Source organism: Cupressus sempervirens, chromosome 5, assembly GCF_028749045.1.
Source record: "Cupressus sempervirens isolate cs-2001-9-10 chromosome 5, ASM2874904v1, whole genome shotgun sequence".
Taxonomy (NCBI): Eukaryota; Viridiplantae; Streptophyta; class Pinopsida; order Cupressales; family Cupressaceae; genus Cupressus; species Cupressus sempervirens.
In genome coordinates this window covers 940,714,458-940,786,546 of record NC_143122.1, presented here as the reverse complement: position 1 = coordinate 940,786,546, position 72,089 = coordinate 940,714,458, and the positions used below count along the sequence as shown (strand labels likewise).

The following is a 72,089-nucleotide window of genomic DNA, read 5'->3' as shown; positions in this document are numbered from 1 at the left end:
TATCATTCTCAAATAACATAGCTCTTGTTGTTTTAGCAATTGATTTGTTTCTTCTTTAAGCAATCCCATTCTACTCAGGTGTATGGGGTGAGGATAGTTTTCTCTTGATGCCATATTCTTCACAATAGATATTTAATTCTCTAGAGGTGAATTCTCCTCCTTTGTCCAATCTTAAGCTTTTGATCTTAACTCTAAATTCATTTTCAACCTTGTTCTTGAATATCCTAAATTTCTCAAATCCTTCTAATTTTTCTTTACAAAAGGCTACTCACATTATTCTAGTGAAATCATCAAAAAAAATCATAAAGTACATTTCTCCATAGAAACCTCTTGTTCTTGTAGGACCACTTAGATATGTATCTACCAGTTCTAGCTTTTGTGTAGTACAAAACTACTTGCTAGGAAATGAGACTTTTTTTTGCTTAGCCAAAATGCATTCCTTACAAATAATGCCAGTGGGCTTAGAGATTTTGGGAAAATCTCTCACAGAAAGTGTATTACTAGCCTTTACAATGTTATCAAAGTTAATGTGATAGAATCTTCTATGCCATAACCAACTATTGTCAATCTTTGCTACTAAACATGTTATTTCAGTGGAATTTAACTGAAATACATAACCTCTATTTTTTGTACCAGTACCAAGTAGTTTTCCTTGTTCTTGATAATGCATGTATCATTACCAAACTCCAGCTGATAGCCTTTGTCCATAAGTTGTCCAACACTCAACAAGTTATGCTTAAGTCCAACAAAATAAACATCATCAATATATGTTTTACCATTAAGTGTTATAGATCCAATTCCTATAATATGACAAGCTACATTATTCCCTACTCTGAAAATTCCTCTGTCATGGCTTCTAAATTTGACAAACTTGCTAATATCACTAGTCATGTGATGTGAACAACCACTATCAATGATCCAATCCTTCCTTTCAACTTGTGAAATCAACACACTTTCTTCTCTGATTTCTCTATCAAGATCATCCTCTTTTATAGCTACAAATCCTAAATCATCTTCACTTTTTCTTTTATTAGATTCTTCTTTATCTTCTTCTTCATGAGCATATAAACAATTTCTAGATCTTCTAGATTTGAATCTACCCTTAAACTTCCTTTTTCTTTTACGACACTTAAATGCATAATGACTATATTTATTACAAGTCCAACATTTAAAGATATTCTTACCATCCTTTTCTCTTTCCACAAGAAGAGCCTTTCCTTCTTGGATCTTTTCTTCAATGGATTTTTTGCTACTAGGAATGTCTCCCTATGTTTTTGTGCTCCTTATTAAACCAGGTTTGATGTTTAATGCACTAAATGCTATTTGAACTTTTGCCAATTCTCCAAATTATTTCAGATCAAATTCTGTAGCTTCCAATATAACAAGCAATGTCTCTTTGGTGAAGTTAGTAGTGCAAGGTATCATCACTTGAATCATTTATGCCACTGACTTGAAAGGTGGTGTCAGACTTTTCAAGATCTTCCGTATCACTTCATCATCAAATTTCTTTCCATCAAGAGATGTAATTCCTACAATAATCTTAGATATTCTTCCAACATAGCTTCTTACATAATCATCTTCTATGATTCTAGCATCTTGAAATGTGCAATAGAAAATTTGCAATCTAACTCTTTTTGCATGTGTATCACCTTCATAATTAGCTTTTAAAGTTTTCCAAATTTCATGAGGTGTTTTAAGTAGTTTTACCTGATTGTACTCACTTTTAGGTAATGCTAATAGTATTGCTTCTCTTGCCCTTATGTTGCACATAAATAATTCTCTTCGTTCTTTGGTGCAGGTTTCAAGATTATCTTCTTCTATAATGTTTTTGGATGTCTTGGTCACAAGCCAATATCTTGGTCCCATGCACAAGAGATGAGTCTTCATTCTATCCTTCTAGCTATCATAGTTTTTGCCATCGAATCTAGGACTTTCCTTTCTAAACATATTTGCCACAGATCTCCCAAAGTTGTTAGACTTTATTTCAAGGTCATGATGCTTTGATACCAATTGTTAGATTAAGTAATAGTTCACCAATATAACTATGGGGGGGGGGGGGGGTGAGGGGGTGAATTAGTCTTAAACAATTCTTACTTCATCAACCAAAGTAAAGATCAATCATAAAGAAATACACATAGACACATACACTAGATATGTTGACTAGAGAAACCCTTGATTAGAGGGAAAACCCCAGTGGGAATGATGCCCAAAAAATAATCTACTAATCTAAATATTCCTTGTTAGAGGATAGACCTTGTCAGGAGTCTGTTACAATGTTTAGTACAAAGAGTCCCTGTTAGGAGACTTTGAATCCCTGTTAAGAGATTCCATCCCTATTAGTAGTTGAAGAAGGAAGCTGAACCCACTATCCAAATAGCTTCAGGATTAGATTAACAAATCCACTGTCCAATTGATCTCAGTGCTATTCCTTCCAGAATAAAAGATGTGGAACAATCTCTTTCCTCTTCCTCTATCTAGTACATAAGACTTCTTCACCTTCAGATCATGCAAATAGATTTGGGACTCATCAGTAACCCTTAAGGTCACTTACACACATTAGCAGATTTTTCTACTTTTCTACTTCATAATTCACAAGTCTTCTCTACTTCTTTTTCACAAAAATAGTCGCTAAAACTTGGAAAACATCTTTCGTTTATACCATACTCAATTGTTAATCTTTTGAGTCAGATCCATACACTTAACATTCATTTGTGTCAGCTCCATATGAAATACATATTTAATTAATGCTATCGGCTCACAATTGCTTCCAAACTTTCACACATGCGACATTTGTACCTTTGCACTTGTTGACATCATCTGTTGTCAGTGTACTCCCTCCAATTAACTATGCAACCCTTCATTCCTAGAACAATATGTTATATTGATCATGCAACATAAAATTTTTCCTTAATACTTTGTTTTCCTATGGTTCTTAGTAAATCATCAATATCTCAGGTATGTTGTTGATTCAAGTTTTGCGCACTTGACCATATGTCAAATACATGCTATAGTCTATGTTGTTAACTGCACATGGGTAGATATGCAATGTGATGTCCTCAATACATAAATCTTAGTCTACTACTCTGTCAGTCTTACTATGTCTTCATCAATGACAAACAAAGTTAGAACACTAATCTGTAATGTTTTCTCATAGCATCAACATTCATGCTAACAAGGATAGCACTGGAAGATCAAGTGAAAATAGCTTTTACTTGTGCATGGGGCATGTTTTTTTGGAATGTGATGGCCTTTGGGTTAAAGAATGCTGGGGATACCTATCAACGGGCCATGACCACTATCTTCCATGATATGATGCATATCTGTATGAAGATTATGTGGATGACATTCTTGCCAAATCCCATAGTCTACAAGAACATCTCCCCATACTGGCCAAAATATTCACCCACCTAGAAGCATTCAAAGTCAGGCTCAATCCCAATAAATGCGCTTTTGGCATCAAATTAGGCAAGCTCTTGGGATGCATTGTCTTAGCCAAAGGGATAGAAGTTGACCCCAAAAAGGTACAAGCCATATTTAGTATGCCACCTCCAAAGGACCTGAGTCAATTATGCTCTCTTCAAGGTAGGCTTCAATCAGTTTGTTGGTTCATTTCTTAGTTGGTAGAAAAGTGTATACCTTTCACCCACTTACATCACAAAGATATAAATTTTAAGTAGGATGAACAATGCCAGAAAGATTTTGACTTACTTAAAACCTACTTGATGAATTTGCCCGTGTTGGTACCTCTTGTACCACACAAACCTTTGTTATTGTACATTTCTGTAACAAATAAATCAATTAGAGCCCTCTTGGCACAAGAAAATGATCAAGAAAAATAATAGGCTATCTATTTATTAGTGAACAGATTGTCTTCCGAAGAAATAAATACAAATTAACTCTAAATTCTCAGGTAGGAAGATTGAATCAGCACTAACAGTTGGATAGGTTATCATTGGATTGATAGCCTTCCTCTAAATTTTATTAGGTATAGCTCCCTGTACATGATTTACAATGAATTAAATATGGATGCTTTTAACTAGAAAGCACAAAAGGTTTACAAACATCTATTCGTTAACATGGAATAGATGTGAAAAACTAAGCACCTAAAGAAAAGAATAGCAAATAACACATAGTATATTTTCCTTGATGTTGCATTACAATGTATACAAACACGAAGAAAGTATCTTCCATCTTCTTGAGGAAATGAGGAACTAGAGCTATTAAAGATATCTTCAAATGATAACATAATTAGGAAATAGTGACATTGAAATGTATTTCAGAGAAAACTGAAAACAACACAAAGATCCTGATCAGTAGAAGGAAACTGCCACAAAATCAAAGTTTTGACATGCAATTATCCTCCACTCTCCCTTCTCTAAGTGTAAAAGATAACAAAGATCCTATTACATATTTGCAATCAAAATCACTGTCTAAAAGAAAAACCGAAACTCTTTTCTCTTGCATTACATTAACAAATCAAAATTTCTCCTATCTCTAACATAGTTCAGGAATAAACTCTGCCCTCTCTTCCTCACAAGAAAATGGAATAATTCTAGAAAAACTCTTTCCCCTCCTGCTATAGCACACATTTTTTAGTCCCATTTGGTTTGATTCCCTTCATTAAATTGAATTCCGAAATCCTCCATTCCCCTTGGTCTCAATAACTGTTTCTTGAAAACTCTTCCTGTCTTTTTGTTTTGCTGGGATCTTTTCAGTTATCAGAACTAATTCGTGAGAATGTCCTACTTCTCACCCAATTTTACTTATTTTAAAAATAGCATTACATATCTCATCATTGGGGAAAAGCAAAGATGTGAAGGATAATTATAATATTAAAATAAAACATTATAGCTATTGAAGCTTCTCTCCCAATTTTATTCACCGGCTCCTGTGGTTGATGCATCCGAGATGACACATGGCATTTTAAAATGTATTCTACCTTGGATTATGGGCACGACCTCTAAGACCAATTGCACACTTCATTACTACATCATAATGTTGTGTAATTGCTAAAGCATCATTGAGAAAATCTGTATTTGACCCCCACTTTCTTTGTGTTTCACGTAGAGAGATAATTTGGTTCCATGGTGATCATGACTCAATAAGTGCCTCTAAGTTTTTATCTTGTACTTGGGAAATCAATCTGTACTTCATGGAAACTTGGAGTTCATAATGCACAGGCCTGATATGTATATTCATTAAAATATTTTTGAGAGACAATAAAGGGAACAATGATATTATGTTGAACATATCAAATTCACTTCCTTTTTTTGTAATCACCCACGTGGTTTTTGAAATCTTTGCATTTGTTTGTTTGCACTCAAGGCATATCAGTCTATCACTTGCATGTGACTACTGTGCATAGGCTCCGAGTCATCAACTGAGAGAAATTTGGTAGGAATGAACCAACAATTCCCCGATTCTTCCCATTGTACATGGGTATAATCTTCCTTATTTCCATAGGATGTGGCCTTGATGGTAAATATAAGGTTTTCCAATGCTCACGGTGGATTCTGTGCTTCATCTACACCATGTTCTCTTTAGCCCAAGTGCAACTTGGTGGGAATTGCCTTTCGGCTGCCTCATATTTATGGCTCTCCAAACCAGAGGTGCCCGAGCCTATGTTTTCTTTCCATGCATTGTCGGTGTTGATTACCATATTTCTGCATATTGGAGAATGCCGTGAGTTGTATCATTTCTTTACAGTCACCTCCCAATGTTTCGATGAGACCATTTAGACCTCTCAGTGACTTGACATCTTACTGAACATTCCAAAGGTGTTTATTTGTTTGTTGAAACAGGCATCAACATGTTTTGTTTGACATATGAGTGCTCGGGTGGTGTTCCTCCGCTCGTGCGTTAATAATTTTTGAAGTTGTTTCATCTTTCTCCATGTCCATCTATGCTTCCATCACAATAGTAACTTAATCATCATTGATCGCCAAGTGATCACTTCAGGTGACTTGATTGTCTCACTTCAAAGGAGAGACTTATTTTACTTGGGCTCAGTCCTCATTGATCACCATGTTCAAAATACAATCTTGTGGGCTTCAGAATTTAGATCATGAAATGATTATGCATCGAAATTTGTTTGATAGTCTATGTGCAGCTTCTCATATCAAAGTTGGAGACCTACCATCAACATTCATTGTTGTATCTAATGACAATGTATTGAGAAAAGTGCATCACTGTGTCTTATAGATATAAGTCTTTAAATCAAGCATTATGTATCACCTATCTTTGACCACATGTAATCTTACATGGAAGCATTTAGCACTTTCTTCAATATTACCATGCAAATTATTCCTCATGACATGCCTGCAGCGATAATATAGGGGTTTTTTTAAAGTTTACCATCCCATCTTTGAGGCTCAAGAACTTGATACTTACCAAGAAGCTTGTGCTTATGCCAAATACTTGAAATAAATGATTTTGACTTAATCTTTAAGAAAGAAATCGAGAGTTAAAATTTCATGAATCAGCTTTTCACATATAATTCAAATGGATCTCAATTAAGGAATACGCCAGAACACACATGGATGTAGTTTCAACATGTGTGATCTTCACATACACATGACATAGTTGATCAACACTTCATCGGCCCAATTTGAATGTTCTCACATCTTAATTGACCAACCCTTGTATTCAATGACACACTGCTCAATCTTCATTTCTAGATTCCCTAGTAAGCTATTATCTTGATGCTCATTAATGTCAAAGTAATATAATCCAAATGGAACATTTGAGTTCTCACTTTATCCATTAAGGTTTCATGAGAGGATTATAAAGTTTCATTCCACTTTAATAATCTTCTAATCTGGGATCAAGAAGTCAACCCTACTTGTGTCTTCCAGATTACTTGTAAGATGAAAAACTCCAAATATTTTGAATCATCATAATCTGAAACTCTAAATCTACAGACTTCTAAGAGAATAAATCTGCACTTTTTGGGAACAATCCTTTGAATACACATGTATCAAACCACTAATTTTGTCTAAGATGCAGAATGAACCTTTGAAACTGTTGAAATGATAGAATCTGAACATGAATTATGAACCCTTCTGAGTCAATCAATCTGCATTTTGAAATATAAATCTGAACTTTGCTTGTACTGGACTTGCAAGATGGACCATTTGAACCATTGAACCACTTTGAACTGCTTTGAACCTCAGATCAAAGAGATTTAAAACCATAAATTGAAAATTTTAAAGAATGGGTCCATATAGGTACTAAAAGGGGCTCTAACTGTAGGACTAAATTTGATGCAAAAATAGAGAACTCCAACAATCTTTGGCGAAAGACAAGTGCTTCATCCATTGGGTGAATAGAGTCACCAGGAAAAGAAATTTGGGAGCTTCTTGTAGAAAGGTTGGAGGGGAGAAAGGCAAAGCTAGCTAACAAAACACCTAAACTACCAGCAAGCCTAAAGCTTGTGCATTATTTCCAACTACCACTACACACACCAAAAAGACATATTTACAAAGTATATACAAAGGTAGGAAGAGAACCTACCACAAAAACCAGTAGTAAGAAAAAAATTATGTGAGAGGTCTAAATGGTCTCATCAAAACATTGGGAGGTGATTGTAAAGAAATGATACAACTCTTGACATTCTCCAATATGCAAAAATATGGTAATCAACACTGAAAATGCATGAAAAGCAAACATAGGCTTAGGTACCTCTGGTTTGTAGAGCCATAAATATGAGGCAGCCGAAAGGAAATTCCCACCAAGTTGCACTCGGGCTGAAGAGAACATAGTGTGGATGAAGCATAGAATCCACTATGAGCATTGGAAAACCTTATATTGACCATCAAGGCCACATCCTGTGGAAATAAGGAAGATTATAGCCATGTACGATGGGAAGAATTAGGGAATTGTTGGTTCATTCCTACCAAATTTCTCTTTATAAAGCAGTTGATGGCTCGAATCCTATGCACAACAGTCACACGCAAGTCATACACTGATATGCCTTAAATGCAAACAAACAAATGGAAAGATTTCGAAAACCATGTCCATGATTACAAAAGAAGGAAGTGAATTTGATATGCTCAACATAATATCATTGTTCCCTTCATCACCTCCCAAAAATATTTTAATGCATATACATATCGGGCCTGTGCATTATGAGCTCAAAGTTTCCATGAAGTATAGATTGATTTACCAAGTACAAGATAAAAACTTGGAGGCACTTATTGAGTCATGATCACCATGAAACCAAATTATCTCTCTATAGGAAACACATAGAAAGCGGGGGCCAAATACAATTTTTCTCAGTGATGCTTTAGCAATTGCACAATATTATGATGCATTAATGAAGTGTGCAGTTGGTCTTAGAGGTCATGCCCATGATCCAAGGTAGAATACATTTAAAAATTCCATGTGCCATGAATAAAATTGAGAGAGAAGCTTAAATAGTTATAATGTTTTATTTAAATATTATAATTATCCTTCACATCTTTACTTTTCCCAAATGATGAGATATGTAATACTATTTTAAAAACAAGTAAAATCAGGTGAAAAGGGGGACATTCTCACAAATTAGTTATGATAACTGAAAAGATCCGAACAAAGCAAAAAGACTGGAAGAGTTTTCAAGAAACAATTATTGAGACTAAGGGGAATGAAGGTTTTCAGAATTTTATTTAATGGAGGGAATCAAACAAGATGGGTTCCACTTCTTTTTTTCCTGAGACTACAGACTGTGTGCTATAGCAGGAGGGGAAAGAGTTTTTCTAGATTTATTCCATTTTCTTGTGAGGAAGAGAGGGCAGAGTTTATTCCTAAACTGTGTTAGAGATAGGAGAAATTTTGATTTGTTAATGTAATTATGCAAGAGAAAAAAGTTTCATATTTTATTTTAGACAGTGATTTTGATTGCAAATGTGTAATAGGATCTTTTTTATCTTTTACACTTTAGAGAAGGGAGATTGGAGGATAATTTCATGTCAAAACTTTGATTTTGTGGCAGTTTCCTTCCACTGATCACAATCTTTGTGTTGTTTCTAGTTTTCTTTGAAATACATTTCAATGTCACTATTTCCTGATTATGTTATCATTTGAAGATATCTTTAACAACTCTAATTCCTCATTTCCTCAAGAAGATGCAAGCTACTTTCTTCATGTTTGTTTACTTTGTAATGCAACATCAAGGAAAATAGACTTTGTGTTATTTGTTGTTCTTTTCTTTAGGTGCTTAGTTTTCTGCATCTATTCCATGTTTATCAATAGATGTTTGTAAACCTTTTGTGCTTTTTGGTTAAAAGAATCCATATTTAATTCATTGTAAATCATGTACGGGGAGCTATACCTGATAAAATTCAAAGGAAGGTTATCAATCCAATGATAATCTATCCAACTTTTAGTGCTGATTCAATCTTCCTATCTAGGCATTTAGAGTTAACTTGTATTTATTTCTTTAGAAGACAATTTGTTCACTAACACTATTACATTAGTAGCACCTTGGTCAATTATGAGCTCAATTACTCTTTTATTGAAAAAGCTTTCCTAGCCATAGGTTTTGCTTTCCAAAAGCTATGCCACTACCTTTTAACGCACAAAGTCAAGCTCATATCCAAAATCAACCCTCTCAAATATCTTCTCAGCAAAACAATATTAACTAGTCGATTGGCTAAATGGATGATGATCCTAAGCAAGTTTGACATTGAGTATGTTGATAGGAAGGCCATCAAAGGACATGACATTGCTAATTAATTGGTAGATGCACCTATACAGAGTTCAAATCCTATCCTAGCAAATTTTCGTGATATGCACATTCTTCAGACAGAGCTAGTAATGTGGAAATTCTATTTTGATGGTTCTTACACACACCATGGATTAGACATTGGTATCTTGTTCATCATGCCACTAGTTGTTACCATCCCTAAGTCTTACAAACTGCTCTTCCGCTACACTAACAACATGGCTGAATATGAAGCATTGGTCTTGGGCCTCAAGCTAGCTTTAGAATGGAAACTAATAGCACTAGAGGTTTATGGAGACTCCCTGTTGATAATCAATCAAGTCACTGACACTTATTAGACCAAAGATGAAAAATTATTGCCTTATAAACATATGGTTGACACACTCAAGGCATGTTTTGTTCACATTACTTTTGAACAAATTCCCAGAGAGAAGAACATAGCAATAGATGCTATGGCCACCTTGGCCTCCTTACTTCAGCTCCTGGAGTAGCATGAGCAATATGAGTTCCTAGTAGAAGAGGTGGCTCAACCCACATTTATTCAACCCGATTCCCTTATCATTTGCCACTTAGACACTCTTGATTCCCTTTGGTACAACCCCATCATCACTTATCTTCATGATAATACCATTCCATTTGACCTCTCACATAACCAAAAATGAAATTTCATTTGACAAACCTCACATTACACCTTGGTTGTCAATAGACTGTATAGGAAAGGTCTTGATGATAGTTTATTTAGATGTCTCAAAAGGGACAAGTCTAGAGTTGTTATACAGGAAGTCCATGTAGGGATTTGCGGGTCACATTCTAGTGGGTTCACACTAGCAAAGAAGATTCTTAGGATGGGCTATTTTTAGCCAACCATGGAAAAGGATTCTATGAACTATGTCAAAACCTGAAAAAAATGTCAAATCCATGGTAACATTGTTCATGCACCAACTCAAGAGCTCAACCCTTTGGCCACACCATGGCCTTTTTATTAGTGGGGCTTTGATTTGATTGGAGCCATCCATCCACCCTCCTCTGGTGGGCATAAATGGATTATAACCACCGCAAAATACTTCACCAAGTGGGTTGAAGTGGTGCCACTTGCTGACTCTATGGGAAAACAAATCCCTTCCTTCATTCTAAACCATATCATTTGTCAGTTTGGCATACCTCATGCCATTCTCACAGATAATGCCATGTACTTTGAAAATCAAATAATTGATGAATTATGTGAAAAATTTCAAATTATACACCACTCCTCATCAATTTATTATCCCCAAGGAAATGGCCAAGAAGAGGCCACCAACAAAACCATTATCAACATCCTCAAAACAACCATCAATAATATTGGTAGAGATTGGAATTTATATTTGAACCCCATGCTTTGGGCCTATAGGACAAGTGTTAGGATGCCTATAGGTGTGATACCCTTCTCCTTGGTTTATGACTGTGAAGCTATTCTCCCTTTGGAGGTTGAGATCCCATCCTCAAGAGTTACTCTTCGGAGCATACTATAGGATGAGGATTATAGAGTGGCCCTTCTAGAGTAGCTAGAATTGTTAAAAAAACATCAGTGTGCAACACATGACCACCATAAAGTGTATCAGAATAGACTATCAAGACATTACAATAAAAAGGTCAAACCCTAAGTCTTTTAGATTGGTGAACTCGTGCTCCAAGAGAATCCTAAGAACCAAGCAGTGAGGGGAAAGAAGGGAACATGGGAGGCCAATTGGATTGGTCCTTACATTTTCATAGAGTCCTTTGGGACTGGTACTTATAGACTTTCATATTGTGATGGTACAAAACTAGTAGAACCCATCAATAACATTCATCTCAAATGGTTTTATGTCTAAAAGCTTTGGGAAACACATTAAAAATACCACAAAAAAAACTCAAAAATACCAATTTAAAAAAAAAAACTTCAAAAAAAAAATTGGTACAATGGAAGTGAGAACGACATTCTTGTTTTGAAGAGGGGCGAGAGACAACACTTTTGGACTTCCCCAAACAACACAAGTTCTTCAATGCTGAAAAATAGTCAAGACAACACTCAAGCAGCTATGTCTGGACAAATTTTGCTTGTTTCAAGCACCGTTGAGTTAATTTCACACATACCTAATTGAGAAAAACATGTGGGTTATAGTTCTGAGGTCTTTCGACATCAAATGTGGTTCACAACAACAGAAATAGCTAGTATGACAGCAACAGTAGAGCAAGGCAAAGAAAGTCCATAATAGCACTAACAATAATAATAATAACAAGAGAAAATCAAAGTCCTTTTTATTAATTGAATGCACTCCCATAGCTCTTTATGTTCATGCAACAACCCCTGTCCATACCACAAGGCAAAGATTGAACTAGATGTAGAAGTGGGAGTAGTAGGAATCAAGAAACATTTGTGGGTCAGAATTCTATGGTTCTTTGGCATCAAATGTAGTTGACAGTAGCACAAATAGATAGTATGACAACAACAAAGGGGAAATAACAAATAGAAGGCTATAGGGAGCCAGATTATGTATTGAGATACCATAGACATGAATTGTAGGAAAATCAATGCACATCTCAGCTATCCACCTTAACCAATGCTCACCAATGTTCATTTTAGCCCTCATTTGACCCATTTGATCTCCAACACTCCTGCCATTGTCTCCTACACCATTATTCATGCCATGTTTTGACCTTTTGACCCATTTTGGTCCCCTCACCTCTTCAAGTGCCTCGCACAGTCCTGGTTACCCCTCACATTTCAACAAATCTCACTCACGTCTTCACTCCATTCCCCAAAATTCAAAAATCCTCCAAAAATATCAAAAAAATCCAAACATCACCAAAAATTATCAAAAAATTTGAAAACTTATTTTAAAATATCAAAAAAACTCAAAAATTATTTAAAAATATCGAAAACATCCAAATATTGCAAAAAACTATAAAAAAAAATTCAAAAATTGTTCAAATTTACCAAAAAGAGTTCAAATATTATCCAAATTTGCCAAAAACATTCAAAAAGGAGTCATGATTGCCAAACATGGCCGTAAAAGCTCAAATAATTAACAACACCCCAAAATTCTTGTCAATTCATGCCTCATTTTAGCTCAATTAGGCTATACAATAGGACATAAAATACTTGAAACCAACATGCCTCGCTGATTATTAAGAAGCAACCTAGTAATGTCTTGAAACATTTTGTGGGACTTTGGAAAATCTGGCACAATGCAGATAGCACAAGAGATGCCCCCATTTCCTTCCTCTTGTCAAGAGTAACAATTCCCAATAAATCATTAGACTTTATTATGTTGCAATGACCATGATTAGTGTAGCCCCCTTCAAAAAATATATCAATGCTATCTTCAAAGCCCAGATATCTGTCAAATTCTTTCATCCTCACTCAACCAAGGCACAAAATAACTAAGCGTAAGTGTGGGAGTTTAGCTCCCCCTCTAGCACCTTTTTAGGCTCCTCCAGTGCCTTTTTTAGGCTCGAGCACCTTTTTAGGCCCATCCAATGCCTTTTTAGGCCTAAAGCACCTTTTTCAAGGCCCTAGTGTTCTTTTCAAGACCCCTCCAGCACCTTTTTAGGCCCAAAGCACCTTTTTCAAGGCCCTAATGTCCTTTTTAGGACCCCTTCAGTGCCTTAATTAGTCCAAATGCCTTTTTAGGCCCAAAGCACCTTTTTCAAGGCCCTAATGCCCTTTTTAGGCCCCTCCAATGCCTTTCTAGTCCTAAAGCACCTTTTTCAAGGCCTCAATGACCTTTTCAGGACCCCTCCAATGCCTTCTTTGGGCCCAAACATCTTTTTCAGGCCCAAACGCCTTATCTAGGCTCCTCTAGTGACTTTTTAGGCCCAAAGTGCCTTTTTCAAGGCCTCAATGTCCTTTTCGGACCCCTCCAAGACCTTTTTAGGTCCGAATGCCTTTTTTCAGGTCTCTCAAATGCCTTTTTTAACGCCTAAATACCCTTTTAGGCCCATGGAACCTTTTTCAAGCCCAAATGCCTTTTTTAGGCCCAAATGCCTTTTTAGGCCCCTCCAGCACCTTTTTAGGCCCAAAGTACCTTTGTCAAGGTCCCAATGTCCTTTTTAGGTCCCCAACACACCTTTTGGGTCCAAACGCTTTTTTCTAAAGCCCTATTTCATCTCCTCAAGACCCAAGTATCCTTTTTGGGCCCCAAAATGCCTTTTTATAGGCCTTGAGAATATCCGTCTTGACACGTACCTAGAGGAATATCCAAACTTTGGCCTTATAATTGTCTGTAATGGCTATTAATATACACAAAATTATGCCTTACACATTGTGGCTTCCCATATATCCCACAAAATTTGTTTTCCTCCTCCATTATATTCCCACATAGACGTTCTTGCCTACTAGTAATGGTTGTCCTTAATCTACGGACTGCATTGTTCCCACTTTTATTGAGATTAAAACCATTCCAATATTTGTCACAAAAAATCAACACATTCAAATACCTATCAAAAATAAAAAAACATTTACATATTTCGCAAAAATCAAAAACATTTGCATATTCCACAAAATCCAAAAACATTTACATATCCCACAAAACACAATTTTTTATTTTTTTTTATATTTCACAAAATACCAAAAATACACATGACAATGCATTACCATCAACATCTATTGTCCCTTTGATTGCCACAACAACAAGCACAGGTTTTTATTCTACTACAATGGCAACAACGACATTAGATTCCAACAATGTCTAGTGGATCATTTATTTTGGCCTCCTTGGGGGAGGTGGCACAATAGGGTGTCCAATCAATGGTGTCTCTTCTGGCCTAGCTCTAGATGAAGAAGCTCCTAGTGTCAACCCCCTCTGTACCCACACTACATCCATGGGAATTGGAAACCTCCCACTGTGTAATTGTCTATTCAACAGATCTGTAAATTCCCTATCTATAAACTGTCTCTCTCACTAGTCCTCATTTAGGAATGCCTAATAATAACATTCCATCCAATAAGAGGCTTCCCGATGAACCTTACCATCCAATGCATTTCCACAAACACATTCTCCATCAACTTTCTTACCTCATGTGCAATGATCACTCGTTGGGCCACATCCAGCTCTTGTTGCATCTAATTAGTCATCATTCACCAACACTCCATGTCTACTTTTGCCTCACCCAAACACTGATGCAATTGCCTCACCTTCCTTTCACTTAATGCTAACTGCTCCTACAACTTCAACACCAAGGAGTTCACGTTCACAATCACTTCCCTAAAAGACTCAGACTGCGATTGTAATAACACTAGCTCATTTTGAGTACTCTCTAAACCCACTTGCACCATCTTTAGCAATTCCTATAACTGCTAAGTCGATGACCGTTCAACCCACATACCCACATCATTTCCCTTTGCCCTTGAGTGCTCCACACATAGCTCTATCTCTAGGGATTGCACTTGTGCCCACTTTGCATCCACCACTGCCTGTAGTTGTCTTGCCTATGTTTGCACCCCATCCTCCCCAACCTTCTCCATCAATCCCAACAAAAATGTGACCTCCTATTTTGCATTCTCCCCTCAAACTCTCTTTACAACTAATAGTCTCCATAATCCTTCCATGTCCCATGATGATTAATCTTCATCTCCCACCTCTAGCTGTGGCTCCTCCACATTTACATTGGTCATTCCCCCTTCTATTAACCCTTGTCCTAACATCCCGAGGCTCATCCACCAATGCATTCCACTCATTACTTCACCTCCACTAATACCTCCCACATCCTCCAAAGTTTCTCCCACAAACTTTTTAGGAGATTTTATTTCCCCCACCTCCTCCTCTACTCCTAACATACTCTTCGTCTTCTCAGGAAAACTATTTTCCACCTACGTCATTGGTTCATTATCCTGTGATGCCTATTGTGTTTTCATCCCCGATAACATCATTAAAGCCGAAAAGGGATTTTCTTTTTCCTCCATCCCCACCTCTTTGGGTTGTGCTAACCCTTGTTCTAGCTGACTTGCCTCACCTAGACCCAAAATTAACACTTGGAGTTCTGACTGATCCACCCACTCCTCAGAGGTTTGCCAAATGCACTTCACTCTTCACCCTTGCCTCATCCACCTTCCCTAGCTAACATCACCCTCCTACTATGACTGATGTAGTGAACCTGGCATACTTTCACTTGCACGATTCTTACAACTTCTCAATACATCCAATAATCACATTCTACTCTTTACTTCACCTTGATTCATTCCCATATTATTTGCCTACTTATAGCCGTCACTCACCTGAAACTTGTTCTATACTAAGTCTTCCACGTATCCACTCTCTACATCTCACCACACTAGTACCTAGTACACTTGACCCTTGGCTCTGACATTTAGTCACCCAAATCCCTACCAATGCACACTGACCATTGGATTCTACTACTAAATCACCATTGACACATCCCATGCCTTCTCATCTGCTTGGTACAACAGTTGCTCCCTGGTAGAACTAAACAAACTTGACACTGTTACACACAACTTGAAGCACTCGTGGTTGACAAATAATGGTTTTCTATCCTATCATGTTTTTTTAGTACCTTGATGATATGCTTGACTAGAGGTACTAGGATCAATTCATGATATTTTAATTGGTTTTTGACTATTTAACTCTAGTGATCCTTTGGTTTTGCACATTATTGATGTCCACTTATAAGTGCCTCTTCTCATATGGAATGCCATGTATACCTCAAACAATTTTATATGCTATCCTAGGTGAGGTCTTTTATCTGACATGTGACTATTTGCGTGCCTATTTTTATTATCCTGCGGCTATTGTTTCTGTTTCTTAGTGGTTGTCATGTTTTCTTATACATTTATCATATTTGCTAGTACTTCTTGGCATGACAGAGTATTCAAATCACTATAGCTAAGCTAGTGGTGGTTGTACTTAGTCACTTTTTACCACACGCTCTATGAGGACAATTAGTTTGCATCTCTTTGAAAAAGTGACAATTAGTTGCATTCATCTAGTTTGCATTTTCATCTTGGGTTCTTTGAAACAAATGGTTGGCACATAAATTAGGATGCAATTTACCAACATTAATCAGCAACTTCATGACTGGTTATCACAAAAGTGGACAACAACATAAACATCAACCTCAAGATGAGCTTCTAAGCACTCAACTATCATGGAATTTGTCTCTTCATCCCATCCACACCAGCATTACACTTCATAAATTCACCTTTCGACTCCACTCATTACATTATGTGGCTTTCAAATCTCTAAAAATTCTAGTCACTATCCCATTTCACCACTTCATCTACTTCCTTGAATGGCTTTTGAATCTCAAACAATCTTGTTTGATCTTTTCCATCTCATCTACTTCACCACATCATCTCCTCTCATACTCCATCTCCTCTCATTTCACCATGCCATTCATTCATTTCGTGGCCTTTGAATCTCAAAGGACAAAACTCCACCTCATAGCCTTCAAATCTCAAATAATTTCATTTCTTTCTATTTTTCACCTTCACTTAGACTTCATTTGCCTCATCCCATTTTATCACTTTTTCATCTCCTTTCATCCCATCCCCACACTTGGGCATGCCTTTTTATTCTCATGTTACCATGTTCCATTCCATGAAACTTTGCCACATATTCGTGCATTTACATTTTTTTAAATCTTTTTTCTCATTTCATCTCATTCCATATTCATTATATCACATCACACTGCATTATATTGGTTTCCATCTCATTACCTCATTTCATTTCATCATATATCATTTTGTTCATTCGATATTTCATTCCATCTCATTACTTCATTTCATTTCATCGTATCTCATTTTGTCCATTTAGACATTTCATCCCATTTTATTATCTCTAATTTTATCACATATCATTTCATGTCATCCCATTGCATTACCTATCATATCATTTCACTTCATTTCATTTCATCCCATGTCATTTTGTTCCCTATTTCAATCCATTACCTCTTACTTATCATTTCATTAACTATCATGTCCTTACATATCATTTCACTTCATTACATTTCATCTCATTTCATTATCTATTTCATTTCATTGAATCACACTGTATTTCATCATATATCATTTCTTTTTTTTGCATTTCATCACACTTTTATCACATTTCATTACATTACCATGACATTCACCTCATTATGATTCATTTTTCACAATTCATTCCATTATATTACAAATCATTTTCATTACATCATTTTACATGTCATTATATTCCATTTTCTTGTATCCTATTATGACCAATTCATTACATCATATTTTCTTGTACCACATTTTTGTTTCATATCATTGCATTCATTATACCACATCACATTTTCATTACATTATTCATGCCATATGTCATGCTACAGTATTCATTCAGATGTATATACACATCCACATCCATTGCTACCATAGTCATCCCTTCAAACCATCACATGCATACATAAATCTATGATATAACAAGTGCACAAGTCTGAACATTAACAAGCTTGAATATCTCATTAATCAACAAGATGGAATCATCAACATCAAAAGGTCATCAACATCAACATCAAAGGGTCCTCATCATTGATGACATACATGTTACATCCATAATATGAACACAACAGCTCCACAAATCAAATTTTTGTTGCACTGCATATATCATCAATTTGTGTCTAATTCGAAGGTCCTTGCTCACTAGGGGCACTCATCCCATCTTGAACAATTGAACACTAAACAAGCTCCACAAATCAACTTTGTGTTGCACCACATACATCATCTATCTGTGTCTAATTCAAAGGTCCTTACTCACTAGGGGCACTCATCCCATCTTGAATAATTGAACACCAAACAATGACATCAGTTTTTCATCACAAGTGATCATCCTATCAAATCTCAACATCTAGCTATTCAGCTAATGGTTCTATCTTGAACTAGATTTTTTTCGTACTTTGTATCTTGAGATGGACATATTAGTTTTCCCTACTCTATATCCTGAGGGGGGCACTTTTTCCATCTATCAACATTACTTGATTGATCATACACATCACTTTGTGACTACACATTCCCTATCAATTGTTCTCATCAAATATTTTTAGAAATAAAATTGGAACATTCCTATTTCGCACATCCATTTTTCCAATTTCATTTTTGAGGGGGCAGTATACCAGGGCTTCAAATTTTCTCAAAATATCAAAAATGTCCTACCACAACCAAATTTCAAACATCAAATCAAATCAGGGCATCCAAACTAGGGCATCAAAATTTTTTGAAATATCAAAATCATTCTACCCTAGCCAAAAATTTCAAATATCAAGACTACCAAAACTAGGGTATCCAAGCAATAACATCACAACACCAAACACCAAATCAACATTGCAATCAAATCATCAAATCAACAATTAGACATCAAACCATCAAAATATAGACGCCACGAAAATGACAAAATGTCAAAACATCATCGAATAAACATCCAATCATCAAAAGCTAACCTAAAATCAAAAAATCAAGACAGTCTTTGAACGAATATGCTTCACATATTAGCTCAAAGAGGGGCATTTGTAGACACATAAAAATTGGCAAAGACCTAAATCACACAACACTGATTAATTAGTGCAAATTAAAGAGAAAATAAGAAGAAACACAATAGACTCTCAAATCAAAAATCACATTTGGTCATTAATCACCTATCAAATCGACAAGACCTAAATCAACTTTAAAAGAGGAGAAAAAAAAATTCAAATTCATAAAATAAAATTCAAAAAAAGGAGGAAAAGAAAAATGTGTTGAAAATAAATAAGACATTTATTAAATCAACAAAATCATTTATCCTCACAAAATTGGAAATCTCTCTTTTTCATTTTAAAAGAATTAGAAATATCCTCCATTATCCTCAAAATCAAGTCTATTGGACTCTTCCTCTTAGTCTCTTATGAGATATTTTCAATTTCACTTTCACCCACTAGTCAAAGGTGAAAATCCTGATTCTTACTCGAACTCCTTCCGAAATCCTATAAATAGGAGGGAAATGCAAGAGAAAAAGGACACAAGTTTTAGGCATTTGCACTATAGGCACATTTTGATTCATCATTTTGGCATTAGCATTTTAGCAAGTTCATAGCATTTTAGTATTGCTTTTATGTCATTTAACATCATTCATTGCATGTTAGCTTGTTGCATATCCATTTTGATAGCATATAATCTGCACTATAGTCATAGAGCTTGCATGCATTCTTATAAATCTCGACTTTTAGCATACTCCCATTCTAGAACTCTCACTAAGATGTTGGTTTGAGAGCTAATTTAGTAGTTGTAGTTAGGGAAACATGAGACACTTTTAAAGATTACATTCTGATGATGATATCTTGGGTCTAGTCTAGTTTGTCATCAGTCTATTTGCATTCTACACTAAAATTTCATGAACACGTGTTCACACTATGTACATTCAGAGTTACTGGTATTACAAAATAAGTTAATTGTGTAAAAGAAGATGAAAAATATGTTTTTGCAAACAAATTCCATGGAGTGAAGTCTTGTAGAGTTTTTTCATGATGGAAAATAGCTATGACAAACCTTGGGTAACATTTGAAGATTAGATAAATGATCTTGAGCATTTATTTGATTACAGAATGTAATTGACAAATTTTTTGTGTTTACAAAGTATGCAATTAATGCAAGTTCAAGTTGATGGAATAAATGGAGTACAAAATTGATTTTCACTTCATTATGAATTCATCTAAAGTGAAGAGCACTGTAAAGCAACTTGTTAAGGCAATTTTGAAGCAAACCCTATTTTCAAAAAGAGGTATTTTATCATTTTTTCATAATTTTGTTTGGTAAAAGTAAATATTTGATAGAATCAAGGATACGTTAGTAGTGCACAATGTTGAGAATGAGGATAGACCTAAGTTGAAGGTTTTCTCCATAGAAACTACTAAAGGAAACCCTAACTCAATGTAATCTATCACTTTGAGCAACGTAGTATATCTTGAAGATGTAGGAAGTTATCTAAATAGTAAATTTCAGTCAATTGGTAGTGAATACATGAATAAAGACATGGAATTTTTTTTCAATAATGACATGATTGTGAAGACTAAATTTGAACATTTAAGGGAACTAGACCTATTTAAATATCATTTATATCATGAGTTGGACACAAATGAGTGGAAAAAAATCATATTGAGTAGGATACATGATGGAAAACTATGGATGTAAGATAATGTAATTGGTATTTCTACCAACTTTATTCATGAGGTAACTGATCTTGGTAAACAAGGTAGTGTGGAGAAGGAGCAAGTAAATCTTAGTGAAATTTTGAGAATGCAACTCTTAGAAAACCTAGAAAAGATCAAGAGGACAAATAATGGTGTGTTTAGATTTTAGTCATTAATAAATCACATATTATTTCATGTACTTAAAAGATTTCTTTATTTATTAGTCACCAAGATAATGAGCAGTGACAGATGTACAATGGAAAAGATTACAAAGTATGCAGGAGGCATCCTGTAGATAAGATATTAGACAGTGGCAACCTAATAATGAGAACATTTTAGAATGAAATGAAATAGAGATTCAAAATTGCTCTTGTAATTGTAGATAGGTTTAAAGAACACATTTGTGTTTTGGTTGATATAGATTTCACCTATATTCAAGTAGTGGAACCTCAGGAAACATTTCTCGATCCCTTTGGTTATGAATTGAATGATGATACAATAGTTAGTTATATTGATTTATTATTGAAATTAAAGAAAGACAAAGCATAATATAGATTTGGTACCTATGATGAGATTACCTAGTCATCTCATCAGGCAACCTTGGAGAAGGCATCACACAAGAAAAGAGAATCTATTTTGAAGAAAGCACTATCAGAGGTTGATATGAGAGCGAGTGAGTTTGAGGTTGCAAGGAAAATTATGAAGTAAGGAATACTAAATATTCAACCTTCATCAATATCTATTGTAGAAACATCTTCAGAGAAAAGCATTCTATATGTAGTACTATCATATGTGCATCCTAGTGAGCCTAAGAGAAATTCTAAAAGATTAGTGGAAGTAGTGACTACTAAGACAAAGAGGGTAAAACAACAAGCCACTAGACCAGGCAAAATACAAAAAATATTGTTGACAATTGTTGAGTCTAGTGATGAAGAGGAAGAAGAATAAGAGATCAAGCAAGTAAAGGAAGAAACATTGTCAAAGTAATCAACAGGAAAATCTTGGCAACCCTGGGAGCTAAAGATAGAGAAGATCAACATAGCTATACCTAATGAAGATAACTTTGTTCAGATGAACAAATTTTATGATTTTTATAACAATTTTGAGAAGGATCAGATTGATATATCTACTGTGAGATATATCATAGCAAACAATCTAAAATTAAAGGATATTGAGAGTGTAGTTAACTAGAAAGTCTATGATAGACTCATTGAGAAGAAGGCACCTACTAGAGAAGAAGATCTAGAACTTCAGAGGTCTATGCTTAGAACTATTTGAAAGACTAATGACAAAGAAGAGATTAAGAGATTGTTCAATAATCTCGCACCATATTTAAGAAATAAAGTGTGACCATTTCTATTTATGGTTGGTGAAAAAGATAAACTAAGAAGTGAGACTGCGGAAGCTATCAATTAGATGTTAACAAAGTCAAAGGCAAAATCTCCTGCAATACCTAGAACCTTAGAAGTCTCAGTGACCAGTGACACAATGTAAATTGATCAAACCAATATTACCATTAATATTGATGATACCAATCCATTTGAAGGTTTTCAAGTTAATGAACTTGATACCAAGGATATTGAAGATAAACTGAGATAGAATGTAGAGGAAAAGAGGCTACTTGAAGAAGAGAAGAAGAAAATAGAGGAGGCCAAACAAAAATTGCTTGAGAACGAGAAGAAAAGAAAGATAGAGGAGTAAAAGAAGAGAATAGTAAATGAAGAAATGAGAAAAAAAATAGAGGAAGATGAGAAGAAGAGATTGGAAGAGAAGAGAGAATAGAGAAAAGAAAGAGGAAGAAGAGAGAAGAGTAAAAGGGGTAGCTAAGAAACAAAGGGAGGATGATACAAAACCATCTAGTTCATCTACTCCACTCTCTCTTACTAGTTTAGCTACTGATGATGATGATCAAATAGATTTGATCTCATCTCTATCAAAGCTTATACAAAAGAATAGAATAGTGAAGAGCTTATAAAAAACCTTGATAGAGGACTGCACAATACTTTGGCAGTACAACACACTAAATTAGAAATTAAATAGAGGGCACAAGCAGTGCTAACATCATTTGATGAAGAGTTTACTAACTTGTTAAACGTTGCAGAAGTAAAGGTACAAATCTTAGATAATGCTAACTTGTTTAGCACCATTTGTCAGAACATTAAGAATGATTTGGTTAATTTTGATACTTGTATCAAGGAACTTCAAAAATGTCAATAGGATGGGAAAACATTATATATCAAGTGTACCTTATCATACAATTTGACCAAGGAAATCAATAGTCAGATAGAAGGAAAGATGAGTGAACTAGAGACTTTATCTAGCCAGATTATCATCCATCTTGCAAGCTTGATGATTTTGAAGGACAAGTGGCCAGTATTTATAGTGATATCAGGAAACTAGAACTTTGGAGGGAACACATTTTGAAGAGGATATCAAATTTTAGAGAGTCTATTGCTTTGAAAATATCTTTTGTTGAGAAACAGTTGGAGGAATGTTTCAAGGCCAAGGACACATATTCTAACTTTTTGTATTAATATCTTAATGTAGTTGAGATTCAATCATATGCTCTATGTGAAGTTCTCACCTCAACTGAATCCACCAGGGAAACATGGACTAAGGGTATGGATAATATGAAGGAAAACTTTGATGATTATATGAAGATCCTATTAGCATAAGGAAGGAGAACATTTTTGGATAGTTTTGAACACATTTCTAACATTTTGACCTTTGTCATTGATGTCAAAGGAGGAGTAACTGTAGAAAATTAGAAAGTTTGCAGAAAATTGGAAAGTTCTTGAATTGTCAAAAGGGGAGAATATTGTAAGTACATAATGTGAAACATATTGTAAGGGGGAGCATATGTAAATTTGGACAAATTGTAATAGATGTAATGTTATATGTTTATTTTTGTTGTGTTAAGTTTTTGTCACTTAGCCAATTTTCCCTATTTGTTGTCATCAATGCTAAAGGGGGAGATTGTTGACAATTGGCTAATAGAGATATGTAATTTTTGTCATTTATGGCAACGCATGATGTACATGCTTATAGGAAACCTCAAAATTAAAGATCCTTAGTGTTTGGTAATAAAAAAATTGTCTAAGTATAGAATTTGGTTTATATCAATGTTTTATTTTGTTTATTACTTGCTGCTAATGTCATATTATGACTAGAAAAGTTAGATGGAGATAGTATACATGTTAGTGATGACATGTATAACCTCAAAAGTTAGTACATACTGTATGAAATAGAAATAATCATGTTTGAAGCTAAACAATATAGAAGAATTCAAGGAAAGAATTATTTTGTTTACAAGATAATTACTTATCCAATTAGGGCTGACATCCCAGATGTTTACTCTAAGTTGGAAAAGTGGATTGTGGTCTTAGCTGACCCAACAATAGTTTGTGTAAAGGCATGGTATTTATGCAAAGGACATATTGTGATGAGAAGTGTGATTTATAAATGCTCTCTTGTAATTGTGATTGTATGTGAAATTTTGTGAAAGCAATATATTCAAAGTTTTATATGAGCTATTTTGTGATCCAAGAGTGAGCTAATGATCAGAGATCAGTCAAGGAAGAAGATACAGTACCTATATTCTAGAAGTCTGATTACTTGTTTGGGTAGTGAGCTCTTCTTGTAAGTGGAAGTGCATGTTTGGGTAGTGGGCTAGTCATCTTTCATTTACTATACCTCAACTCCTAACAAGGTTGGAATCTCCTAATAGGGACTCCTTATACTAAATTTTCTCATTGACTCCTAATAGGGTCCAACCTGTAATGAGGAACTTATATATCAGTATATTATCTTGTGGGTATCATCCCCACTGGATTTTTTCCTTGGCCAAGGTTTTCCTAGTTAATAAAATATGGTGTTATGAGTTATCTTTGTTCATTATTACTGTTACCATTCAACATTGCTTTTTTTCTTTGTTATGCATGGTTTAAAGTAAGAAATAATATCCATTTGGTGACTAAATTTTATAGATTACTAAATCACTTGCAACCCCCCCCGCCCTTCTTAGTAATCCCTATTTCTAACATCATCATCAATGTCTTATCCTTTGAAAAGTCCATTGCATATAATGAACTTGAGAATATGTTGGTCATCTTTGAGACTTGGAAGTTTGTAATATTGTCTGGAATAGATAGGGAAGCATCTAATTCAACTAAAAATCTCTTTAGTTTTGTTCTTTCAATGGGTTGCAATGCACTTGTTGAAATGGCAAGGGCATCAGATACCATGTTCTTCTTTCTTCGAATGGACCTTATGTTCAAGGCCTCAAAATATTCCAACAAGTCCCAAAGTCTTTTTCGATAAGCAAGTAGTCTTCTATCATTGCAAAAGTAGATTTATTTTACCTATCTAATGACCAACTAAGAGTCTCTGTCAATTACAAGAGCTTTGACGTCTTTCTTTAATGCAGAAGTTTGCAAATCAAGGCTTCATACTCTACAACATTGTTAGTACATCTCAATTATAAGTGATATGCTACATAAAAAGACCTACCTTTGGGATTATTTAATTCAATACTTGTGCTAGCTCCTAATTTTCATTTAGAGCCATCATACCTAAGTGTCCAAATTGGTTATTCCTCGACTTTTTGGACTTGTGTTTATTTGTACATAGTTTTTCCTTCACTTGAGTTCTAAAAGATTATTTCTTTGGGATCCACTATAATCTTTCACATGGTGGACTTGGTGAGTTACAAAAAGTTATATGTGATGTCAGGGCCATTTGTTTCTCTTGTTGACTTTGAATATCCTCTCTTAATTCAATGATTTTATCAATTTATGGTTTCAAGTGAACAACCACCAAGGTCCAACCTTGTCCTTTTACAAAGCATCTTCTCCTCAGGACTTTGATCATCTTGGGTGGAGGATTAGATAAACCCCCACCATCTGAAGAAGTTTCACTATATGACACATCAAAATCTTCTTTTTCTTCTTCATCAATCTCCACAACTTCAGATTTGCCTGTGGAACTTGAACTTTCCTTTACCTCATTTGGAATTTGGCCATTTTTGGATTGTACTATCAGAGTGAGTACCTTAGCAGCTACTTCCTAACAATGTGAGCATTCAATGAATGACTTTGTATAACCTATAAAATCTTGGAAGAAGAAAAATATTTGGGTTTGCTTCCTCACCTAAGCATTGTAAGTTTGTAATGATATTGTCTACAAACTAAGTCACAAGTTCTTTTTTTGGGCTAGGGGTCCCAAATTCTTTATTCAAATGGTTGGGTCTCTCGAATAAAGTTATGTCAAGAGACATCACTAAGATGGTTTTGCTTCCATTGAAGGATGATACAACATGGAAGGAATCAAGAAGTATAGGTCTTATTGATAGGATAGCATTTCCAATGCATGATGAAGTGAAAGAGGAAGTGAAAGAAGTTTTGGCAGAGGCAAATGAAACCACAGAGAAGGCAACTATAAAGAGTGTAGATGTATGTGAAGTTGGTACAAAAATCTCAACAATGATAGATGTAAGTTGTCCTTTGGAAGGGAAAGAACCTGAAGAGCAGAAAGAAGATAAATTGCAGCAAGTAAATGTTGATGAGAAGAATAAAGAGGAAAGTCCTATGGGATTTGAGTGTGAATAATTTGTGGTTGGAACAGTAACATGTCCTTTGAAAATAGAGAAGAGTACATTGTTGGAAGGTACTCCTATGGAAAAGATTTTGGAGGCAACTGATGAAGCCTTAAATATGCATAATGAAGAAAAATGTCAAGAGGAATGGCATGAAGATGAAGCTAAGGAATGTGTAACAGCAAGTTCTAAAGAAGAATCTGATTTATGAGAAAAATTTGCAGCCATCGTGGGAGAATGGAAAAGGCATGGCGGTAGTATGTAAACTCAGCTTGAAGAAGAAAGGAAAGAGTGATTTACTGTTATTGTTCTTGAGCAAAGTTGTAATAAGAAAGAGATATTTGAAAGTGAGATTACTATAGAAGATCAAGATGATGATAAATGTTTAATAAAGGAAGAAGAGATAAATACGATTCTTAAGATTCAAGATGTGAAACTGGTTGATAGTCAAGAAGCAAATAAGTTTATGGTTACTATTGATGAAGATAGATATGATGCACATTACATGGTGTATAAGGAAACTCATTCAAAAAGAGAACTCAAATAATCTTAATGCTGATGATATGTTTTCTTCTAATAATGTTTATGCAGGGATGCAAATTTCATGTATAGTGAATCATGCTGGAGAATTTTCTGTGACATTTACAACATTAAAGAATCAAAGCTACAAGGTGGAGAAGTTGGATATTATTTTTGTTTTTCTTGTAGATATAATAATAGATGTAATCATTGTGGCACAATAATACAAGACTAATTGATATCTTTACACATCTAGAATTGGCTATCAACCATAACCATTTTTCTTTCCTCAACATAGTTTTTTTTCACATATAACATATAAGAAAAACTTGAAAATTTTGCTTAATTAAACCATCATCATATCATCCTTCTTCTTTTTTTATGTGCATCCATCTAATTGAAGATTTCACGATTAAATCTCATGATAAACAAACATACTCAAACTCTATTTTATTTGCAAACCTGATTCAAAGGCTCAACCGGAAAAGAACCAGGAAGAAAACCCAACTTCGTTGCCATTACAACAAAGTTTGAAATACAAATTACATAGGATATCAATCCCAAATTACAACAATTTAATTAAATTTTCTTCACGACCCTCATCAAGGGATTCATAACAATTTATGCAACACATTTCTAGAACCATGGAGGGAACAAAATCTGATCAGATGACCACAAGCATGACCAAGAGCAAATCAAACATGCATATTCATACAAAGCTTTCACAATAGGATTCACAATGAATCAAAATTAGGGAAAGGTGGATTTTTTCAATAGGAGATGTCAAACACAACACCAAACTAGGTGCCCAATTGGGGCTATAAATCAAAAATTTCCATTCTTCCATTCTTACATGTCAAAACTCATACGTGGTTTGTGCTGACAGATAGGAGCCCATAACACCCTACCCTCTCTCCCTCTTCTCGTCCTGAGAAGAGACTCTACACTGTTGGAGTCCAACTAAAAAGACCTTTTCCGAAATTGGCCACTTCTGCCCTCTCCAAGGGTGAGTAATGCCAAAACACCCATGCAAGAAAATCTCAAAATTCAAACATAAACAAGAAAAGAAAACATTAAAAAAAAACAAGGTTTTCAAATCTTCCCAACATACCCACAATCATACAAGCATTGAAACATCAACAAGGTAGCATAAGCATGAAACAAACATGAAAATCTAAACAAGGGAGATGAGAATTCCTACCTACACAAAGAGGTAATGGAAAATGAACAAGTTTGAGTAGAGTTTTCCCCTTCCTAGCTTCAATCTTCGAAAACTCCTCTCTAAATGTAGAGATTGGGTAACAACCTCAACTAGTCCGAGAAGGGCCTCTAAATAAGCCTCAAACTCAACCACCAAAGGGATCAATAACTTCTCCCACCCACCTACAAATCTAGAAGCTCCTAACTCAATCCATACTATGGTTAACCACTAAGTGGAGGTGAGGTGAGACAACTCATGGTAGCCATAGTCAATTTTCGCACAAAAGCAAAAAGAGACTTTTTGAGTGGCCTCAAAAGTCAATAAAAGGGGCTTAGGGTTTGGAAAAGACCCCCAACCCATATCCATACCCCTTGGGTATAAAAATTGCATGTTTTAAAGCCTTAGGAATAGGTTTAGAGCCAAATAAAAGCTAGGAATTAAATAGGACCATCTGACAACTCAAAAAACGCAGATTAAGCATTAATTTGGATTAAGGGTGACTAAACTTGATTAAGAACCAAATTAGCAAAAGACACTAACTTAATCCGACTTAGGTCCAAAGGTTACATAGCTAACCCTAATAGCACACTGAAGAACATAAGCAAATTCACGAGTGTCAAGTGACACTTATAAGAACACAGTTACGAACATTAATATTTATTGATCATAGAAAGACACATTCACACATCTCACAATAAAACACTTGAATTACGAACAACAAAGTTTCCAAAAGTAGCACATAGGGATCAGTTTTGTTCCTCTGTCAGTTTCCTCAACTAAAATATCTGCACACTCATTACACACATCAGTAGTCCCGAAAATCACATGTATATATATATATATATATATATATATATATATATATATATATATATATATATATATATATATATATATATATATATATATATACGTATCAAGAATCACATAAATTAAAACATCCATCTATAACAAAATTAGGGTTCCTCTCATCCTATTCAATTCTTAACCATTTAAAATATCTTAAACCAAAATGTTAATCCTACCTTTTACTTAATTCATCAACATACATATACATAAAACATTAAATGACAGACATCAATTATCTGAAAATAACATCACACAATATGAAATAATATGATATGTTCAAGTATCTGATAATGTCTCGACATCTCGATTCATGAGTATCAAAATGATAAAGTAACAACTAAGGCTACGAAGGGTCAGGGCGAGGCCTCACAGATAGACCAATTATAAGGCATAACTCCTTCTTCATCTTCAGGCTCTGCAAAACCTAGGCAGGTGGACCCATAGATTCTTTATATGGTACCAATTATCAAAGCATATATTGAATCTAATATAAAGCAGATAAAACCCTTATTTCTCCTATTAACTCATGTAATAACACAGATCTACAGTAGCAAATTGCAACTCTATGATATTCACAAGCTGAGTGACGGCATTCTATTATAGATCTTCAACATAAAATGTAAAGATGATTTGAATTTTGATTTGATTTTATGTGGGTGGCGAAAGCAGATGAAAACCAAGTATAGACAACAAACTAATGATCCTATAGCTGATCAGTGCTTGATCCATTGGGCAATTCATGAATCTCTCTCATGCATTTTGGATATCTGATACTTATCATATATTTAGATCTATAATCTATCCATTCACCTTGCAAATAGACATCAATGTTCAATTTAAATCTCATTCTTACCTGATATCCTCCTCAATAAATCTGCAACCCTATTGACTTCTTTGAAGCATTTACATAATTCTTTAAATTACAAGCAACAATGAAACAACATACAACCTTAAGGGACTGCAACTATGACCTAAGATCTTTATTCAAAGATCATAAAACATTACAACTCACTGAGAATGGAGACAAGATTTAAAATGAAACTCAAACATTGTTGTTCTTTGTATTCATTTCCTTGAAATAATACATGAAAATGCATAAAATTGACTCAAAATATCTAATAAACCAAACTGCACAATAACATATGCTATCATACAAGAGAAAAAATGGCAGGAATGAGAAACTAATGGGATGGGAAGGGGGTATCACAGCCAAAGCAAAACTTCATGGTCTGGAACTAGCACATCCCAGATCTTCCATTCAGAGTTCATCAATTCCAGGGCCAGTTCTACTAAGTGCCTTAATTCCAGAGAAACTTTCCAATATTTTCCAACTCTTTACAATGAAAGAAAGAAAGAATGATATAGACTAGATGAATTCTCGGATCTGATTTCAGAATGACATGTGTCCACTTGGAATTCAATCTTTTTCAGTTACAAAACCTTTCTCATCTTTCTACCGCTTTGATCTGATTTTTTTTCATCATTACTTATAACTGATCTTGAAATATCTCTGTTGGAATGATGAAAACCTTTAAGTCACCAAAATATCTGATCTGCCTTATGAAATACTGGTGAAATTTTGAGTTTTTACTGAGTGAATCTAATCAAAATTTGACCTTAACTACATTTCCACTGCTCTTAACCATATTCAGGTCATTACCATGTCAAGAATCAGTTCTGAACTTCCTCACCTGAATATAGTTACACAATAGGAATCTGGAAGAAAACCTCCCGTAGCATGAACCAGTGGCATTTTGTGCAAAAACCAACTCTAGAATCGAAAAATTCAAATTCTCTTGATTTCGATGATATATAATATTGCATATTTTGTTTATCAAGAACCTCCAGAAAGCCAGTTTGAAAATGTCCCCCTCTGCTAGAAAACTCAAGTCTGCATCCTTGAAATTTAAAATTTTAAAAATTTAAATTAATCTAAAGTCAGAACTTTTGAAACGTGCATCCCTTTGATATAAATAAAACATTAAAATTCAATATTTCATTTAAAAGTCCCTCTTTTTGGGCTCACTGGGCGCCACCCAAGCTGGCCCTTGATAAGCCACATACTCACTTGCTTGGACCCATTAGACATTCACTTAACATGTGGCACCTTCTTATTCGCCAGCACCTACCACCTATCCATCTCATTACTGGGTAGGCTCGCTACCACATGGTGGCAGCCCGCTTACCCGCATTATCTAACCAATGTGCATCTCCATCTTGTGGGCATGCGTTGGTTGTTGATCCAAGCCACATGGCACAATCCGATGCCTCCATCTGCAACTAATCATGACTGCCATCTCAACGCTCGCTAGGACCCACTGCCACATGTCACATTACTACTTACCTACATTCCTTAAATTTCTTGCATCTTAAAATAGCAGGTAAGCACCAATCGTTGATTAAGACAAGATCAACGATTACACAAATTTACAATTGACTAAGGCCCAATCAACTGTTTTAACCAATAGGAAGTCTCCATGTGAGTCTATGCCTTATGACAACCTCCATGCAGGTGGGTCCCATATCATCTTCTGAGTAGGTGAGTACTTGATGTCATTCTTTCCACATGTCAAGCTAGCGCATTCCCGCTTTCTTTATTGAACGAGCATCTCCATATTGCCAGTTTGCGCCAGCCATTGATCTTCGAAAGATCAACGGTGACACAGATTATACCTTGCAAAGCTTCTGAGTTAAGAATTTTGACATCGCCATGGACATGTGTCTGCATGGCACATACCCGCTTTATCTAAACTTCATTCAAGTTCTTAATGTGGGAAAGCACCCTTTGTCGATCATGACAAGATCAACGGTGTGAAACAATTCTACATTTTATGCTTGCATCATCCACTTGGACCAATAAAATGACTCTTCTCAACCCTCGTGCTCTGACCCACTTGACTACTGCATTTATTTCTGAGGTTTTTGCACCCGTAGCATAAATATTTCTAGTTAAGCACACGTGGCATACAATATGGCATGACTCAATTTTCTTTCACAATCTTGGCCCCACTATGACACGTAGCACAAAGGCACATCCCCACATTCCTTAAATTTTGAGCAGTTCTTTATTGCAGGCTTTCGCTAGCCCTCGATCTTCGAAAGATCATCAATGGTGATCAAAAATCTTCTGTGATTGTATACTTAGTTAGCTGGACAGACCAATGAGGTGCTTCCTTTGTATTCCAACTCACCTGACAATTTGCCATGTATGACAAGGTGTTATTACCCTCTGAGAAAGGCATGCCCATGATGTCACACTATGCCACGTGTCGCATTGGCGCTTTCCCGCAGTGTATAACATTTGTGCACTTTGTTATTGTGGGCATGCGCTAGCCCTTGATTCTTGCAAGATCGACGATCAGAAATTATTTTGTGACGCACTAAGGCTGGAACGTTAGGAAGGGCTACGTGTCATCATAGCGCATACCCGCATTGTTTAAAAACCCTGCATCTTCTTATTGCGAGAATGTGATGCCCGTTGATCTGATCAAGATCAACGGTCACACAAAATTTGTGTTACATAGGACCTTTTTCAATAAAATAATTGAGCCCGATGCAAACAAAACATGGCTAATAAAGGTTTAAACAATATTTTAATGAAATTATGCTTCCACAGGCCCAACCTTAGGTTAAAATGATATCCCTTAAAAATCATTTTTCTGAAAAAATAATTTTGAAGATTTTCAAACTGGGGTAAAATAAAATATGGCACTAGGGTTTTCTAAAGATTTCTTTAAAGACAAACCTTGAGAATTTGATAGAATTTCAAAGATACAGAGACCAGGCTATGAACTAGGGCAATCTAAGGGTTTAAAAATACAAGGAACAAAACCCTAATTTGCAATACACAAAGACTCAAATGATTTTTCACTAAAAAAATTTCAAAATTTTTGCATTATGAAAAAACAGACCAACAGATGTCTCCAATTGATTGATTGAAAGGTAGAGGACCTTCAAATCTTGAATTCTCCCTATTTCTTGCGGAACTCAGCCTACAAAACTATTGTTTTGTCTTGTTGAATCCCAAGTCACTCCAGTTCAGTTGCAAAAGTGAAGAGTCTCATCTATAACATATATAGGCTACGCAGACAAAGTGGTGCCTTTTGAAAGCATCTGTTGCCATTTGCTCATATGGAAGCAGCTCGCTGTCATCTTGCCCACTTTTCTTCCTATAACTTCTGACAAAGTGCCGCAGAAAGGGTATGGTGTTTCTACAATATTTGGAAGTACTTGTACTTGCCATGTATATCGCAAACTTCCCAAAACATTCGTTGAGGAAGTCAGCATAAATTGATGGTGGATGAAGCTTACCCCCACGATTTCTATCTACAAAGAGTTCTCTCCAGCAATTTTATATTACCGCAAATCATAGTACTCTGTTCGACACATGAATTAAAACCTCAATAATTATCATTGGGTCCCCTTCAATATGAATGCATTTAATATAGAGATTCCTAGCCAAACTTAATCTAAGATTAAATGCATGAGCTTCAGCCTTATTAGTTACAGCTGGGAGGGGGACTGTACTTGCTGCCAATAACATAACATAGCAATTCCTGATACACATATCTGCCCCTGAGATCCTTGGATTCCCTCCTGCGAACCATCAAACTTAATCTTAACAAATGGGGAAATAGGAGCCTTCCACTTAATCAGATTCCTATTGGCTTTGATGTTTGGAGCCTCGGAAAGGAATCGAAACTAGAGGCAACTTTTTGAGTACTTGAGAGTCCCAAGAACTTAAGATTGAACTTTAGAGTTTTTTCTTGAAAGTATGAGCCTTCAATGCTTCTGAGATGGATTGTCTAATCCTGATTTGAACTTGTACAATGGAGTTCTCTTCTTTCCTAAAGATATGCTTAATTTGTTCCCACCATAGATGGTGCAATAATCCAAATTACTGCCAAAACAAAAAGAAAAAGGGAATTCTTGTATAAGGGAGGTTAACTTTGACACATATTCTAGATGGTTTGTGGTATTGGAAATGGTAAGTCCAACTTTGGCATCACATAAAGCCAACAATGTTGTGTAAAGTTGCAACGGAGAAATAGATGATCTGTGTCCTCCACAACTGATCCCCACAACACACAGTTGAAGAGATCAGGCAACAATGTGAAGCTTAGCTAATCTATTGTTTGTTAGGACTCATTTCTTAAGGAGAACCCATGTGAGACTACCATCTTTAGGCAAAACCATGTTGCCCCAACATAACTTGAATGCTCTATGCCGATGTAATACCAAGTTTTCTTTTTGGAGAATCTCATTACTCATCTTTACAGTATACTGGCATGTTTTAGATGGAGCCCAAAGAATTTGATCTCTTCTTTATTAAAAATACCCGTCTCTCCTAAAGAATCTAATCCAAAATTTTCATTCATTGGAAATAAGAAATTTACTTTATCTTTCCATATGATCTTGTGAGTAGGTATTTCCATAACCAAAACATAATCACAAAGTTTATCTCCCCATAGATCTGAGATTAACTGCCAAACCCCATTGAGCTCATCAGTCAAATATAGTTGTTTATGATCACCCTAAGATTCCAACCGAAATTTAACTTCCTCACCATTATGCACCTCACATGTAGCATACAGAGTAACTCTCCCTAAAGGCTAGAATAAAATTTCACATAGCTGAGCCTTGATAGGGGTTGGAAATGGTAAGAATCCGGGATGGTAAAGGAGAGTCCAAGTATTTGGCTTGCATTAATTTGCACCAATTAGTATCAGGTTTGGAAAACATTTGTTGATCAAGCTTTCCACCAAAGGCAAGGTTCCTATTAACAACATGATGAAGACCAACCCATCCTTCAAACATCTCTGCAGTCATGTTTTTCTTAAGAGAAATTAGAGGAATCTTTTTAGCCTCATTCATATTTCCTTTCCATAAGAGTTTTTCAATGATTTTCTCTAGCTGCTTTATTGTAGACATTTGTGCCTTTAGGACAGACATGAGATAATTAGTAGCTAAAATTAGTACTATTTTGGCTGGCAAAATTTTTCTAGGAAGAGATAATCATCTAGATTTCTAGGAGGTAATGCATGTCCAAAGCCTCTCCACAACATTAAATTAATACATTTTTTTTGTATTGATCATAAAAAATTAGAATGTCTAAGGTAGGGGTCCTATGGGAGGAGCTTGGGCTCTATTTTTGTGGAATAGGTGGCTCTATGATAAATTTTCTTGGGGGGGGCGGGGGGTGTTAAAGGTTTAATTGAAATCTTTTCTACAAAATAGGAGCCCCGAACTTTTAGCCCTCATAATTTGAGTGGGTGAAAATAGGGTGGGGTTGGATTTAGCCCCACCAACTTAAGGAAGAATTCTACCATTTGTCAAAGAACCTGCTCTTCATTTTCCCACCAAAATGAAATAATCCCACCAAACAAATTTATGAAGTAATATAATTTTTTATTTTTAAAATTCATGAGACAAGTAGCTTCCTTGAATTTAGCAGCTGATTTTTTAAAGCGGATTCACATATAAATCCATAGGACTACTTCCCTTATAAAATATTCCTAGAAAATCTCAACAGCACCCACTATATTTTTATGGAAGTGGGTGCCCATGGGACTCGGGGCTTGGACTCTATTTTGTGGAGCAACCCATGATTAATTTTTTAAGGGGGCTGAAGGTTTAATTGAAATCTGATCCTTCAAAAATAGGAGCCTGATTTTTTAGCCCTCTCAATTGGAGCGGGTGAAAATAGGGCACAGATGGAAACAACCCCACCAACTTATGGAAGTTTTTTGCCACATGGCAACAAAATATTTTTTATTTCAAAAATTATATTAAAATAATAAAAAGTAATTACACCATAAATTTAAAATCTTAATATTAACTCTAAAATTCATGGGACCTCTAGCTTCCTTAAATTTAGGAGCTAAATTTTAAAAACCAAACAAACTAAAAAATATCATAGGACCGTTCAATTTTAAATATTCCTAAAAACTCTCAACAACCACGCACTCTAATTTGAAGGAATCCCCTTCAATGGGACCCCATTCTAAGTATGTAGAGAGAATATTTGCTTCTTGAAATCTCAAAATGTTAATCATTTTTCTTTTCAAAGCTTCTTTGACATTGAAAACATAAATCCTAGACTAATGAGGGTTAACCTTTTGATAGGAAATTAGTGAATAAGCATCCAAGACTTTCTTCATCTGCTTAACCTCTATTAAAGTAGCATATCCTAACAATAAAGTATCATCTGCAAAGACGGGGTGAGTAGTTCAAAAAAACGTGTATTGGGAATGCATACACTCTTCATCCTTTGGTAGGCTGAAACATTTCTTCCTAAAGCCTCTGCAAGAATGGCATACAAAAATGAGAAAAATAATCCCCTTGTCTAACACCTCGAGTAGCTGAAAAAATACTCCTACCAAAGAACCATTGATGATTAAACTGAAAATTAGCCTCTTTGACACAAGCTAAAGCCCACATGCACCACTTGAGATGAAAATCAAGTTTGATCAAAACTTTCTCCAAAAAGTCCCAATTAAGTCTATTATAGGCTTTCATTGTGTCCAACTTAGACAATAACCAAAGAAAGTTTGTGCAAGACCTCATATGCTACAAGAGAATCATCTAATTTTCCGCACTCCGGAACAAATCCCTAGTGTTGCTTGATATGGGACCTTTTGCCACATGCAATTAATCCTATGAGATTCTAGGTCGCAAATTTCATTGAGCTTGCGGAGAGCACAAAGCTCTCTATGTTCATTTGCTAATTGACAAATTAACATCCAACGCAATTTAATGTGCAGACTCAATCTCCTCTTTTGTCTTAAGAGACTAAAGGCTTTCTTCCCCTCTTAGCTCTCAAGACTTTACATTTGGTGGAGATTCAATAGGGGTCCAAAATAAAGAAAGTTGACGCGAGACATCAAAATCTCTGACTTGACATGAATGGGATTTGAAATCCCTTGCATTGATGATTCCTCATTTGATCACCAACAGATGTTATCCTCTGAAATATAGTCTTCTATCCACATTCGTTTAGGAGATTTAGGAGACAGACAGAAATTATCCTTAAGAAAGGAGCAAGATGGTTTCTCCTTTGGATGTTCATGTGAATATTCAATCAGAGGTGAAGTAACTTTGACTAAGAGGGGCAAAAGAGAATCATTTGCAACCAATTTTTTACTGCAATTTTATCCATGCAATGATTTAAGTAAAAATTAAAAAAAAGCTATTCAAATGGTGAGGTAAAGGAAACAATATGTATATATGTATGTATGTATGTATGTATGTATATTTATGTGAATGTATGTACGTATATGTATATGTGTATATAATATTTGAATTTGAAGAAGGCAAAAATTGATGTAGAAGTTGTAAGTGGATCTTGACTATCTATGAATAAATTTTTTTATATGTAGTTTAATCTATAGAGTGATTCAATACAAAAAAGAAAGAAAGAAAAAGTTAGCAAAGGTCTCAACCTCCACAAAAAAAAAAGGAAAAAATAATATAGATAATTTTTTTTTGTAAAATACATCAAAAATATAATATTTAAATAAATAAATTTTAAATTAGACTTACCAAAAAAATACGTGAATTGGTATGTAAAAAGAAAAAATACAAAAAGGTCAACCACAACCTTAGCCTCCATAAAGAATTAACATATATAAAATTTCGAAAATAATATATAAAAAATGACAAAAGAAAAAAAAAAAAAAACTAACACATTATTATTTTGATAAATTAAAAACTAAATATTAGTTTATTATAGATAAGAAAAATGGCTAAATATGAAAGGACAAAATTGGTTTTGAATTTGTATATATATTTGAAATTGAATGAGTCAAAACTAATGTAAAGTTGTTGTAAGTCAATCTAGACGGTCTATGAACAAACATTCTTTAATGTAATTTTATATATTGATTGATTCAATACAAAATGAAAAAGAAAAAAAATGTTGCCAAGGTGTGAGTTTCCTTTACAAAGAAAAAAAACTAAAACCAAGAAACTGACATATGTCATATGATTTTGCTACGAGACTCTACCTGACTTCCTGTTAAATTCTTTCAGATATTGCATGCTTTCGGGATGTAATTCATCTTCACTCTATAGAAATATTCTTCTTTTTACTCACAAGTTCTAGATATTAATGTTTCTATGTATATATGTAATATTTACTCTTGTAAATACAAGTGCAAGAAAATTAAATGGTGTCAGAAGTGGTTTGCTTGCACAATCTTTAGTGTTTGCAAGAAAAGAAAGGGGCTTTGACGATAGATCTGTGCTCCATGGACATTATTGACTCTGTAGTTCCTTCACCGACCACTGCATTCCCAGGCTCCTCACCACTTCTTTGCTGGGGGAAGAGATTCTTGGAGGTGACGCTTAACATTGCCACCCCGTGTTGACCATGCCTTAGCTTGATTGTCTAATAGCATTGCTGTCATCACTCCAAGTGGCTATGTCTAGCCGAACGAGAGAATTGATTACAACTAGCCCACTTCTTCCTGCTCTGACAATCCCCGACTCATAAATAAACTTAGGGAGAAGACTTTAGATAAAACTAATGATTGGCGGTCCCTTCCAAACCTGCCTCTAGGTCATGTTGATGCATGGAGCAAGAAGGATGACCAAGATCCTCCTCCCTTATAGCTAGTACTGCTCTAGCCACTTATGACAGATTTAGTTTCTAGACTAATATCCATTTGTTTTTATGTTGTTGTTTTTGTATGAACTTAGCCTTATTTTGAACTATGATGAGAGGATATCCACCAATTCTTTGTTGTGCATATGTACTTTTAAAATTATATTTTATTAATAAAAGACTATTTATTAAAATGAAAAACTGCACTTATCAAAAAATGAGAAAAACAAGACTAAAACTGGTCATCATAAATTGAAATATATATTTGAATTTGAAGAAGTCAAAAACTAATGTAAAGTTGGTCCTATTCCATCTTGACTATGTGTGAACAACCATTCTTTATTATAAGTTTATCTATACATAGATTAAATTAAGAAATCTACCATAGTATTCATATATTTAATGGCCTAGTCCAAAATGATATTTAATGCCAAAGTTATCTCGTATGTAATTTGACATCCGCTTTCAGTTAAAATGTGAATGCCGGCTACGAGAAGTGGACACTCTTTTGATAGAAATTTGTGTAGGCTGAGGTCACCACACAGTCAACTTTAATATTATTTTCTTCAGTACAGATCAAACTCAAGATGTCTCCAGTTTTGTCTCCTACTCTTTTTTTTCTCTACCAGGCGTTATCTATGTGGCCGACAGAATGACAGAATGACTGTACGTTATAATTTATTAATCATTTGAAATTTATAAAATAGTTAAATTTTAATTTTAATTTAATATTAAATAATAAATAAATACACATTAGACCCTTCCTTACGAGCCTACCAAATAATGGTTGCATAATTTATTGTTTGTGTATCTATACTTAGATGTATTGAATTACATTCCCTTCGCAACCTTTTCATATCATCTCAATTTAGATCGTTTGTGACTTCAGGAAGATATATTCGGCTTGATGCATTTATAAAACATAAAATAAAGAGTGTGACATTAAGATGAAATTGATCTTTAAAAAATTAATCCAAGAGAAAGTATATTACTCGGAATCTTACAAACAACTGTAGGCCCCAATTTTCCTAATCTATTTATTCCTCCCCAATTCCATTAAAATTCATTCTATGCAATTGCTTGCCTTTTTGTGTTTCCCCTGCCTTAGTTTGGTCTGTTGGAAGTATCAGGGTTCTGAGGGGGGTGAATTAGAACACTATTAAATTATTTCAAAATCTGATTTCAGTAATTTTAATTCACAATTTACAGCAGTGGAGAAATCAAATACTGAAATGTAAACATACAGAATAATATCAACTCATAGAAAGAAGAGACACCAATTTTGTGCCGAGGGGAAAACCTTTGAAAATCTTCACAATTTCGTCATAGGAAGAAAAAACCACTCCATGAACCTATGTTTTTTATTGAGTTCCAACTCTTTTACAATCAACGGCTTCTACTGCTCAGGGTATTTAACCCTTTTATCAGTGTTGTAATTACAACCTTATACACACATATAAATGTGTATGTATGACATCTATACATGCATACAAGTTTATAATAAGACTTTTCAGTCTTTACAAACTGTTCTGAAATATAAGTCTTCTTTCTTCTTTTTCCAATTCATGCCATTTAATTTACAAATGATCTCTATATTTATAGAGATAAAATTCGAAACTGATAAGTTACATGAACCTAACTGAACCAGTTAGGATTAATCAAAAATTTCCTTTTAAAAAATGATGTTTGAGAAACTAACTTCAAAATAGTTATAGTTTCAGATTTGTTCCTGTCTCAAAAACCTTCCAAACTGAGTAAGGGTCTTTTATGATAGAGATCTTAAAGAAAGCCATTTTACAATCCAATGTTATATAACTGAAACTGCCTGCTAGTTTTTCTTTTGTTTTGAACAAAAGTAGTGCATATAATATTCTGGGTTTAATACCCACAAAAATTTATTCAACCTTCATGAGAAACTGTTCATGCATATTTCCCTTAAAAATTTTTTAGAACCTGCTACGATGAAGAAGGTTTTCATTTTTTCTTTATTTCTCATTTCATTTTTTTTTTTTTGTTCAGTTTACAGTCCCCCTTTTATTATGAAAATCATTTAGGGTTTTAAGAAATGTACTAACTGATTTTCGTTTGAATCTTAGCAGTGACCCGACAAAAAAAACTTCTTTGCTCTCTCCCTTTTAAGAAAAAAATTCCTTTTTGCCAAACACAAATATTTTACAGCCCAATTCTTTTTAAGAAAAATCTTTTTAACAGATAGACTTTGATCAAACTTGTGTTTTTTGAATCTCAAGATTTTCTAAAAGAAAAAAAGCTGAAACAGGAATACCTATCATGTTATTCCTTTCTTATTTCCTATAAAATATTGCATTTTTATTGTGCCATACCTAAAATCTGTCAACACAACATTTACCTGCAAACCCTTGTTCGTTTGCCTCTGAAAAACATCATTCTTTTGAAGATACTTGTTCCTCTTCAAGAGCAACTTTTCCCAAATTTGAAATAAATCCCTCTCTCGAGCATGCACATAAAAGAATGCACATGAGTATGTATAAAACATCAAAATTTCTTTATGCTTTTCAGACTTAAGTCAATGTTATGCAAACCTTTTTAAGAAAGAAGCGAATCGCCTCCTCAACCAAAAACTTCCATACACACCACATGAAATTTTTGCAGAGAAAAAGATTATAGTTGACAGAGAACAATGGAGCAAAAACCAGTTCTCATAGTTTAGAACAACACCCACAACCTTAAGTGATTTTAACCTCTATTTGAAATCCACCATAGAAAAAATGGACATATGGCGAAAGCCTTTCATGTTATGCAGGTTTCCTTAAATGCCCCTGTACCGTTAGTGACAGCAAGTGCCACGTTATACCTGCCATGTTACAAAAGTGCCGCCAAAACACAAGAAACTGACTTTATTAAATTTTGCCTTATTCCCAACATTCAATGCATCTGTCGATAATTATAAAATCTTTGTTTTTTCCACCTTGATGTTAAAATATTTTGCCAACACTAGTTGCCACCTTTTTAAAAATAGACATCGTGGTCAACATGGTCTACCATGGCTGCCCCTTTGTTGGTACTGTCAATGCTTTCCATGTTTTTAATTCCTGCTCTTGGTCATTCTTCCATTAATCTCTCTCATCATCATCAGCAGTAGCAACAAGAAGTTCTCTTGCAATTCAAAGCTGCCATTACCAACAGTGACACTTCTCTGCCCGACTAGACTCCCCTTCACCACTTTTGCAACTAGACTGGCATCTCCTATCATTCCAAATCCCACTCTGTCAGTGCCATCCATTTAACGCAAAAGAGTTTATATGGTACCATTTCACCTGTGCTGGGGAATCTCTCCTTTCTTCGAACCATAGACCCCTCCTTGAATACCCTCACCGGTACAATTCCACCTCAACTCGACCAACTCCCAAATCTGTGGACACTCTGGCTGAACAACAAGCAATTGCAAGGAATCATTCCGCCCACTCTCTCCTCTTTCCGTAGTTTCCAAATTCTGATACCCTCGTATAACCAGCTGAATGGAAGCATTCTGCCTGAGCTCAGCCTTCTCTCAAGTTTGAAGTACCTCCACTTGGCCGGTAACAGTCTCACGGGCACCATTCCCAGCTCTTTAGGAAATCTCACTGCCTTAGTTAGACTGGAATTGGCCAGAAATAACTTGTCGAGCACCATTCCTAGCTATGTAGGAAATTTTTCCACCTTGACTTATCTTAGTTTGTCAGAAAACAATCTCCAAGGTCCTATTCCATGGGAAATTGGTACCAAGCTCTCCAATTTGGCGATTCTTAGGTTATGGGGAAATTAGCTTAGTGGAAACATCCCAAACTCCTTGCTAAATTGTTCCCTTCTTGAAGAGATTTCTTTAGGTAATAATCAGCTCGCTGGAATAGATCCAAAGGAGCTAAGTGAGTTGAATCATCTCACCAAGCTTTACCTACACCACAATCAACTTGTTAGTGATATCAGTAACACATTGGCCTTCATCACTACTCTCACAAATTGCTCCCACTTGCAAATAATAGACATTGGAAATAACCATTTCACTGGTATTTTGCCCCCATCCATTGGTCAACTGTCCTCCACTCTCAATATCATAAATTTAGAAGTCGGCATGATAAGTGTAAGCATACCCCCAGAGATGGTCAATCTGACAAACTTGACTACATTAAGTTTAGCCGGTAATCTTTTCAGTGCCAATATTCCATTTGGAATTCAAATATTTTGTGAGTTGGAAAGATTGAGTTTTGGTGGGAATAATTTAGAAGGAAGCATTCCAAGCGAGATAGGTCAAATTCAACATCTTGGACTCTTAGATCTTAGTCACAATCAGTTATCTGGAAATATACGAGATGCTCTTTGTAGCTCCCAGCAGCTAAGACAGCTATATCTTCAGCACAAAAAATTATCAGGGAATATCCCTGTTGGTTTGAAAGGATGTCAGAATTTGGAGCTCATTGACTTACCTCACAATAAACTAGGGGGAACCATACCCCGTGAATTCCTTGCTAGCCTTCAAAACCTGCAATTTTACCTTAATCTTTCATGGAATTCTCTGGAAGGCCCGCTACCACAATAGATAAGTGAAATTGTGATGGCTCAAGTGATAGATATTTTTGGAAATCAACTTACTGGGGTTATTCCTATTTTTGTAGGAGACTGCACAGCATTAGAGGGTCTAAATCTGTCCCACAACGTCTTTGAAGGTCCAATACCGAGCTCACTCTCCAAATTAAAAAATATCCAAGAGGTGGATCTTTCTTTCAATAATTAGTTAGGGCAGATTACAAAAGCAGTGTTGTTTCCAAAAAAAACTGTTGTCACATTGTTTAAGGGGGACCCTGCCATGTGTGGCCCAAAAAATTATTCCTCATCTCCATGCCTAAATCAAACCCAGGGAAAACATTCCTTGCTCAAAAAAATAGTCTTATCAGTCATCGGAATCATTGCATTTGTAATATGCCTATTCCTTCTACGAGTGCTAAGGAGGCATAAGTTTTCAAAGCAACTAGTCCATCCCTCAAGCTTTATTTTTCAAAGGCTCCACTTGTTAATTATTGTTAGTTGGACAACTGTTATTTCTGACCTAGAAATAGAAGTAGTATTTATGGGTAGCTTGGATAGCTATTTGTCCTTATCTATGTATAGCATCATTAGTTATGGGTAGTTTGGACAGCTGTTTGTCCACTTGCCGAGAATTAGTAAATGGTTATTGCAAAGATAATTATTTACTAATTTTAGTGATTCCCTTTTGGAGAAGGATTTTGCAGTGATAGCAAATTGTCTTGTAGTGTTAGCAAGGGCGCAGTGTTAGCGTAGGGATAGTAGTGGGGAATATCAATGGGAGAAATTAGGAGGTTGTCGAAGTTCTGCCAGTGAGAGGCAAGGAATTTTGTATCTCTTGATTTGCTAAAGTTTAATATAATTCCTCATATGTTGAACTGGTTTTCCTTTAGGGGTTTTCTTAGAGACAATTTGTCCGAAAATATTGTGTTCATTGTGTTGTTCATTTCATTCCGTATTATATAAGTGAAGTTGCAGTTGTGTTATTTTTCAATATTAGCTAGAAATTTGTTTTCAGCAGTTTAATAATCGTTTACGATAGGAGATTAATAATTAGTGACTGCAATAGTTGATTTTTCACATGGTATCAGAGCATTGTTAAGGGTAGAAGAGTTTTTCCCTAGGAAAGAAATTTTGATCTCTTTAGATTTATTATTGCTTTAAACCCTTGAGATGGCTTCAGCTGGTTTGAGAGATCAAGATAGATTGGATGATGCCTCAAATTTTGGTGTTTGGAAGGCCAGAACTTCTTTATTGTTGGAAGAGAATGGTATCAAGGATTATGCTACCAGTGTTGTACTTGTACCAACGGATGCAACATAGCTTGCAACATATAGGAAGGACGATGCCAAGGCGAGGAGGATAATCCTTGATGGTGTCAAGGATCATATTGCTCCACATATCTCGGAGCTAGATACAACGAAGAAGATGTGGGATGCCATTCTGAATCTATACTAGAATGCTACCACCAACAGGAAGTTGATTCTCAGAGAGAAGCTAAAGAATAGATGGATGAATCAGGGAGAAGACGTCACAAGTTACCTCACTAGGCTCAGACTTGTCAAGGATGAGTTAGCAGTTGTTGGAGATAGCCCTAGTGATGATGAGCTAGTGAGAATAGCCCTAAATGGGTTTACTAAACAATGGAGTGTCTTTGTTCAAGTTGTCAGTGGACGAGATACTTTACCGAGTTGGGATCAACTATGAACTGAATTCACTCAGGAGGAGTTTAGACTAAGTCTTGTCAATGGGGCCAACAAGAGTCAGAAAATTGAGGTGGAACAAGAGAACATTGCCCTAGTGGGTAAAGGTAAAGCAAAGAAGGGATATAGCAAAGGATTGAATTCACAAAACGAAAAGAAGAAGAAGGACCTTTCTAAGGTCAAGTGCTTTGGATGTCACGAGTTTGGCCACTGTGTTGATGATTTCTTAGAGAGGAAGAAGGGTAAGAAGCAGGTGGCAGCTTCAGCAAGTGCGGAAGAACTCTCAAGTAGAATGGAAGATGAGTTTGCACTCATAGCTTGTATGGTTAGCTCAACCTCACAGTGTGTTTTGTATATAGATAGTGGGGCACCATTTCATATGACAGGAGTTAGAGAGTACTTCTCCAGTTACAAGGAGGAGGACACCAACATCCAGATTTCTATGGGGAACTTGTCCAAACTCAACCCTGTTGGGAAATGGACTGTTCAATTTCAGAGGGAGAATGGAAAGATAATTCCACTTCATGATGTGTTATATGTGCCAGGCTTAGGTATGAATTTGATTTCTGCATCTGTTCTTCAGGATAGGGGGTATAATGTACTCTTTAGAGGGACGAATGTGTTGATTAAGCACAAGAATTGGAAATCACTCATAACTATTGGAGTTAGGAGTGGTCACCTTTATAGATTGCAACTTGATACTCCTAAGGCACTCATGAGCAACAGTAATCCTAGAGATCTTGGAGAGCTATGGCATAGGAGGATGGGCCATATTCTTCATGAAGCACTTAGATTGCTTCGTGAGACAGTGACAAGTGTTCCAGAGGTGAGCACAGAACATGACAATGTATGTAAGGGATGTGTGTTGGGGAAGTTTGTGAAAGCATTTTTTCCAAGGAGTGACACCAGATCTAAGGGTGTTCTTGATCTAGTACATTCAGATGTTTGTGGACCAATGTCAACGAAATCTCTCAGAGGATATGAGTACTATGTTACTTTTATTGATGATTTCTCTAGAAAGACCTGGATATACTTCTTGAAGACTAAGGTTGAGGTTTTTAGTCGATTCCAAGAGTTCAAGGCTCTTGTGGAGAACTTGATAGGAAAGAAGATAAAGGTTCTTCGGTCAGACAATGGAGGCGAGTACAAAGGAAATGTCTTTCAGGAGTTCTGCACCAGAGAAGGAACCAAGAGAGAATGGATTGTTCCTTACAATCCACAGCAGAATGGAATTGCTAAGAGGAAGAACCGTTCTATATCGAAGGTAGCAAGAGCTATGCTACATGACCAGGACATGCCCCGTTACTTATGGGTAGAAGCATGTAATACAGTAGTCTACATTCAGAATAGAGTTCCACACAAGGTGCTAGGGAAGATGACACCAGAGGAGGCTTTCACAGGGAAGAAGCTAGATGTTAGTCACTTCAGGATATTCAAAAGTTTGGCATATTGCCATATTCCTCGAGATACACGTACAAAGTTAGATCAGACTGCAGAGAGGGGGTACTTTGTTGGGTATAGTGAGACCTCAAAGGCATACAAGATTTTCATTTTGGGGACTAAAAGAATATTGTCAGACGAGATGTCAAGTTCATGGAGGACAAGGCATTTAGGAGATCCAGAGATTTTCCAGCAGATGATCAGAGTGAGCAGCCAACAGAAGCTCCAAGACCAAGTCAAGAGCAACAAAGCTCAAGTACAGTTACCAGTACGAGTGTAGACTTAGTTAGTGAAGATTCACAGAGTATGGAGCAACAGGTGCAATAGGAAATGCATCTGGAAGACTTAGAGGTTGACATTTCATCCTCTACAGTTGGCAGCGGGAACCATGTGGTTCCAGATACATAAAGGGATACTCAAGGGTTTGTGGGAGCTCCTAGGAAGAGTACTAGACATCGAAGACAACTAGCCAAGTTCAATGACTATGTGGCATTAGTTAGTCAGTTGGTAGATAGTGAGCCTTCTAGCTATCAGGAAGCTATAGAACATCAGGTATGGCAAGATGCTATGGTCGAGGAATATTCTTCAATAATGCAGAATGATGTGTGGGAGGTAGTACCTAGACCAACAAATAGGGTTGTAGTTGGATCATGTTGGATCTATAAGATAAAGCACGGTGCAGATGGTAGCATCGAGAAATACAAGGCGAGGTTCGTGGCAAAGGGGTTCTCTCAGAAGGAGGGAATAGACTATGAGGAGACATTTGCTCCAGTTGCTAGGTATACTTCTATACGAGCTGTAATCTCACTTGCAACACAGATGGGATGGAAAATCCATCAAATGGATGTCAAGACAACATTCCTTAATGGTGAGTTGAAGGAAGAGTTATACATAGAACAACCAGAAGGCTTTGTAGCACACAACAAAGAGACCCATGTGTGCAGATTGAAGAAAGCATTGTACAGACTCAAGCAGGCCCCTAGAGCGTGGTATGAGCACATTGATACATACTTGGAGAAAATAAGCTTTGTGAAGAGTGAAGCAGATGCTAACCTCTACTACTTGATGGTTGGGGGTGAGATTCTCATTCTTGTTCTTTATGTGGATGACCTATTTCTTACAGGTTCACTAGGGCTCATAGTGGATTGCAAGAGGAACCTTGCAAAAGAGTTCGAGATGAAGGATTTAGGACTTATGCACTACTTTCTAGGCATGGAAGTGTGGTAGACAGATGGGGAGATTTTCCTTGGTCAAGGGAAATATTGCATTGAAATCTTGAAGAAATTTGGGATGGAGGATTGCAAAGCCATGTCTACACCCATGATCACGAATTGGAGGAAGGTAGATACAACTAAGGAGAAAGATGTAGATCCCACTTTATATAGACAGTTGATTGGTTCGCTTATGTATTTGGTCAACACTAGACCAGATATAGCATTTGAAGTAAACTCTCTTAGCTAGTTCATGGTTGAACCAAAGAGAATGCATTGGATAGCGACTAAGCATGTGCTACGTTACTTGCATGGTACAGTCGAGTATGGGATCAGATATGTTCAAGGTGAAGGTATCAGGTTGATAGGCTATACTGACGCAGATTGGGTAGGAAGTACAATAGACAAAAGGAGCATTTCAGTGTGTTGTTTCAGTTTGGGGTCAAGAGTTGTATCTTGGTTCAGCAAGAAGCAAAATTATGTGGCTCTAAGTTTAGCAGAATCAGAATACATAGCAGCTAGCATGGCGACATGTGAAGCTATATGGCTTTGGAAGTTGTTAGTAGCCTTGTTTGATCAGAAGGTTGAGACTACAGTATCATATTGTGACAATCAGAGTTGCATCAAGTTGTCATGCAGAACAACCTCCTCGCTAAGAGGGAGTGTTAATTATTGTTAGTTGGACAGCTGCTATTTCTGATCTAGAAATAGCAGTAGTATATATGGGTAGCTTGGACAGTTGTTCATCCTTACCTATGTATAATAACATTAGTTATGGGTAGTTTGGACAGTTGTTTGTCCACTTGCCGAGAATTAGTAAATGGTTATTGCAAGGATAATTATTTACTAATTTTAGTGATTCTCTTTTGGACACCTTGCAACCAATTCTATTATTGGCTGTCGCGTTGTCTTAATCTTAGCTGTTGGTTTGATTTAATCTCGGTCATTGGTTTTTCCAATAGGGTAGTATAAAAAGGGGTCGTGGGTGATTTGGAGATACAAGTTTTGGAGAAACATTTTGCAGTGATAGCAAATTGTCTTGCAGTGTTAGCAAGGGCGTAGTGTTAGCGTGGGGATAGCAGTGGGGAATATCAGCGGGAGAAATTAGGAGGTTGTCGGAGTTCTACTAGTGAGAGGCAAGGAATTTTGTATCTCTTGATTTGCTGAAGTTTAATATAATTTCTTATCTATAGAACTAGTTTTCCCTTAGGGGTTTTTCTAGGGACAATTTGTCCGAAAATATTGTGTTCATTGTGTTGTTCATTTCTTTCCGTATTATATAAGTGAAGTTGCAGTTGTGTTATTTTTTAATATTAGCTAGAAATTTGTTTTCAACAGTTTAATAATCGTTTACGATAGGAGATTAATAATCGGTGACTGTAATAGTTGATTTTTCACACCACTATCAAAAATTCTCTTATCAAGATCTTGTCATTGCAACATCTGAATTTGATGAATCAAACTTGCTTTGAATTGGTAGCTTTGGATCTCTCTACAAAGGCATTTTAAGAGATGGTAAAATAGTTGCTATCAAAGCTCTTAATTTGCAAAATGAAGAAGCTGATAAAAGTTTTAACACAGAATATAGTTTATTAGGGAGGATTAGGCATCATTACCTAATCAAAGTCTTAAGTGCATTTTTCTGCCCTGATTTGAAAGGTTTGGTTCTTGAATTTGATTCCAATAGGAACCTAGAAAGACATTTGCACCCTCATAGAGATGATGAGGGTTTTTGTAAATTAGGATTGAACAACTGTTTGAGCATTGTTGTAGATGTAGCCCATGGCTTGGAATACCTACATCATGATTGCCCTCTTCAAATTGTGCACTGTGATTTAAAACCCAAAAATGTTCTCTTGGATGCCAACATGACAACCCTTGTCACTAATTTTGGTATATCTCATTTAATTGCTGCTCCAAACTCCAGAGATTCACCAAGTACAACAACATTTGCACTCAGAGGATCCATTGGTTATATTGCTCCAGGTAATGTTTTAAAGTAATCTTAATATTGACATTATGATTTTTCCTTTATTAGCTTTGTAATAATTTCATGAATAAAATTGATTGCAGAGTATGGACTGGGAGGGAGTGTTTCTACACAGGGAGATGTTTGCAGTTATGGAATTCTGATATTAGAGATGGTCACAAGGAAGAGGCCAAGTGATGAGATGTTCATGGGAGACATGAGCTCGCACAATTGGGTCAAGTTGGCTTTTCCAAACAGAGTGGTAAAAATTGTGGATAGCGAGCTATTGAGAGATGGGAGTGAAAACACGGATGACAATAACTTTCTTCTATCTTTCATTCATATTGATTTTCTCTGCAGTAACGAATCACTAGGAGAATGACCTTCCCTAAGAGATGTAGCTAAATCCTTGGAGAGCCTGAAGAAATCTTCAATGAGAGGTGTAGTTGCTTCCAATTTGACAGCTACCATATAGGAACTGCTGGAGAAGACCAATCCCACAAGAACATTGGCATCTGACAGTCAAAGCTCTACATTTTAGATGTTTATAACTTCCATTAAGAAACTTTAGTCCTTTATGTTTTGTAGTTTCAAGTTTAACTTCCATCACAAGCTAGTCTTCTCTCTTGACAAATCTAGATTGAGTTATATTCTAGTTCTTTGTGCTTGTAAATTGTTCCAATTCACATTTGTAGAATTTGAGAAATTATGATGCTATCAATTTAATCTTATTTGGATGGTGTAACATATTGTCCTATTTATAGGACTTCCTCCCATAATGTGCCAGATTTTAAAAGAATTGTTTTCCTTTCGTTCCCAAATATTCATTACTCTCCAAGCTCAAAATTGATGCAGGGCATCTATGTGGCAAGGAAAAATTCAAATTTTCCTTCCCTCATGCGTTAGGAAATTAAATAATCATGTTGCAAGAATCTAAAATTAGTAAATCTGCAATGGTATGATCAGTTATGCATGGGAGAGGGGAGGGGACTTTCAGGAAGCCTTCAACATCTTGTGCATAGCATCTTTTGGGGTGGAGTTGCATGAGTTCTAATGGTTTTTGTTTCTAGGAGGCTGAGGTAGCCTAGCACTTGGAGGAAGAGATCTTTGGTTGTTCAATAATAAATTGATAAGATGGTACAAACTAATCTTAAATACATTTTAATTCCTTCTTCTTTTTAACAAAAATATATTATTAACAATACATTTTTAAAAATTATTTTCTTATTTTAAAAAGATGTGTATCCTAACATGAAAATTTGATCACATGTTTGCAAATTATTGAACAACCTAAAATTTTAAAAAATAAACACTTTGAATGACAAGTTGTTTGAAAAATGATATAAACAAATCTTAAACACATTTTAATTTTATCAATTTATTTTACAAATACATTATATTAATAATAATAATAACAACATTCCTTAAAAATGTTCTAATAATGTCATAGTTAAAAAAAAGGAATCCTAATGTCACAATTCAATTGATATATGTTTTGATTAATCAAAAATATATTAACTAATAATTTAATCATAATATAAAATTTGAAACCAGCCTATTCCTTTACTATGAATTCTTTGGATAGAATGAATCTATTTGATTACTCATCTAAGACTTTTATGTGAATACTTTCTCGACATATCTTATTAGTTCCTGCCAAATCATGGTAGAGAACTTTTGCCTAGGCTATTACATAAACTGTTATTAACATTTTTAAATATAACCAATGAAATTGTATTGTTTTCTAGCATGTATGGTAATATGCACTGTCCTCTATGAGAACAAGCTCGATATTTATCTGTCCTCTAACTAATTTTAGTGGTCTCACATTTTTTATGACCAACTTGTAGGCTAACACAACTATCTATGCACAAAAAAATGCGATTACCAAAATGACCTTGTTGGGACTAGCACTTTGGCGAGTGACAACACAAGTTGGTGTATTGGCAAGAGTGTTGACATTATGTTGTATATGTCATTAGTGACAACACTCATTCAATTCTCAATGGCTACCAAGCTCATCACTCAGTCCATAGTTTATACTGAGCATTCAGTGGTTACCTTGTACATTTAGCAGTTCAACAGTGTATACTGAGCTTATAGTGTTCACTGAACAGATAGTGGTTACTGAGCTTCATAGTGTCTATTGAGTTATTAGTTTGCGTAATATGAGTCTATTTTTACCAAGTGATGGATGTGTAGTGTTTACCGAGTGACAGTAAGGTAAACAAAGGATTCAGTATTTACCGAGTGTCACTATATCTAACGAGTCTTCAATGGTTGCTGAGTTCCAAGCTATGTTGTGTGATTAGTATGGACCGAGCTTCTACTTCTACCGAGTGCATGATCATGCCGAGTAATGTAGTGGACGCCGAGTATCAGAAGGTCACCAAGTCAACTTGAAGAACTCAAGTTTTCTATTGTTTGGCCAACTCAGTAATATTTTGTTTACTTGTGTTTTAGCCAAACTTGCAATTGTAATTATTGAAATGGTATGTATGTAATGTATTGCACCATTTGCATAATATAATCATGAGTATGTTAAGGAATGGACATATAATATTTTGAGAAGAGTGAATGCAAATTAGTAGCAGAATAGAGTATTCAACAAGGTCATTAAGGAGTAGCAAAGGCATATTAGTCACAAGAGGTGATCTGTACTTCATCTATTCAGCAGTCAAGTTGTAAGTCAGATCCACTATTTCATCCTGATAGGTGAATCAGTTTTCCAAATCTTTTAACAGGGTAGACTTAACAATCTTTGTGCAAATCTCCTAATAGAGTGCATACTTCATTGTATATTTTTAAAACCTCTAACAAGGTGGATCTAGTAGTCCAAATTGCTCTTAACACAGTAGATCATCAGAAGTGGTCAATGTAAGCCCTAATAGGCCAACTTTATATTGCAGTAGTGAAGTTTTGTGGGTATCATCCTCACCCCAGTTTTACTTTCTACTTGGAAGGTTTCTAGGTCACCAAAATACTGTGTTCATGTGTTATGAATGTTTATCTTTCTTCATGCATTTAGTAGATTAAAAAAATGAATGGCGAATGATTTATGGTTAAGTATTGAATTGATTTAAATTTTTCTTTCGAGGTTACTCATTCACCCCTCCCCTCTCAGTAACCTAGCTAGTCTTGATTATTTCCAACAATTGGTATTAGAGCTTTGTGGCTCTCAGGATAAAGTTTGACAACTTGAGCAAGATCAAGGGCAATGGAGATATTCAGACTTGACAAAGCTATTGATAATGAGAAGCTAGATTTGGAAATAGCCATGGCTCAACTCAAGGAAGCAAAGGAGCATCTTTCCCAATCCCTGAAAAGAAGGAAGGAACTTGCAAGACAAATGAATGACCATCAGTATGTTGAAGACTTTTTCCCATCAAGCAATTCAGATGAAGCTAATGAGGCAATCAAAGAACTCATAGCAAAGAATGGCTCTCTACAAGAAAAGGTAAGAAAATTGAAAAGAGAACAAGAAGTTCAATCAATAAGAATGTATGAAATCTTGGAACAAATGAATAAGGCAAGTGAAGAATTGGAGGCAAGGAACAATGCAAATCAAAATCAATCCCTTCAACAAGAAAGTCCTATCAATTAGCTCTCCAATGCAAATGAAGAAATCATGAATCTTAGATCTGAAAATGAAAGCTTAAGGAATGATCTAATCACTGAAAGATAGATCAATGAAAGATTGAAAGCTGATCTAATCTCTAAAAAGAAACTCAATGAGAGGATGATGAAATCTCAAGGAGATATGGATCAATTGAATCAACAAAGTGAACAAAATCTTCATAGGAAAAAAGGTAAAGCAAGACTTGGCTACAAAGAAGAAGGTGAATCTTCCAAACAAGGTGCCCAAAGGAATCAAAGACCTACCTACAATCACTGTGGTAAGTTGGGTCATACATCAAACAAATGTTGGAGCAATGGAAAAGCAAAATTTAATGGAAAATGCTACAATTGCAGTAAACATGGTCATAAAGCTAATGAGTGCAAGGAGAAACCAAAATTTGAAGGCAAATGTCACAAATGCAAGAAACAAGGTCACAAGGCATCTGAATGCAAATCCAAACCATTCAATCTAGTTGAACAAATTGTTAAAGAAATATTTGGTTTGGATTACAATACTTGGTGTAGATGTCACTATTGTGGAGAATATGGACACATTTGCATAGATTGCACAAGGAATCACTTAAGAAAGAGAGATTCAACAATAAGATGTTATCCCTGCACTAAAATTGGTCATATAGCTAAAAAGTGCATGAACAGAGGAAGAATTGAAGATGAGAAGAAAGCTAAAGCTGATAGCATCAGGAAGTAGATGAGACAGTAATGGATTCCTAAATCTACTGAGCAGAACAATTGAAATGTCACTCAAGAAGTGGGTGACTCCACCATTTCCAATTAGATTCTTCGAAGGAGGGACTGGAACTGTATCTTCAAGCTATATCTTGAGTAGTTCTAAATGAAAGAAAGTAGATGATCCAAATTAGTATTTTAGATACAAAAGGATCACATGAGTTCAGTTCATACCAAGCAAGGTTAGTCACAGACTCAACTGAGCTAGGTTGGGAGCAATGTAAGTTTGTTTGATCACCGAGTCACAAATTTTTACCGAGCTAGTGAGTGGATGATAATCTGTCACACACTACGTCAGTATGGTACCTAGCATTAATGGAAAATTTTCATCAAAAAGGGCAGAATTTGACTTCATTTTTTCACCACGTCTTCAGTATTCACAAAGCTAAGAAATTTCCAAGTGCACACAACCAATTCCAAGTGATTTCGAGTAAATTTCTAGTGAATAATTTGTTCAAAAATTTCCACCATTTATCGAGCAGCGATGGCATCTGCAAACACCAACAATAGTAAGGTGAAAAGGGGTTCATAAATGTTGGTTAAGGGTGGAATAGAAAGCGTCAAATTTCAAGCTAGTTCCAGTAGTGGCGGAGGAACTCGACCCTAATGGTGCACAATCTCAAATTCCACCAAAGGTACTCCTAATTAATGACATCCGCACTCATTTTAAGTTTTCAATTCAAGAGATAGGAACCCTACAAATGGATAGTGCTTTAGAGGAAATGTGTGTTGATGTCTCATTGAAACTTGAAGATATGCATCTTGAAACAAAAGGGTTGACACATATCACACACCTGCCAAGGAGTTTCCAAATAAAATAGATTAGGTATATTCTTAGTCATGTACACAATGACCAATTATGGTTAGAGTAGCCTATATTGATAACCAAAAAGATGATTCATAAGACTACTGGTCTTCCCATGCTAAAAAAAGAAAAATCTACCAAAGCTGTAGGTCAGGATGAACTCCAGAAGAAAACCCTAGTCAAGTGAGATGGTAGAGGTTTGAAAATTAGCACCATTTCTGATGTGGAGTTAAGGTTTGGTATTCATGTAATTGCCCACAAGATTTACAGCTCTAGTTGATTGAACAATTTGCCATGTGAGGCAGTGCACTTGGCATTTAAAGTTGTGAAGAAAAACATGGAATTTGACTTGTTAGAGCTACTACTGAAGCAATTAAACAAGAATATGGACAACATTCGAACATTAAAGAACAACCCTTGTGAATTTGGTTCTTTGTTGACATTTCTTTTCTTTTATGTGCAAAAATTCTTTCCATCTAAAGGTTCTATTGTATGGAGAAAGGATGTTACCATTTTCTATCAGATAAATGAGTTTATTGCAAAAATGGGTGTAAACTTTGATAGCATAATGGACAATTATTTTGACGATTTCAAGGAAAGGATGAACAAAAAGTTCAGGATTCCTCCTAAACTTGTTGAGGATTATAAAGATGATGTGTGTTTCATGGTTGACTGTGTTAGAGTATATATTCAGGCAGTCAAGTCCAGAGTTGCATGGGTGAAACCTCTTCCATATCAGGTCAATATTGATGAAACCAGGGACATTATTGAAGCATTGATAAATGAGCCTACAGACCCTAAGCAACCAATTTTTGGCACATATGATGAGGCAAAAGCCAAAATTGAACTGGAAATCAAGCTACCTCAAGCAATCAACAAAGGCAAGAGCAAAATTACAAAGATGAAAATTGCCACTGGCCCTCTAATGCTTACCGGGGGAAAAGGAGAGGATGAAGAAGAAGAAGGAGAAGAAGGAGAAAAGCAAGAATTAGAGAAGGAGGCAGAGACAACCAAGAAGAAAGGGAGGGTAATCATTACTAAACCTCCAAAGGCAAAGGTGAAGTTATGCTCAGCAAGCCCCCACTTACGTTCTAAGAAAGATTGAAACAGATGGAAGAAGGAGATGGCATCACAAACTTCAAGGATCTAAAGTTTGAAACAAGGACTAATGTCGAGAAGATGCAAATTGAGGAGCTGGTACTCATCAAAATGGGAAAATGGAAGTATTCCCTAGACCAGATTGCTCCCCAAATTTCAAAAGAATTGTTAGTGAGATTGCAACCAAAGTGGGAATCAGCTGCACAAACAGCCAAAGATATTTATGAACAATCCTTGAAGAAATTATTTCCTAATCTTACAGATGCAGAAGTGAAGGCAGCTATGAAAAATAATGAAGGTAAAATGATGATCAAATTCCACACATTTTTTATTTTAATTAAAGATATTGAACATGTTGTTAGAGATGCAACAAACATGTGGAAGAACATCTATCATCTACATAAGCCTAGTGATGATCTAGTAGAGATCAAAGATGATGATGGTGATAGTAATGATGAAGAAGATGGTAACACTCCATGTGTTACATTTGATGTTGAAGACTATCAAGCACTAAGGGTTGATGATGAAGAGAAAGAGGAAGAAGCTGAAGAGGAAGACAAGGAAGAAAATGAAGAAGATGATCCAATGCAAATTGTAGCAGAAGTCATTGCTTCCCTTCCTCACTCTCCACCTAAGCCAACAACATCATCAGGGTTGGAGTTAGCTTCAATAGGAATGATTGCAACCACATTAGAAATATCATCTGCACCTATGTAATGAACCTTTTCTTCACATATATATAGACTGGGAAAACCTTCCAACTTGAAGGTGAAAAACAATACTGCTTATGTCGATATCTTCCTTCAATTTTGGTGTATATTCTCCTTAATATAAAAATTTCTTGCAAATGATAGACTCACTACCTTGCAATATACTTAGCAAGGAGATGGAAAAATAATACTTTTGGTGTTCTATGTCTTTGGTGCCAAATGTCTTATTCCTTTATAAATATATATAGCAGATCCTGACTGTACATGTAATGCAAGAGTAGATTGTATGTTCTATGAAGGAGATTATTTTTTTGTAGACTAAATTGGATATACGTGTTCGACTAGTGTGAGTTTGTTTAGTCTTTGCCTTTGTATGGGTTTTGTTTAACGAACCCAATACATACCCTTCCTTTTGGGTCACGTCTTAAAGTTTATAATTGCTGATGTCTATTGTTCCTTGATACACTACGGTTAGTACTCAACGTAAAGCTTGCTGGAGATTTTAGAATTAATGCTTGATGCAGGACTAGATGAAATTGGGTGCGGGTCTTGGAAAATATCATGATGTGGATCAGTATATGTACTCGATGCTGATGCTTTTTTTTATATCCAATCTCTTGACTCGCCCAATGTCTTCCATGTTAGCATCCACGTAAAGACGCATTCCTTGGTCTTCTATCCCCACTCTATATTCAATGCCTCTTAATTGTTTGCAGTGCTTGATGGATCCCTTAAACTACGTTATGTGTCCTATCGTCGGTCTATACCTTGCTATACTGGTGCAGAACCCGAACAAAGATCCTCCTGCATATACTTGCATTGGTCTCTCACTCCACCCTTTAATGCAATCTGATAGTGTACATATCCCTCCATCTCCATCGATAACTCCATCTATATGTTGATTGGAGGGTGGCCAATAGTTGCGTCCTGTAGACACTCATTAAACAGTTAGTTATGGTTATGTTAATATATATATTATTTCTTATATATGTGTTGCTATTATTATTGTATGATATATGAAATATATTAGACTTTTTTTACTCTTACACCTATATACTCATATATCATTATTGTACCATATTTATTAATAGAGATAATATTATATCAATTAATATATTTAAATTTAGTAATTAATTCATTATCATTAGTTATTAATAGTATTTATATTCAAATGCAATAATAGTTAGATGTATTATCATCTTATTGATTTATAATGTAATTATAACATTTATTTATTCTTATATCTTGATATTATAATAATAATTTATATTATTGTGAATAATATAAATAATTAAGTAAAATAAATAGGTCATAAATATTTATTTATATAGTTTATCAATAATCAATAATAGTATATGAATTATTATTATATTTTATCCAATTATAATTATAGGATTCTCTTTAGGAGGGGTCATGATAGTCCACCCCTCTCGAATTTGCTTGTCCTCAAGCAATAAACATTTCCATATTTGTTTCACTTTATATAATGAAATTGACTACTAGATCCCATTCAAATTTAATCTTGTAATATTGCTTCATTTATTCTATAAAAGAGCCACACATGTAGTATACATATGAATGTATGAAGACACAAAGGAAACATGAGGCATACACATTGATTCATGAAGACATGAAGTAGACATGATGTAGAGACATCATACATAGCCTTGATTAGATCCTAAAATTAACAATGCATAATGACTATACTTCTTCATTAGCCTTATGAACCCTGCAACCACAAAATAAGCATTAGTACATACATGTAAATATATATAAACTTCAAAGAAATTCAAATGATAATAAGTTAATCCAAGCCAATTCCATACTAAGCCCAAGAGCAGAACTTTGCCCCCCTTGGGCTCGATGGTAGATGTTAGGCATTCACACGAGGTGGTCTACTTAGTGGATAGCTTGTTTGGATAGAAAAGTTCTTGTGAAAAGGAGCCATTACTATCTTTCCCTTAACTAGCACTACAATAGGGTGTTCTAACCACTCTCCCTTGATTGCAGACTCCATAGGAAAGTTGATAGGGTGCCCTTACTATCTTCCCCTTAACTAGTACTACAATAGGGTGTTCTTCCCTGATTGCAGACTCCATAGGAAAGTGATAGGGTTCCCTTACTATCTTCCCCTTAACTAGTACTGCAATAGGGTATCATAGCAACTCTTCCCTAATTGTAGACTCCATAGGAAGGATATATGCCCTTATAGTCTTTCCCTTAACTAGTACTACAATAAGTTGTCTTAACAAACCTCCCTTAATTGCAGACTCCATAGGAAAGTTAAATGTGGCCTTTCCCTTAAGTAGTACTACAATAAGGTGTCTTAACAGACATCCCTTAATTGTAGACTCCATAGGAAACTTAAATATGGCCTTTCCCTTAACTAGTACTACAATAAGGTGTCTTAACAGACCTCCCTTAATTGTAGACTCCATAGGAAAGTTAAATATGGCCTTTCCCTTAACTAGTACTACAATAAGGTGTCTTAACAGACTCCCTTAATTGTAGACTCCATAGGAAAGTTATATGCGGTAGGGTTTCTATATATTCTTTCCCTTAACTAGTACTACAATAAGGTGTCTTATAGATCTTCTTTGATTGTAGACTCCATAGGAAAGGTACTTGAAATCCTAAATCATTCCTCAAATAATCAATTTTACACTTTTATGATTACATTAATTAAGAAAACTTACAATTTCATATTTTTTAACTATGGTTGAACTTCCTTGAAGCTCCATTGGCTTCCTTACCTATTCATTGACTGAATGTTATTGATGTTCCCTTGATCGTATCTCATTTTCTTTGATGTTGTCCCTTCTAATTATGGGTCGAGTATTTTCTCTATTCTATGAACTTGACTTTTCTTCCCACATTTATGTCCTAGTTCCCATGATTCCTTGCATTTGAAGCATAATTTCTTCCTTCTTAAGTCTTCTCGTTGTTTTTGAGCTTTCTCATCTTGGCATAGGTGACCCTTTTCAAAGTCCTCACAATAGTGAAAACATTTTCTTTTTGGGAGTTCTTGCTTGTGCGTTTCACTCATATCATGGAATGGTTTGGTATGGTTGCTTGAAGGTCTACAACTTGATGATGAAATTTCTAATCTCAAAGCTATTTCAATGGCATCATCAAGAGATGTTGGTTTAAGAGCACTGAGCAACCCTCTTAGTGAATCTTTTAATCCTTCCACGAACAAGTAAGTGAGTCTGTCATTATCTACTCTTGTAACTTTGATTAAGAGTTTTTGGAATTCAACTATATAACCTTCGACTGATCCTTGTTGCTTGATTTGAGTCAGCTTTCTAAAGTCTTCTTGAGGCTGATTTCTATCAAACCTTTTAATGAGTTTTTGAGAGAATTATTCATAAGAAGTAACATTTTGGTGTCCTTGAGTAACAAGGCCATGATGCCACCAATCATGTGTCATTCCTTTTAAGTGAAGGATCATAAATTGAAGTGCATCCTCTTCTGTCATCGAGCTAAGGGTAAGATAAGTGTTCAATTTTTGTAGCCAAGTGTGTGCAGTGGTCTTTTCTGATCCATCAAAAATTGGAAGTGTTACTTTATTTACTTTTCTTTTAAGATCTTGATTTTGCAGTCTTCTTCCTCTCCTAGGAGTTTCTTGCCTATTAGCTTCACATAATTCTCTAAATGTTACTAGCTATCTGATTTTTGGTTCAAGGTTGGTATAACCTCTTGCATTCTCAATAACATTATTGGTTTTTTGTCCCTCTCCTTCCATTGAGGGGTCCTCCCAAGGTAAGAAAGGGGGTTTGGGCACATAAGATGATGAAGCTCCATTATTTTTTGAGTGGTTTGAACTTACGTCTCTTCCATTAGCATTATGGTTTCTTAGGTTGTTTATGGAATTTCCCATGTTTTGCAATGCTTGAAGGAGTGCTTGGTTTGATTTCTTTATCAAAATTATACAATTCATAAGTGAAATATGTAATGCCCTAAAATGAGACATTGTAATGAACCCTTCCTTCACATATATATAGATTGGGAAAACCTTCCAACTTGAAGGTGAAAAACCCAGTATCAATACTGCTTATGTCATTATCTTCCCTCAATTTCAGTGCATATTCTCCTTAATATTAAAATGTCTTGCAAATGATAGATTCACTACCTTGCAATATACTTAGCAAGGAGATGGTAAAATAATACTTTTGGTGCTCTATGTCTTTGGCACCAAATGTCTTATTCCTTTATAAATATATACAACAAACCCCGACTATACGTGTGATGCAAGAGTAGATTGTATGTTCTATGAAGGAGATTATATTTTTGTAGACTAAATTGGATATACGTGCTCGACTAGTATGAGTATGTTTAGTCTTTGCCTTTGTATGGGTTTTGTTTACCGAACCCAATACATTGTTGGAATATTAATTGCAGTTGATGTTTGCCCCTAGAGCCAAACACCACCTACCACCCCTGACAGATTGTAGAACAAATAGAAAACATGAATGCGGTAGGTGAATTTTCAAATTTGGAAAAGAGGGGGAAATTTTGTGTGGTAGAAGACAAAAGGAATGTCTCACATTCATTCGACCAGTTAGAGGAAGAGTAGATTAGAATTTGTAGAGAAGGAAGAAGAAAGAAGTTGATCAGTAGATCCAGTCGTCAGAGTGTAGAGAAAGAAGAAAGTTCATTTCGTGCCTGTAGTTACATGTGTTTCTTCTCTGGTCATTCTGTAAGTTCATAGTTTATTGTGTGGTTCGACCTGTGAAGCAATGATTGCTCCAGGTGGTATTATATGTAGCCATTAGAGCTACAAGTTTAAAGTTTAAAAGTTGAAGTTTCATTAGTTTGAATATTTAGGGTTATTTTAGGGTTTTTTGGTTGAAGCCGAATGCTCCCAAATTTTGTAATGGTTTTAGTCAAAGTTGAATAGAAAGAAAGCATGCATACTTGAATCTATTGTTCTTCCTCTATACATTGCATTTGAGAAGATTATTGTTGAATATTTTAAGTTTTGGCTCTCTAGTTTTAATAGTGAAAATATTCACGTTATAAACCTAATCACTCAGCTTGGTCCTTGTTTATGTTTTTAACTCTATAGTTGAAGCCAAGCTCACTTGGCATCCACATTGTGGAGCTCACTCGACATCCATTGGTGTCGAGTTTCCCTTTGAGCGTCGAGCTCACTCGGCTCCTTTAGGTGCCAAGCTCACTCGGCACCCTCCTGCCACTCGGCTCCTTAAGGTGTCGAGAAAAATGTCACTCGACATGTTTACGTGCCGAGAAATTTTTTTAAATTTGTGATTTATTTTTTCCACATGGTATCAGAGTCTTTTGATTATTGGTAAGAGCAGCATACTGAGCTGGGTCTGTCACATCATTAAACCCATTAACTACAAACTCCCACAAATCATTTGCAACCATTATGGTTTTCATCTTCTTTGCCCATGTATCATCTTCACTGTTACTCGGCATTGACATTCGGTCATGCCTAGAGGAGCTTGGCAATGACTGAGGCAGTGAAGATTCTGATCTCACACTCTCCTCCCTGTTACCAAGAAAGACCAAGAGTCTTAGGTAGATATACCAAGATGAAATGTATGAAGATTATGATGAGAGTGTTAATTTTGCATTATTTTCTCATAGTGATCCAATATATTTTGAAGAAGCTATTAAGGAGAAGAAATGGTGTAAGGCCATGGATGAGGAGATAGATGATATAGAAAGGAATGAGATATGGGAGCTAACTAAATTGCCTCTCAACAAGCAAGTGATTGGAGTGAAATGGGTCTACAAGACCAAATGCAATGTTGAAAGAAAGATTGATAGGCATAAGGCAAGGCTAGTAGTCAAGGACTAAAAACAATAGTATGGAAGAGATTATGACAAGACATATGCCCTAGTTGCAAGAATGGAAACTGTGTGTGCTATCATAGAAATTATAGCTCAGCACAAATGGAAGGTATATCAAATGGATGTGAAGTTTGCCTTCCTAAATGGTGTATTGAAGGAAGAAGTATATGTGGAGAAACCACCTGGTTATGAAGTTACAGGTAAAGGACACAAAGTATATAAATTGAAGAGTACTCTTTATGAGCTCAAGAAAGCTCCACAAGCATGGTACAGTAGGATTGACTCATATTTGATGAGCAATGGCTTTAGCAAAAGCAATGGTGAGCCTACTCTTTACATCAAAGTAGCAAATGGAAATGTGTTGGTTGTTGTCTTGTATGTAGATTATTTGATTTTTACTAGTAATAACAAGGTTTTAATTGGTGAGTTCAAAGAGGCCATGAAAAATGAGTTTGAAATGATAGACCTTGGCCTCTTGAAGTACTTTCTAGACATAGAAGTAAAAAAAATGCATGATGGCATCTTCATCTCTCAAGAAAAATATGTAGGACAGATCTTGGAGAGATTCAAAATGCATAACAGTAAGCCAGCCTCTACACCAACAGCACTAGGTCTGAAGTTGAGCAAGAAAGACTCTAGCAAGAGAGTGGATCCAACACTATACAAGAGTATGGTTGGAAGCTTAATGTATTTGACTGCAACTTGGCTAGACTTGATGCATGCAGTAAGTATGATTTCTAGATTTATGAAAACACCAAAGGATTCCCATTGGCAAGTGGAAAAAAGGATCCTAAGGTATGTGAAAGGTACCAAGGGATTTGGGATTTTGTATACTATAACAAATAAATTTAAGTTGATAGGTTATACTGATAGTGATTGGGCTGGAAGTATAGATGATAGGAAGAGCACTTCTAGATATGTATTTCATATGGGATCGGGTGCAATATCATGGGCATCCAAGAAGAAACCTATTGTTGCTCAATCTACAGCAGAGGCTAAACATATATCAGCAAATGCAGTAGCATGTCAGGCTATTTGGTTAAGGAGGATCTTGATAGATTTGAATGAAAGACAAGAGGATGGTAACATAATTTATTGTGACAACATCTCATCAATTGCATTGTCCAAGAATCCAGTCTTCCATGATAGAAGCAAGCATATTGAGATCAGATATCACTTCATTAGAGAGTTGGTGGAGAATGGGGATATCAAAATGGAATTTTGTAAGTTTGAGTAGTAGCTAGCAGACATTTTCACAAAGCCATTAGGCATTGGAACTTTTGTACACCTAAGAGAGTGCCTTGGTGTAGTTGATGTGGATTAGCAACAATCCTTGTTTTGTTTGGCTCAAGACAAAGGTAGAGTGTTAGAATATTAATTGCAGTTGATGATTTCCCCTAGAGCCAAATGCCCACCTACCACCCTTGATAGATTGTAAAACAGACATAAAACAGGAATGCGGTAGGTGAATTTTCAAATTTGGAAAAGAGGGGGAAATTTTGTGTGGTGGAAGACAAAAGGAATGTCTCACATTCATTCAACCAGTTAGAGGAAGAGCAAATCAGAAGTTGCAGAGAAGGAAGAAGAAAGAAGTTGATCAGAGATCCAATCGTCAGAGTGTAGAGAAAGAAGAAAGTTCATTTTGTGCTTGTAGTTGCACGTGTCTCTTCTCTGGTCATTCTGTAAGTTCATAGTTTATTGTGTGGTTTGACCTGTGAAGCAGTAATTGCTCTAGGTGCTATTATATGCAGCCATTAGAGCTACAAGTTTAAAGTTTAAAGGTTGAAGTTTCATCAATTTGAATATTTAGGGTTATTTTAGGATTTTCTAGTTGAAGCCAAATGCTCCCAGATTTTGTAATGGTTTTAATCAAAGTTGAATAGAAAAGTAAGCAAGCATACTTGAATTTATTAATAGAGATAATATTATATCGATTAATATATTTAAATTTAGTAATTAATTCACTATCATTAGTTATTAATAGTATTTATATTCAGATGCGATAATAGTTAGATGTATTATCATCTTATTGATTTATAATGTAATTATAACATTTATTTATTCTTATATCTTGATATTATAATAATAATTTATATTATTGTGAATAATATAAATAATTAAGTAAAATAAATAGGTCATAAATATTTATCTATATAGTTTATCAATAATCAATAATAGTATATGAATTATTATTATATTTTATCCAATTATAATTATAGGATTCTCTTTAGGAGGGGTGACGACAGTCCACCCCTCTTGAATTTGCTTGTCCTGAAGCAATAAACATTTCCATATTTGTTTCACTTTATATAATGAAATTGACTACTAGATCCCATTCAAATTTAATCTTGTAATATTATTTTGTTTATTCTATAAAAGAGGCACACATGTAGTATGCATTTGAATGCAAAGTATACATATGAATGTATGAAGACACAAAGAAAACACGAGGCATACACATTGATGCATGAAGACATCAAGTAGACACGATGTAGAGACATCATACATAGCCTTGATTAGATCCTCAAATTAACAATGCACAATGACTATACTTCTTCATTAGGCTTATGAACCTTGCAACCACAAAATAAGCATTAGTACATGCATGTAAATATATATAAACTTCAAAGAAATTTGAATGATAATAAATTAATCCAAGCTAGTTCCATACTAAACCCAAGAGCAGAACTTTGGCCCCCTTGGCCCTGGTGGCAGGTGTTAGGCATCCACACGAGGTGGTCTACTTAGTGGATAGCTTGTTTGGCTAGAAAGGTCATAAATAGGTCATTAATATTTATCTATATAGTTTATCAATAATCAATAGTAGTATATGAATTATTATTGTATTTTATCCAATTATAATTATAGGATTCTCTTTAGGAGGGGTCATGAAAACCTGCTACCTCATAGCTCCAAGTATCTTCAATGGAAGTGTCAGCCACTTCATCTACTAAGTTGCAACCCTCCTCATCAGCACCCAAACAATCTACTTTAGCAGTATGCGTAGATGCCAATTCTCCAATTGTGTCAACTTCTACTGCAACTTGTTCAGTAAGTTTGCCAGTTTGTTCTACAATTTTGTCTACTACAACTTCAACTACACCAATTTTTGTTCCAGTTAGTTCTCCAATTGTATGTGTTCTAGTTTGCACACCACCTATTGATACTTCATTTTTGGGAAGCACATCAATTTTGGATATAGCTAGTACTTCTTTTAGTTTTCCTTTAGTTTGACCAATTCAATTTTTTTCTGCTAGTCTAGCTACATCTACTATTGTTTCCATTTCTAAGTCCAAGGAAGTAAGCACAGAAGTAAAACCTAAGACTCCTCTAAAACTTCTGCTTATTGGCAAAGCAATTGATGAAGACATAGACTTGGACAAAGAAATTGTTATTCCTAAGATAGATCTGGATACTGCCACAACTAATGAAATAATATTGGTTGGTTAGCTTTTAGAGAAAAAAGCAAGGCATAATTAGCTTTTAGATGAGAGAGATAGAGAGTTCACTATAATTGAGAATGCCAAAAATATAATTACTAAGGCTATAGGTGTTAAGGTTGATTGATCTCAACACATTTTGTTACAATTAGAAGAGGCTATGAATAAGTTCAATGAGGAAACTTTTGGCCAAGAGAAGCTCATCAAGAAGGCAGAGAAGAAATTCGATAATAATTTGCTTGAGCACATTGCTCAAGACATTGAAATAAATTAGGTAGAGTTATCCTCAATTTTGAACAAGCTTGAACAATCCTTCACAAATGTAACATCACTTTTTGGCAGGCTTTGTGATATTATCAAGTATACCGAGGATATAAAGGAGAAATTGAATAAGATTGATGTGGACATGAAGACTAGTGCTCAAAGGCTATAGCTTGACCCTAGTTCAAGCTCATCACATCACATTAAGGTGAATTTTTTTTCAGAAATGCAGACAAAATTACTCAGAGAGGAAGCCAAGATCAGGTCTACATTGATTGACATCCAAAATATGATCCTTCCACTTATGGAACCAATTTAGAAACATATTGCATATTCAAAAAAATTGGTCCAAGATAATAATATTTTTGTAGCAGATCACATGATTAAACTTTTTGTAGAAGTTCAAGTGGCCCTCTCCACCTGCAAAATTTTGCAAGATAATTGGGATAAGACATTGGCTCTTATTCTCAAGGTACACTCCAAATTTCTCTCACATTTTGATGTCTCTATTTGAATATATTGTATATGCCCTTTGGCATTATTGTCAAAAAATGGGGAGTATGAAGATAGTTAGATCAAATGGGAGTAAAGAGATAGTAAGAGGCTTGTGGAGAAATAAGGGAGAAAATAGATTGATATATGTACAGATAAAAGCTATGTATATATTATGCCATATGTATGGGGGAGATATGTGAGATATGTAAGATATATATATACAATAGCTTTACAAAGATCAATTTTGAAAAATCAAAAATTAGTATGTCAGTGTACATAAATTTTGGCACATAAGTGTTTTTGACACTAATTCCAAAGGGGGAGATTATTGGCATTATGTTGTATTTGTCATTAGTGACAACACTTATTCGGTTCCGAATGGCTACTGAGCTCATCACTCAATCCACAATTTATACCAAGCATTTAGTGGTTACCTTGTAGGTTTAGCAGTTCAATAGTGTATATCGAGCTTACAGTGTTCACTGAACAAATAGTGGTTACCGAGCTTCACAATGTCTACTGAGTTATCAGTTTGCATGATATGAAGTCAATTTCTATCGAGTGATGGATGTGTAGTGTTTACCGAGTGATAGTAAGGTAAACTAAGGATTCAATATTTATCGAGTAACAATATATCTACCGAGTCTCCAATGGTTACTGAGTTCCAAGCTATGTTGTGTGATTAGTACGGACTAAGCTTCTACTTCTATCAAGTGCATGACGATGCCAAGTAATGTAGTGGACGCTGAGTATCAGAAGGTCACCAAGTCAGCTTGAAGAACTTGACTTTTCTACTGTTTGTCCGACTTAGTAATATTTTGTTTACTTGTGTTTTAGCCAGCCTTGCAATTGTAATTATTGGAATGGTATATATGTAATGTATTGCACCATTTGCATAATATAATCATGAGTATGTTAAAGAATGGACATATAATGTTTTGAGAAGAGTAAATGTGAATGAACAATAGAATAGAGTATTCAGCAAGGTCATTAAGGAGTAGCAAAGACATATCAGTCACAAGAGGTGTTTTGTACTTCAAGATCTATTCAGCAATCAAGTTGTAAGTCAGATCTACTGTTTCATCCTGATAGGTGAATCAGTTTTCCAAATCCTTTAATAGGATAGACTTAACAGTCTTTGTACAAATCTTCTAATAGAGGGCATACTTCATTGTATGTTTTTAAAACCTCTAATAAGGTGGATCTAGTAGTCCAAATTGCTCTTAATAGGGTAGATCATCAGAAGTGGTCAATGTAAGCCCTAATAGGCCAAATTTATACTCTAGTAGTGAAGTTTTGTGGGTATCATCCCCACCCCAATTTTACTTTCTATTTGGAAGGTTTCTAGGTCACCAAAATACTGTGTTCATGTGTTATGAATGTTTATCTTTTTTAATGCATACAGTAGATTAGAAAAATGAATGGTGAATGATTTATATGGTTAAGTGCTGAATTGATTTAAATTTTTCTTTCGAGATTACTGATTCACCCCTCCCCTCTCAATAACCTAGCAAGTCTTGATTATTTCCAACAAAGAGGTCATGCAATACATATGTATTGGTGTAAATAAGTATTTACTTATTACACTTACTTAATTTTACTTAGTTTAATGCATTATTTAATCATTTTGCATTATTTTTATTTGTGAGACACTTAGGAGTTTGGGCACCTTTTTGAGTTGTCATGTTGACAACACAGGAGTATGCAACTCTATTTTAGCACATGGTGTCTACAACACTATTTTGTTTGTCACACCCTTGTAGGCTTATCCTCTCATCACCACACTTACTTTCGTGCTTAATGAAGGATAACCCATATCTGGTGGACATGTGCTTGGTTGTATGACACATCATGTAGCTGATTACGAGGCATTCTAGACGAGACATTCTAGATGTATCTCAGAGGCCTTTATATATAGGCACTTCTAGTGTACTTTTACATTTCATGGCATATTGAATACATTGTCATTCTAATCATTCTCTCTCTCTCTTTGGTCTACTATGTGCTTGTGTTTGAGTTCTTAGTTCTTGGGTGAATTTTCCCTTAGGCAAATTCTTAAAATATGCATTGATCCTAGTTTCTTTTGCAGAGGGCATCTAGATTCTTCTAAGAATAAATGGCCTTAACAGTTGACTTCTTTGCATGTTCCCTCTTTGTGCAGGAGAGCCATGTGCTGAGATGTGTAGGCTTCATACATTAATTTAGGTGACAAACTATTCAACCACAACAAAGGAACATAAATGCATTTAACCCTTAAATAGTTATCCCATTTCTTTTGGCAGTTGTTCTATAGATTTCAATGGTCACAGACTGAGTCTTTTTTTTAAAAAATAAACTAAAAACTAAACTTACTTGTGGAAGCTAAAGACACAATACAATGACTAGCTCAGAAGATTTAGGTAATCTTGGGCATCCTGTATGCATTCTCCAGGTATGGCACCAAATGATATTTCACTTCCCACAACATTTCAAAAAGAAAAGTTCTTTTTTCTCTTAATATTAATGGTTCACAATATGAGTACCTCTTTCTGAATCTATGGTTTCTAGTTTATCTAGTTTTTTATTTGTCTTTAATTTATAAAACATAGTGTTTGATATGATTTATTTTTTCCTATTATTATATATTAGTTTGAATATATTCCCAAAAATAACACAAATTTCTCATATTCACATCAATGAATTAGGCCATAATTGTGCACCCTTGTGAGTTTAGATTATTTGGATTAACATCATTGATCATGGCTTCTTCTATACTTATCAAATTTTCTACCATTGTTGTTATTAAGTTAATCCAAGATTTGTATAGAAGATATCCCAGACTTCTTAGGGAAAAAACTCCAAATTTGTTTAATAGAGTTTGACTTCTCACACATATTGTTGATATGTATGATGAAATGATTCTATCAGGTTGAACCAAATGTATATAGAGAGGCGAGTCTTGCTCCCAGCCTTCTCCCATGCGTCTGAAAACTCCTAAGAACATTATAACTACTGAGGTTACTCATAATCTGTTAAATACGATATAGGTGGAGAAGCATCTAAGTGGTTATTTCTTGGGTGCAGATTTATGATTATTACTCCTAATCCTTTCTAAAACTCATACAATGTGAGAAAAATCCCATTTCAAATACAATTGCTTCCCCAACTAATATGATTGAATTGATTTTTGAGTTAAATGTATGAGAAACTTTAGGTTTTCTAATCTCAAGATCACCTAGCATACTTATATCAGAGGGCAGAAAAGCTTGACTTTCTTTCTGTTCTATAACTGCTATCATTTTTTACCCCAAATTGTTTTGTTCTATCATGCAACTTTCTTGAGGAATAGCTTCTTTAGTTTACCCATTAGAATTGGATTTTCCACTTTGATTTGCCAGCTTAGAGATCATAAAACTATGCCAACTTTATCTTCACTTCCACTTTTCTCACGATCACAAATAGTAGCATTATTTTAAGTGGATGTTTGAAATTATATATTTTGTTCTAGTTTGTCACTATGATGAATTTTATGGCTCTATAACTCTAGAATGTCAACTTCATATGTACAATACAATAAGTATGAAGTTCGTTGAAAGTGCAAACTAGAAAGAACAACACAGAAAAGAAAATAAGAAACACAAACACACAATTTTATTGTGGTTCACCACAAATTGTGGCTACATCCACACTGCAGGGAAGATCTCTATTAATGTAAATGTCTAAACTTTACATCATAGCTGTAGCTTCAACTCTTCGAATATAATATGAAATAATGAACCTCCAATACATACATACATACATACATACATACATACATACATACATACATACATACATACATACATACATACATACATACATACATACATACATACATACATACATACATACATACATACATACATACATACATACATACATACATACATACATATATATATATATATATATATATATATATATATATATATATATATATATATATATATATATATATATAGAGTCTCAAAGAAAATGAAGAGACAAACAATTAGAGGGAAAATAGTAATAAATTGTACATAATAAAATAAAGACTATTGGGCTTCACATATACACCCAAAAATAAGGTCCCATAAGAAAGAAGACCAATATCTAGGAAAATCAAATAAAATTTTATTGGCTCAAAATTTCACTTTGCAAAGAGAAACCCAAAAACTATTATATATATTTACGTCTAAAATTCTCATTTTTTGCTTCAAAACTTTATCTTCTAATATTTTATTTTATAAAATGGAAACCCTAATAATCTCCGATTGAAAATAATGGTAAGAATAACTAAATATTTGAAAGAAGATGAAAAAAAACACAATGTACAAAAAAAGTTTGCACATTAGATAGAAGTTTAATAACTTCCATTCTAAACATTATTACTTTCTAAAGAGGAGGACACTATTGTTAGAAATACTTTACAATAACTAAGAGGGGGGGGTGGGGGAGGGAGGGGGTGGGGTTGTGAATCAGTTATTCAAGGTCCAAATGTCCTATTCAAGATTTTTCACAAGGTGTAGTGAGCCCATTCAAGCATTCATTTATCCAAGCTTAAAACATTCCTATTTAGCAAGTTATTGTAAATCAACATGCAAGCATAACACATGAAAAGATCAACACATAACAAAGTGATTTACGTGGAAACCCAATTTGGGAAAAACCACCAGTAATATGCTACTCAATTCTCACTCTTCTGAAGTGATGCCCTATGAAAGGCCTACCCTATTAAAGGCTTACAACACACTATTAAATGTGACCTGGTTAAAGGATTTATCCACTCTATTAGAAGTGGGCCTAGTTAGAGGACTTTAGAACATTCACTTGGAATGCCACCATGTTAAAGGTTTTACAAATGGCTGTTAGACCAACCTAGGTCCATAGGATTTTCCTTTACCCTAATTGATACAATTGCTAGAGAGTAACAATAAGGGGTTTTGACCTGATTACAACATACAACTTAACTTGTAGATTCCAAATCACTTCTTAGCTCATAACATTTGCTGGCTTTCAATCACTGCAACTCTAACAACTTGCCCTCCTTTTAAGCTTAGTGTCCTTGAGTTTGCATGCTCAATGTACCAATGCAATCATCTCTTCCTGACCACTCAACGAAGTAGATTCTTTGTGCTCTATTCTTCCTTCTCTTAGATGTCTTTCCCTTGACACCCTTTAGCCACTTGACAATTTGGCATACTAGCAACTCTTGCTTCTTGGTCTATTACTTCTTAAATAGAAGTTTTGGACTTTCTTTTCCCACTCAATTCTTCCATTCTTTAATTTCAATTCATATGGATTGGGTAGGATTCATTGAATCTGACCCATATTTTGTTCCTTCAAGAAACTTCTTGAATAATTCTTTTGAATTCGCTCAAAAATGGTTTACATAGAATTCTGTGCCACTAGCTCATCATCCTTATCCTCCAACTGGTTCACAAAATTCAAGGTAATAATTCTTTTGGCTTAGATTTAGAAAATCTTTGTCATTTCCAATAATGCAATAGCTCAACATTATTGAAATTCTGGTGCTCAGCACATACTATTTTAGTCAGCATCAACTATGTTTTACTCATGCTTGACACCTGAAGTTTACTCGACAGCTACTAAGATTTTTTG

At 35.2% G+C, this 72,089-nt stretch overlaps 1 pseudogene; it reads left to right on the top strand.

Annotated features, from left to right (window-relative positions):
* Positions 1-41,636: 41,636 nt before the first annotated feature.
* Positions 41,637-50,017, top strand: LOC149559058 (uncharacterized; annotated as a pseudogene).
* Positions 50,018-72,089: the final 22,072 nt, after the last annotated feature.